Source organism: Amborella trichopoda, chromosome 1 (genome assembly GCF_054954075.1).
Source record: "Amborella trichopoda isolate Santa Cruz 75 chromosome 1, AtrichopodaSantaCruz75HAP2 v2.0, whole genome shotgun sequence".
In the NCBI taxonomy this organism is placed as follows: Eukaryota; Viridiplantae; Streptophyta; class Magnoliopsida; order Amborellales; family Amborellaceae; genus Amborella; species Amborella trichopoda.
The window spans coordinates 12,491,517-12,563,605 of NC_142336.1; the positions used below are offsets into that span (position 1 = coordinate 12,491,517).

The 72,089-nt window shown below is 39.7% G+C and overlaps 1 non-coding gene across 4 annotated transcripts; it reads left to right on the forward strand.

Annotated features, from left to right (window-relative positions):
- Nucleotides 1-21,382: 21,382 nt before the first annotated feature.
- Nucleotides 21,383-39,571, forward strand: LOC18444576 (putative pentatricopeptide repeat-containing protein At3g23330). 4 transcript variants are annotated; one of them, XR_016051768.1, is made up of 4 exons: nucleotides 21,383-24,615; nucleotides 25,154-25,237; nucleotides 37,081-37,161; nucleotides 39,036-39,571. It is a non-coding gene; the product is annotated as a putative pentatricopeptide repeat-containing protein At3g23330 (transcript). The 4 variants fall into 4 exon arrangements; XR_016051770.1 differs by having other exon boundaries at nucleotides 37,081-37,157; XR_016051760.1 differs by having other exon boundaries at nucleotides 37,081-37,129.
- The last annotated feature ends 32,518 nt before the right edge of the window (nucleotides 39,572-72,089 follow it).

Below are 72,089 nucleotides of genomic sequence, written 5' to 3' on the forward strand. Positions count from 1 at the left end.
ATAATGTTAAATAAATTATTTCTTGTTGATTCATCTAGTATAAGAGTTTCGATTTTTTTTTTCACTTTACATTGGCTTTTATAATGGCCAACCTTTCCGCATTTATAGCAGACGGGAAGTTTTCTTTTGCTCTTTTTCTTAAAAGTAGAATATTTGGGAGCAAATCGTTTGGTAAATTTATCTTTTTTCTCTTTATGTTATATTTTTTAGAATGATATTTTTCTTTTATTCCTGATCTGTGTTTCTTTTTATGAACTTGATTATTTTTCTCTATATGATAACCAAATTATTCACAAAAATCACCTAATTCTTTCTTACCGGTCATTTGTAGTTTATCTAACTGTTTTTTGAGTTTCATATCAGTACATAAGGCTAAACCTTCTGCACATATTTCTGCAGATAATTCTCCTAAAGTATATTTAGAGTATGATATTACACCATTATTTTTATTTTTTAGTCTTTCTTTGACTTTTTCAGCAAATAAATAAGATAGACCAGCAATAAATTTTTCTTTCCAATGTTCTAGCTGACTGTCTTCCCTTAGTAGTAGTTCTTTCATTTTACTAAACGAGGAACTCCTCATTCTTTTTCAGCATTTTTATTTACATAAAAGGCTGAGCAACTCCAAGGAGATTGATTAGGCCTTATGAGTTTTTTCTGTACTAAATCCTCTATTTCTGTTTACATGTTTGTAATAATTCAGAGTTCATTTGAATTAGTCGGGCTTTTGTAGGGATTTTCTTTTCATCAAAATCAGGCTCATATGGTAACCCAATAATATGTTGTTTTCGATTCCAGAATGCATTAGGTAATTCATTACAAATTTCTTTTTCAATTAAATTTTTAAGTGTTTGTATTTTATGAATTACTTCAGCGGTTTGTTATTTTTCATTTATGATTTTGTGTTTTATTTCTGTCTGTATAGAGAATAGAAAATTCTCTTTTTGTTTGACAATTTCTTTTATATTATTTATTTCCTTAATTCTGGGTTTATCCAAGAATTCCAATTGAATAGTAGTATTATCTATTCTGGTTTCTATTCCAGTATGAGTAATTGTCATTGGATAAAGTAATGTAAGAAAAGGTACTCCAAGGATAACAGCTTGGGTTAATCCTTTGACAATTATGAAAGGAGTTGGAAAACAATGTCCATTATTGCAGATCATAGCATTTGATAATTTATATTTAATATATAATCTACTACCATCAGCAGTGTTTAAAATTTGAGTTGTTTTATCAAAATATTTAGTAGGTACTAATCCTTCGTTGAGACAGTTTAAATCGGCTCCAGAGTCTATTAAGGCTAGAGATTGGAAGTCATATTCATTATTTACGACAATCTTGGCTAGAAGTTGAAAGTCTTCCTGGTTCGTGGTAACAGACAAAGTCTGTTTTACAGTTTTTATAGCATAACCTATTTTTAAATCAAATGTTCCTTTTTTATAAATATTAGAGATAGGTACTTTTGGTATAATCCAATTTGGTATTTGGTTTTCAATATCGTTTATTACTACTTCTTATTTGTTCTTAATTCGTAGAGTATTACTAGTTTGACTAACTGCTTTATCCGTGAGATTTCTAATAAAATTTTCCATTTGTAAGTTACGGATGAGTGTTATCTGGACAGTACTCTTTGACTACCTCTTTTGTCTGTTTCGACCTCAGCGGCTCTTCTGGCCTTAACGATCTTTAGACTGGGTGTCTGAGCGTCTCTAACCCCAACTCTAGAACCAACTTTCTTAAATAGACAATTTTCTTAGATTTCTTAAGATGAAGTTGTTTACAAACTAATGATCCTCTACCAACTATGAACAGTGAAGGGACTTTGGATAAAAGTTAATGCTTCAGAAAGAATTTGATACAACTATGGATGATACAATTGAAAATAGGGAACAAGCATTTACTCAATCTATGACATCTACTCCACAAATAGATGAAATACAAAGAATTGCATATTCCAAATCTTGGAAACCAGCAACTGCCCTACGATATCACAAGAGACCAACTCCAGTTGATATACAATTTGAAGAAGCTTTCATATCTAATATTTCTTCCTATTCAGGAAGAACGTTAGTAAATTGGAATATTGATGGAATATCTGAATATCAAATCTTAGATGAGACATATGACCAAATATGCATCTACGTGCAAAATGGTAGGAACACATGACCAAAAAATAGCAAAAGCCATAATCTGTAGTTTTACAGGATGGCTTCGAGGATGGTGGGATTTCCATCTCCCATAACATGTTAAACAAAAAATACTAAATAGCACAAGACAATGGACTGTGAAAAATGAATAGAATCAAAACATCCTTCTTACAGAAAGTGATGCAGTAAATACATTAATATATACGATTACACTTCATTTTATAGGAAATACAACCGTCTTAGCTGCAAGATCTGAGGATCTATTGTCCAATTTACGATGTCCTACCTTATCTCATTATAAATGGTATAAAGATGTATTTTTTTCCCGACTATTACTAACGGAAGACAGTCAGCTAGAACTTTGGAAAGAAAAATTTATAGCCGGCCTACCTTATTTATTTGCTGAAAAATTCAAAAAAAGATTAAAAAATAAAAATAATGGTGTCATATCATATTCTAAATATACTTTAGGGGAATTATCTTCAGAAATATGTGCAAAAGGTTTAGCCTTTTGTACGGATATGAAACTCAAAAAACAGTTAGATAAACAACAAATGACTGGTAAAAAAGAATTAGGTGATTTTTGTGAACAATTTGGTTATCATATAGAGAAAAATAATCAAATTCATAAAAAGAAGCACAGATCAAAAAGAAAAGAAAAATATCATTCTAAAAAATATAAACATAGAGAGAAAAAAGATAAATTTACCAAACGTTTTGCTCCCAAATATTCTACTTTTAAGAAAAAGGGCAAAAGCAAACTTCATCCAGTCATGTTTTTTCTCCAGCCCAAATCCCACATAAATCATCCTCCTCATCTACCAAGTCAGTAAATATTGACAGTGCTTTTATTGTTGATATTATCATTGATGAAAAACATATTCATATCAACCCAAATAAATTAGCTCCCCTGTATCTTCAAAACCATTTAAGTCCACTTAATGGCATCAAAACTAGAGAATGCTATGAGTCTGTTTTAATGGAAACAGGTTCAGTTTCAATTGTCCACTTCTTCCAAGGCAATACCAATTTATATGCATACTCCAAGTTACAAATCAAAAAGTTTTTGACATATGAAGATTGGGGTAATAACCTCACACAAGGAAAAAAATTATTAAATACAGAATATCAATACAAGTATTATCGATATTCAGAATATCTTGAAGCTTGGCATAAAGTCTTCTTTTACCAAAATCCAAATAATTCTCACTCATGGTATATTCAATTCAAAATGCCTATCTTTGAGAGATTCCCTAGTTGGTTCCGCCATTGGTTCTTTATCTCGGGATCTTCTACCCAAATACTACCTGATTCCTTTCAAGCCTTCTAAACTAAATTCTGTGAGCATAATACTTGTTCTGACCAAATCGACTATCATTTGTATTTTATGGCCATATACCAGATCCCATGGATCGTCAAATGGGAATATGCTATTAATGAAAATACTTCAAATAATTTAGAATACATTCCTCGCCTGGGGAAAAATATAAAAGTTAAATGGTGGGATATATTTAGTACTAACCCACAATCTCTTCCACTCAAGATGATTCCTCCTTCCTCAGAGTTATGTCATAATACTCTTAATAATAATATTGTTACACTTAATACATTTTCTTCTTATATTCAAAAGATGAAACAAGCTCATCCCCATGCTACACTCGATGATATAGAAAAACAACTCTTTGCAATCTTTGCCGATCCTTCAACAATGCCTACAACATCAGAAGAAACTGTTCAGTCTGGAAATCCTCTCCTCGAAGATTTTAGCCAAAAACCCGATGGCTGACCCAAAGACCCGACTCATCGGAAGACAAGACCTCAGCCACAGCCGATATGACCTAAAGCTGATATGACCTCATCTTTATCCTTACTTTTGTTTGATATGACCCAAAAGAATAGTTCTTTTTAGTTGACAAGACCCCAACTACAGTAAATATTCCCTTGTCATCACCTCAGCGATCGCCACGTATGAAGAAAAGACCCCAACTACAGTGTAAAAGATTCTGTTTATGATTTGACTAAATATTGGTCACATCTGATCCTTCATCTACGAATAAGAAATGACCATGTAACCGACACCCCAACGCCCCAAAAGCAGCCCTTATCCATAAAGCATCTTGCCACACCCCAAGAATTTACAATACTGTTATTCCTGAGATGTGACAGATAAAACATATATACATCTATTGATAGGACAAATTTACAATGGCGAGGTCTTACAAAGTAAATAAAGAAAGCTAGCACAACAACAGTATCTTCCAAGGTTGATCTTAACTAGCACTCAAAATGAATCTGCAGTTATCCTGAAAAAATGTTTACCATAGTTTGATGAGTTTGGCTACTCAGTAAGTGATCTTCATAATCCTAAAAATAATCAAGATTGAACGATATCAATAGTTTCCAAAATGAGATCTATTAACAGAAATGCATCAACAGTTTCATTTTCAATAAATGCATAATTAAGTATAATCCGAGTAATTGAAATGCTTATAACACTTTTAACGGCAGTGCATAATTCAAAGGATTTCACAAAATACCCTACTGGCGTCCCAAGTAGGTCACCTATATACCCCATCAACGTCCTGATGGGTCCACTTAATCCCTATCGGCGTCCCAGATAGGTCCACTTAATCCCTGCAGGTCCACTTATACCTCACCGGCGTACCGGATGAGTCCACTTAATCCCTACCGGCGTCCCAGATAGGTCCACTTATACCTCACCGGCGAACCGGATGAGTCCACTTGCATACTTAAATTATTTCTAAATCTCTTTAAACATTCGAAAGCAGCAATATCATGTACTCAACATATCACTGAAATCATTAATATGAATTTCACTTAAACCATTAATAACAGTCACTCTCTATAACATTTCAAAAATAACCAATCAAATATTTTGGGCTCAAATTTAGAAAGGTAGCAGTTTGTAAAGGCATTCTAGCATAATTGCCAATTTAATATGTATAGACAAACTCTTATAGAAATTCAAGAATACGGAATTATCACAATTTATGGGATATCAATCCACAAATAAACATTTCACAACAATACTATAATCAATTACAAAACTGTCAATAATAAGGCAGTCATTTGCACATGAATTTTACAATGTCTAAATATTCAAAACAGTAGAAAGAAATATCACAATTTTACTAAAAGCAGAAATATCACATTTATTTTTAATAATTTGATAGTATCTAAAATTTTCTAACAATAGCCAAGAAAAATAAATAAATTTATTTTTCTAAGAATTTACAGCATTTAAAATTTCTAACATAGATAAAATATCACAATTTTTATTAAAAAGATTATTTTTCAAGATAATGACGTCGTTTGCGCATAAAATTTATCGCACCTAAAATTCATGATAATAAGCAGAAATAATTATTTCATTTTATTTTTAAAAAGAATGGATTATTTTTCGAGACAATGAGGTCACTTACACATAAAACTGATAAAATAAAGATCTTGGAAGGAAATATCACTATTTATTAAAAACATACTATTTTTCAAGAAGACGATGTCACTTACACACAAAACTTATAAAATAAAGATCCTAGACGGAAATATCACTATTTATTAAAAATAGACTATTTTTCAGAAAGACGATGTCACTTACACACAAAACTTATAAAATAAAGATCCTAGACGGAAATATCACTATTTATTAAAAATAGACTATTTTTCAGGAAGACGATGTCACTTACACACAAAACTTATAAAATAAAGATCCTAGACGGAAATATCACTATCTATTAAAAACAGACTATTTTTTAGGAAGACGATGTCACTTACACACAAAACTTATAAAATAAAGATCCTAGACGGAAATATCACTATTTATTAAAAACGAACTATTTTTCAAGAAGACGATGTCACTTACACACAAAACTTATAAAATAAAGATCCTAGACGGAAATATCACTATTTATTAAAAACAGACTATTTTTCAAGAAGACGATGTCACTTACACACAAAACTTATAAAATAAAGATTCTAGACAGAAATATCACTATTTATTAAAAACATACTATTCAGGAAGACGATGTCACTTACTTATAATCACTCACGAAATTGATGCTTTTTGTGTATGTTGGTTGGGGCACTAAAAAGCCGCCCGTTTACAGTAGATCTTATGGAATCAGTATGCACAAGAGCTCAGTGATAAAAGTTTCAGTTAAAAAGACGCATCTCATGTTTATACCATAGGAAGGTGGCACATTTAATTTACTTACACGTCATAGTGGATTGTCAAGGGCCAACACGTACGAGAAACTACAAGCCACGTTAAACGATAAGAAAAGCTTAAGTCAAAAGCTTTTGAAAATAGTGATGGTCCCTAAGGACCATCATGCTCATATGGACCATCACTTATTAAAAGTTTATTTTCCCTTTTTTTTTTTTTTTTTTGAAAGTTTAGGATTGTTAAACATCTTCACATCCACATCACCGACACTTCATCACCACCAAAGCTCCATCGTCAAGCAGCCTCTCCTTCGCCTGTCACCATCAGTCAACTCACCCACTACTACACTTATCGCCGCCAGCCAGATCCCTTGAAGATAAGCATAAACCACAAAAACATGCCAACCGTCCACCCTGAAATCTCTGTTGTCTTTATTGACTAGTACATAAAACCTCTTAATAAATACTTCTCTGTAATTTCTTTAATCTCTACTGTCTTTATAATATTTTTATTCTTTTATTATATCGAAATTTTACAACAATTAATTAAATATAATTCTACTCTGTTCATGTTCCTAAGATAGAATTTTAGACTCTGTTCATGTTCTTAAGATAGAATTTTAGAATAAAGAAGAAAGTAATAAATGATATTGAAAACCAAATACAAAATTGGAATATACCAAAAGTACCTATCTCTAATATTTATAAAACATTATCCTTCGATTTAAAAATAGGTTATGCTATAAAAACTGTAGAACAGACTTTGTCTGTCACCACTAATCAGGAAGACTTTCAACTCCTATCAAATAAAATATTACAAGTACATAAAAATAAAAATTATAAATATCTTCATATTAGTTTAATAGAAATAGCAATTAAACCATTAACACGCTTAGGACTTAACAATTCTGTCCTTGTATGCCTAAGAGATACAAGGCATAATAGGTTTTCTGATTCATTACTTGGAATGGTAGAATCCAGCCTTTGTAGTGGACCAATATATTTTAATTGTTTTCCTAATTATTCTGTATCATTAACAGATCATAATATTTTAAATGTTTTATCCTTAAACCTGAAAACACAAGGGTTTGATATGAGACTAGGATCTCAAAATATTGCCATAATATATCGACTTTATTACAAAGTTATGACTACTTTATGTCCTAATGTACTTCAGGTAGATACTAGAGGACAAACTATATTATTTCAAAAAAATATAGAAAAATCTAATACTATTGTCCCCAGAACTATATCATGGTCAGAAATAGTACTACCACATTCATGGTCAATACACAATGATCATCAACATTCACAATGTCCTGTTCAAAGTATTCCAGATAGGATAATTGAGCATAATGATGGCAATATAGAAATCCAATTTACTAATGATCGAAATCATTTGAATCAAGATCAAATAAATTTCTCTCCTCAAAAGGTAGAACCAATTAAAATAGAACCAGCTTGAAGTTCAGTCACCATATATAACAGACCTCCCCAAAGACTAGTAACACCCGAGCAAAGACCTGTATCCCAAAATAGTCTAACATCTGAACCACAAATTCAAGGATTATTTCGAACATCCGAAAATTTTATTATTCCTCAATATAAACCAGCTTAAGAAGAACCTAATGAATCAGAATTTCACATATTAACCCTTCAAAAAGAAGAAAAAATTGATAAAAGTTATAGATCTTAACGGAGACATGGGTTGTAATGGTTTAATAGGTTGACTGAGCATTGGGAGCTCAGATGGATGTAAAGGAACTAAGTCCATAGAGGTTTTCCCTTTAGATTTTTGAGAATTATTAGTATGCATATTCTTATTCTTATGAAACAGTTGCAACCCGTAAGGGAGTGGCTCTTCAGGTAGAAGAGGTGGTAATGTACGGCCCCCCCTGCAAAAATTCACGGGTAAGAAAATCAGGTAAAGAGTTAGAAGCACCGTGAAGATGTTCATTATTGGATTACCATATGAGCCTGATTTTGATGAAAAGAAAATCCCTACAAAAGCTCGACCAATTCAAATGAACACTGAATTATTACAAACATGTAAAACAGAAATAGAGGATTTAGTACAGAAAAAACTTATAAGGCCTTGTCAATCTTCTTGGAGTTGCTCAGCCTTTTATGTAAATATGAATGCTAAAAAAGAACGAGGAGTTCCTCGTTTAGTTATTAATTATAAACCTCTTAATAAAGTTTTACAATAGATTAGATATCCAATTCGAAATAAAAAAGAATGATCGAAATCATTTGAATCAAGAACAAATAAATATCTCTCCTCAAAAGATCTCTCCTCAAAAGATAGAACCAAGTAAAATAGAACCAACACGAAGTTCAATCACTATTTTATAACAGACCTCCTCAAAGACCAGTAATACCCGAGCAAAGACCTGTATCTCGAAATAGTCAAACATTTGAACCACAAATTCAAGGACTATTCGGAACATCCGAAAATGTTATTATTCCTCAATATAAACCAGCTCAAGAAGAACCTGATGAATCAGAATTTCACATATTAACCCTTCAAAAAGAAGAAAAAATCGATAAAAGTTATATTACTAATGATTATTTATCTGAAAAAAATAAAGATATTAGACACTGGTATCTTAATACTTTTGAGCCAAGATTAGTGGAACTATTCCATAAAAATTTAATAAATTCCTAAAAAAAGAGAGAAAAACTATATGTTTCTTCGATTGGCTAAGAGATATATGTAAATAACAAAAATATAACCATACCAAAATTTGAAATTAATACATTAGAATCCCAATTTACTAAATTTAATACGATTAGTGGTAAAGAAATTACTAGTATACATCCACCAGAACAAAGTATAATTATAAAAGGAGTAAGTAAAGGACTTCCGTCTGATAAAGATGAATCCAGCACATCTACTTCAATAACTGTTTATGAAACAGTAGCTACCCCATATAAAATAAATAATGCTGTTATTACTAGATTTGAATTACTTCCCCATATAATTGAACAAAATAATTATACCAAACTTTATTTACAAACAATAGGTAAACAAACTGGAAGAATTGAAAATCTCTTATCTCCAGTTCCATCCATTATTTCACCAAAACAGTTATTGTTTAAACCGCCTCTTGAATTAAATAAAGAAAAATTTCTTATTGGAGATGATAATAAAACATTAATGGATCAGTTAATATCAAAATTATCCAAACTTGAAATTACAAATAAAAGTAAGGAAAAAGTCCCTGAACATGAAACCTTAATGCTTCAGGAAGAATTTGATACAACTATGGATGATACAATTGAAAATAGGGAACAAACATTTACTCAATCTATGACATCTACTCCACAAATAGATGAAATACAAAGAATTGCATATTCCAAATCTTGGAAACCAGCAACTGCCCTACCATATCACAGGAGACAAACTTCAGTTGATATACAATTTGAAGAAGCTTTCATATCTAATACGTCTTCCTATTCAGGAAGAACGTTAGTAAATTAGAATATTGATGGAATATCTGAACATCAAATCTTAGACACCATGAGACATATGACCATGTATGCATCTGCATGTAAAATGGTAGGAACACATGACCAAGAAATAGCAAAAGCCATAATATGTGGTTTTACAGGATGGTGGGATTTCCATCTCCCAGAACATGTTAAACAAACAATACTAAATAGCACAAGACAATGGACTGTGAAAAATGAACAGAATCAAGACATCCTTCTTACAGAAAGTGATGCAGTAAATACATTAATATATACGATTACACTTCATTTTATAGGAAATACAACCGTCTTAGCTGCAAGATCTGAGGATCTATTGTCCAATTTACGATGTCCTACTTTATCTCATTATAAATGATAGTGGGTTCCTTATGAAGAGCTTCATTGTCCTTCTGAATGGAGTATCTTCTCCAGTTATTGTATTTGTAAATAGTGAGTTGCTATATTTTATGAGTTTTTATATGATCATTGGATTTATCATAAATGCAATTTAAATTAGTAATCAGTATTAAAATTAGGAATTCAACTCATACTTCTTGGATTGTATTAGATATTTCTTTAATCTCTGCTGTCTTTATAATATTTTTAATCTCGAAATTTTACAACAATGAATTAAATATAATTCTACTCTAAGATAGAATTTTAGACTCTGTTCATGTTCCTAAGATAGAATTTTAGGTGATTATTAGGTTCGTAATCCAAACTGGTTATTCATGGCACGTTTATGGTATCAGAGCCATACCAATTCACACTTGTTCACTGTTCATAGTTGGTAGAGGATCATTAATTTGTAAACAACTTCATCTTAAGAAATCTAAGAAAATTGTCCATTTAAGAAAGTTGGTCCGAGAGTTGAGGTTATAGACGCTCAGACTCCCAGTTTAAAGACCGTTAAAGCTAGAAGAGTCGTTGAGGTCGAAACAGACATAAGAGGTAGTCAAAGAGGACTGTCCAGATAACACTCATCTGCAACCTACAAATGGAAAATTTTATTAGAAATCTCACGGATAAAGCAGTTAGCAAACTAGTAATACTCTACGAATTAAGAACAAAGAAGAAGTAGTAATAAATTATATTGAAAACCAAATACAAAATTGGAATATACCAAAAGTACCTATCTCTAATATTTATAAAACAGGATCCTTCGATTTAAAAATAGGTTATGCTATAAAAACTGTAGAACAAACTTTGTCTGTCACCACTAATCAGGAAGACTTTCAACTCCTATCAAATAAAATATTACAAGTACATAAAAATAAAAATTATAAATATCTACATATTGGTTTAATAGAAATAGCAATTAAACCATTAACACGCTTAGGACTTAATAATTTTGTCCTTGTATGCCTAACAGATACAAGGCATAATAGGTTTTCTAATTCATTACTTGGAATGGTAGAATCCAATCTTTGTAGTTGACCAATATATTTTAATTGTTTTTCTAATTATTTTTTATCATTAATAGATCCTAATATTTTAAATGTTTTATCCTTAAACCTGAAAACACAAGGGTTTGATATGAGACTAGGATCTCAAAATATTGCCATAATATATCGAATTTATTATAAAGTTATGACTACTTATGTCCTAATGTACTTCAAGTAGATACTAGAGGACAAACTATATTATTTCAAACAAATATAGAAAAATCTAATACTATTTTCCCCAGAACTATATCATGGTCAGAAATAGTTCTACCAGAATCATGGTCAATACACAATGATCATCAACCTTCACAATGTCCGGTTCAAAGTATTCCAGATAGGATAATTGAACATAATGATGGCAATATAGAAATACAATTTACAAATGATCGAAATCATTTGAATCAAGATCAAATAAATATCTCTCCTCAAAAGATATCTCATATAAAGATAGAACCAAGTAAAATAGAACCAAAACAAAGTTCAGTCACTATTTATAACAGACCTCCTCAAAGACCAGTAATACTCGAGCAAAGATTTGTATCTCGAAATAGTCAAACATCTGAACCACAAATTCAAGGACTATTCAGAACATCCGAAAATGTTATTATTCCTCAATATAAACCAGCTTAAGAAGAACCTGATGAATCAGATGAATCAGAATTTCACATATTAACCTTTCAAAAAGAAGAAAAAATCGATAAAAGTTATATTGCTGATGATTATTTATCTGAAAAAAATAAAGATATTAGATACTAGTATCTCAATACTTTTGAGCCAAGATTAGTGGAACTATTCCATAAGAAATTTAATAAAGTCCTAAAAAAGGAGAGAAAAACTATATGTTTCTTCGATTGGCTAAGAGATATATGTAAAGATAAAAATATAACCATACCAAAATTTGAAATTAATACATTAGAATCCCAATTTACTAAATTTAATACGACTTGTGGTAAAGAAATAACTAGTATACATCCACCAGAACAAAGTATAATTATAAAAAGAGTAAGTAAAGGACATCTGTTTGATAAAGATGAATCTAGCACATCCACTCCAATAACTGTTTATGAAACAGTAGCTACCCCATATAAAATAAATAATGCTGATATTACTAGATTTGAATTATGTCCCCATATAATTGAACAAAATAATTATACCAATCTTTATTTACAAACAATAGGTAAACAAACTGGAAGAATTGACAATCACTTATCTCCAGTTCCATCCATTATTTCACCAAAACTGTTATTGTTTAAACCTCCTCCTGAATTAAATAAAGAAAAATTTCTTATCGGAGATGATAATAAAACATTAATGGATCAGTTAATATCAAAATTATCCAAACTTGAAATTACAAATAAGAATAAGGAAAAAGTTCCTGAGCATGAAACCTTAATGCTTCAGGAAGAATTTGACACAACTATGGATGATACAATTGAAAATAGGGAACAAGCATTTAATCAATCTATGACATCTAGTCCACAAATAGATGAAATCCAAAGAATTTCATATTCCAAATCTTGGAAACCAGCAATTGCCCTACCATATGACAGTAGACCTACTCCAGTTGATATACAATTTGAAGAAGCTTTCATATATAATACTTCGTCCTATTCAGGAAGGACGTTAGTAAACTGCAACATTGATGGAATATCTGAACATCAAATCTTAGACACCATGAAACATATGACCATGTATGCATCTGCATACAAAATGATAGGAACACATGACCAAGAAATAGCAAAAGCCATAATCTGTGGTTTTACAGGATGACTTCGAGGATGGTGGGATTTCCATCTCCCAGAACATGTTAAACAAACAATACTAAATAATACAAGACAATGGACCGTGAAAAATGAACAGAATCAAGACATCCTTCTTACAGAAAGTGATGCAATAAATACATTAATATATACGATTACACTTCATTTTATAAGAAATACAGCCTTCTTAGCTGCAAGATCTGAGGATCTTTTGTCCAACTTAAGATGTCCTACTTTATCTCATTATAATTGGTACAAAGATGTATTTTTTTCACGACTACTACTAAGGGAAGACAGTCAGCTAGAACATTGAAAAGAAAAATTTATTGCTGGTCTACCTTCTTTATTTGCTGAAAAAGTCAAAGAAAGACTAAAAATAATGGTGTAATATCATACTCTAAATATACTTAGGAGAATTATCTGCAGAAATATGTGCAGAAGGTTTAGCCTTATGTACTGATATGAAACTAAAAAAACAGTTAGATAAACAACAAATGACCGGTAAGAAAGAATTAGGTGATTTTTGTGAATAATTTGGTTATCATATAGAGAAAAATAATCAAGTTCATAAAAAGAAACACAGATCAGGAATAAAAGAAAAATATCATTCTAAAAAATATAACATAAAGAGAAAAAAGATAAATTTACCAAACGATTTGCTCCCAAATATTCTACTTTTAAGAAAAAGTGCAAAAGAAAACTTCCCGTCTGCTATAAATGCGGAAAGGTTGGCCATTATAAAAGCCAATGTAAAGTGAAAAAGAAAATCAAAACTCTTATACTAGATGAATCAATAAGAAATAATTTATTTAACATTATACAAATATATGATTCTTCTATTAGTTCTGATACAGACTCTCAATCCAGTAGTAACATGTCTTTAATAGGAAATCTTCAAGATGAACATCTCATATGGTCAGATACTACTGATGAATCTGATAATGACCAATGTGAATCCTGTTCTAAGAATATTCCCAGTCATAATCTTCATACCCTGACAAAAGAAGATAATTTTATTTTAGATTTAATAGAGAAAATATCTAATCCTGCTGATAAAAGAGAAGTAATCGCTCAATTCATTAATCTTACAGAACAAAAAGTAAAACCTATTTCATTAATAAAACCCCCTGATGAATATAATTTTGCTACTATTATGGCAATATTTTGAGATCCTATTCTCATATCAAACCCTTGTGTTTTCAGGTTTAAGGATAAAACATTTAAAATATTAGGATCTGTTAACGATACAGAATAATTAGAAAAACAATTAAAATATATTGGTCCACTACAAAGATTGGATTCCACCATTCCAAGTAGTGAATCATAAAACCTATTATGCCTTGTATCTCTTAGGCATACAAAGACAGAATTATTAATTCCTAATCGTGTTAATGGTTTAATTGCTATTTGTATTAAAAAAAATATGTAGATATTTCTAATTTTTATTTTTATGTTCTTGTAATATTTTATTTGATAGGAGTTGAAAGTCTTCCTGATTAGTGGTGACAGACAAAGTCTATTCTACAATTTTTATAGCATAACCTATTTTTAAATCGAAGGATCATGTTTCACAAATATTAGAGATAGGTACTTTTGATATATTCCAATTTTGTATTTGGTTTTCAATATCATTTATTACTGCTTCTTCGTTGTTCTTAATTCGTAGAGTATTACTAATTTGACTAACTGCTTTATCCGTGAGATTTCTAATAAAATTTTCCATTTGTAGGTTGCGGATGAGTGTTATCTGGACAGTCCTCTTTAACTACCTCTTATGTCTGTTTCAACCTCAGCGGCTCTTCTGGCCTTAACGGTCTTTAGACTGGGTGTCTAAGCGTCTCTAACCTCAACTCTCGGACCAACTTTCTTAAATGGACAATTTTCTTAGATTTCTTAGGATGAAGTTGTTTACAAACTAATGATCCTCTACCAACTATGAACAGTGAACAAGTGTGGACTGGTATGGTTTTGATACCATGAACGCGCTAAGATCAACCAGTTTGGATTACGAACCTAATAATCACCTAAAATTCTATCTTAGGAACATGAACAGAGTCTAAAACTCTATCTTAGGAACATGAACATAGTAGAATTATATTTAATTAATTGTTGTAAAATTTCGATATAATAAAAGAATAAAAATATTATAAAGACAGCAGATATTAAAGAAATATCTAATACAATCCAAAAAGTATGAGTTGAATTCCTAATTTTAATACTGAATACTAATTTAATTTGCATGAATAAAAAACAGAGTGATCATATAAAAACTTATAGCAACTCACTGTTTACAAATACAATAACTGGAGAAGATACTCCATTTAGAAGGACAGTAAGAGGGAAGAGAAGGGATATTACAATCACACATCTAAAATTACTGAGTAATAGAGGTTACCAACTGCATGTCGCTTATACAGGACTGTTATGAAAGCAAACCTACTGTATGAAAATTTACAGTAGCAAAGAAAGGAGAAAGAGGGATGAGAGAGAGAGGTGACTCGGGATGAAGAAGGTCTTCTCGTATGGCTTCCTTGAAATTCGACCTGCTTTCTTCGTTGAGGGAAGTGGTATTTATAGATGCAGAGATGTGCGGATGTGTGACAGGTGGACGAATGGCATGCTTTTGTGGTTTATGCTTATCTTCAGGGAATCTGGCTGGCGGTGATAAGTGTAGTAGTGGGTGAGCTGACCGATGGTGCCAGGCGAAGGAGAGGCTGCTTGACGATGGAGCTTTGGTGGTGATGAAGCGTCGGTGATGTGGATGTGAAGATGCTTTATGGATAAGGGCTGCTTTTGTGGTGCAGGGGTGTCGGTGACGTGGTCGTTTCTTATTCGTAGACGAAGGATTTGATGTGACCAATATTTAGTCAAATCACAAACGGAATCTTTTACACTGTAGTTGGGGTCTTTTCTTCATACGTGGCGATCGCTGAGGTGATGACAAGGGAATATTTACTGTAGTTAAGGTCTTGTCAACTAAAAAGAAATATTATTTTGGGTCATATCAAACAAAAGTAAAGATAAAGATGAGGTCATATCAGCTTTAAGTCATATCGGCTGTGGCTGAGGTCTTGTCTTTCGATGAGTCGGGTCTTTGGGTCAGCCTTCAGGTTTTTGGCTAAAATCTTCGAGGGGAGGATTTTCAGATTGAACAATTTCTTCTGATGTTTGTTGAAGGATCGGCAAAGATTGCAAAGAGTTGTTTTTCTATATCATCGAGTGTAGCATGGGGATGAGCTTGTTTCATCTTTTGAATATAAGAAGAAAATGTATTAAGTGTAACAATATTATTATCAGGAGTATTATGACATAACTCTGAAGAAGGAGGAATCATCTTGAGTGGAAGAGATTGTGGGTTAGTGCTAAATATATCTCACGATTTAACTTTTATATTTTTCCCCAGGCGAGGAATGTATTCAAAATTATTTGAAGTATTTTCATTAATAGCATATTCCCATTTGACGATCCATGGGATCTGGTATATGGCCATAAAATACAAATGGTAGTCGATTTGGTCAGAATAAGTATTATGCTCACAGAATTTAGTTTGGAAGGCTTGAAAGGAATCAGGTAGTATTTGGGTAGAAGATCCCCAGATAAAGAACCAATGACTGAACCAACTAGGGAATCTCTCAAGGATGGGCATTTTGAATTGAATATACCATGAGTGAGAATTATTTGGATTTTGGTAAAAGAAGACTTTATGCCAAGCTTCAAGATATTTTGAATATCGATAATACTTGTATTGATATTTCATATCAACCCAAATAAATTAGCTCCCCTGTATCTTCAAAACCATTTGAGTCCTCTTAATGGCATCAAAACTAAAGAATTGTATGAGTCTGTTTTAATGGAAACAGGTTCAGTTTTAATTGTCCACTTCTTCTAAGGCAATACCAATTTATATGCCTACTCCAAGTTACAAATCAAAAAGGTTTTGACATATGAAGATTGGGGTAATAACCCCACACAAGGAAAAAAAATATTAAATACAGAATATCATTATAAATATTATCGATATGCAGAATATCTTGAAGCTTAGCATAAAGTCTTCTTTACCAAAATCCAAATAATTCTCACTCATGGTATATCCAATTCAAAATGCCCATACTTGAGAGATTTCCTAGTTGGTTAGGTCATTGGTTCTTTATTTGGGGATCGTCTACCCAAATACTACCCGATTCCTTTAAAGCTTTCCAACATAAATTCAGTGAGCATAATACTTGTTTTGACCAAATCGACTACCATCTTTACTTTATGGCCATATATCATATTCCATGGATCGTTAAATGAGAATATGATATTGATGAAAATACTTCACATAACTTTGAATACATTCCTCGCCTGGGGAAAAATATAAAAATTAAGTGGTGGGATATATTTAGCACTAACCCACAATCTCTTTCACTCAAGAGGATTCCTCCTTCCTCAGAGTTCGGTCATAATACTCTTGATAATAATACTGTTACCCTGAATACATTTTCTTCTTATATTCAAAAGCTGAAACAAACTCATCCCCAAGCTACACTCGAAGACATAGAAAAACAACTCTTTACAATCTTTGTCGATCCTTCTACAATACTCACAACATCAGAAGAGACTGTCCAGTCTGGTAACCCTCTTCTCGAAGATTTTAGCCAAAGACCCGAAGACTGACCCGAAGACCCGGCTCATCGACAGACAGAGACTTCAATCACAACCGATATGACCTAAAGCTGATATGACCTCATCTTTATCTTTACTTTCGTTTGATATGACTCAAAAGCATCTTTCTTTTTAGATGACAAGACTCCAACTACAGTAAATATTCCTTTGCATAGTATTTCATTATCTGAGCGATCGCCACGTGTTGAGAAAAGACCCTTTACACAGTAAAAAGATTCCGTCTCTGATTTGACTAAATATTTGTCACATCAAATCCCTCTTCTGAGAATAAGAAAGCATCCACGTCACTAGGCGAATAAAAAAGCGTCCACATCACCGACACTCCTGAACCATAGAAAGCGTCCACGTCTTCATCACCGAGTCCACATCTTCATCACCAACACTCCTGAGCCACAAAAGCAATCCTCCTTATCCACAAAGCATCTTCCGTCATCTCAACATCATCTCAAGCCAGCATCATCGTCCACCTGGCGGCCATCTACGCTCTACTTCGTCTATAAAACCCCATCCATGTAGAAGTTATAGGCAGGTCGAATTTCAAGGAAGCCATACAAGAAGTCCTTCTTCATCACGTCCTTGAATCACCTCTTCCTCTCATTCCTCTTTCTCTTTCTTCTATCTTTACTACTGTAAATTCTCATACAGTAGGTTTGTTTTCATAACAGTCCTGTGTAAACGATATACAGTTGGTAACTTCTATTTCTCTGTAATTTTAGATGTGTGATTGTAATATCCCTTCTCTTCCCTCTTACTGTCCTTCTGAATGGAGTATCTTCTCCAGTTATTGTATTTGTAACAGTGAGTTGCTATATTTTATGAGTTTTTATATGATCATTCTGTCTATCATAAATGCAATTTAAATTAGTATTCAGTATTAAAATTAGGAATTCAATTCATATTTATTGGATTGTCTTAGATATTTCTTTGATCTCTGCTGTCTTTATAATATGTTTATTCTTTTATTATCTCGAAATTTTACAACAATTAATTAAATATAATTATGCTCTGTTTATGTTCCTAAGATAGTAAGACTCTTCTCATAATCTTATAAATTTTGATAGTAAACTACATAGTAAACTACACTGGTTGATAGCGATGGTTAAAATTAAAACCACTTGTGAATGCTATTTTTACGTTCAATACCCTTGCATAACTAAATCCAAAACTAAACTAAAAGAGTATTTTTGTCTTTTTGTACGAATGATAAAAAAAAAGAAAAAGAAAAAATCAATTCGTGGGCCGATGACCTGCATCTCTCATCCGCCCTTCTATCTTTCTCTACCTCTTTCTCTCCAACTATCTTCTCATTGTTGAGATGCCCTTCTCCACTCTCTGCTAACTCGTCATCTCTCTACAGTCCCAATCTATCGTTCTCTTTAAACTGAGGATCTACTTTTGATGGTTCCTTTGGTGACTTGGATAGAGATACTGATTTGGGAGTATGATGATAATGGAGATGTTTTAGTTCATGAAGCTGATTGGGACTGTTTTGCTTTCAGTCAAGATCTATGAAGAAGGGTTTTGGTACGAAGGCATTGCTTTGGGTGGCTTTGAGGAAGAGTGTGATCTATTCTGGCATGTATCCGCGAAAGATAATTTGCAACAGCTTGAAGAAATGGAATTTTTTTGAAGATGGAGTGACTGATAGAATTTGGTTTTTTTTTTTGGTTATTGATGAAGTGGGTTTTCATTTTGGGGACAAATTTAGGGCAGAAAACATTATACTATGATGATAGAAGTAGGTTGCTCTAATGGCTGTTTTGGAGGAAAGCTGTGTGAAAGAAAACAGTATACAAGTTGATAGTATTATTTAGGATGGATGAGGGAGAGATGAGCAGATGAGAGAGAGTCAGAGACATGAGATGTAGAGAGAGGGGGTTTGAAAAAGGAGGAAAAATGGGTTGATGAGATAGAAAGATACCTAGTTGTTCACTTCGGGCCAAAATACTATATTGTCTTTCTACTTTAATTTATAAAATAAATATGTATGTGTATCGATGATAAAAGGAAAATTTACAAGGGATTCTTATTTTAACTTATATTATTTGGGGTTGTTAACTCTAAAAAATTCTTATATATATATAGAAAAATATACAATGAGACAATTTACTTTTGGTATTGGTTATAACTAATCTTGACCTTTGAATGTAAAATTGGGACCCTACATTTATTGTATTGATTAAGCTCAAAGTTCAAAAAGAATTTTTTCGAACTTTATGACAAAACCTAAGCTATCAGAATTCACATATGATGGTTATAACTAATTGTGATTTCCTTCTACTAAAGATAAATGGTATCATTGTATACAATTCCATATGTATATATAAAACAAAGTATTTCCTATGGATGGCTATCTCGCTTTGATTTCTCCCTCCTTTCCAGCTATTTCTCAGTCCTTTTATGTCAATAGATACACCATGTTGTAGGTGTTTGTCTTTGGCATCATATTTCAAGCCAAAGGGGTCCAGCTTGAGGTTCTCAACGAGAGTAATAAATAAAAATAACATAGCTAGACCAAGAGAGTTAGAACACAAAGAAAAAACAACATAAATAAGGAGAAAGTTTTTGCAAGTTACAACTTTAAAAATGTAGAACTAAAGATGCACCTCAAGGAAAATGTTGTTTTAATTTTTAAAAACCCTCTAATTGATCATCTCGACATCGAGATGTATAAATATATATGTAAAAAAAGATTTTGAGTCCTAGAAATAGTGCATTTTGCAACATATTATCTAGACCGTTCATTTTCAAGATTTCCATATTTTATAGATCTACTTGATTTTAACCATTTTTGAAATTTAAAAATTTATAATTAGATGTAAAAGTAGATTTTAAGGTAATCCCAAAAATTATTTACACCAAAAGTACATGTTATGATAAAATTTGGATGCGTGCCTCAATTGGATTGTTTAGCCTCAATTGGATTGTTTAAGATTGCAACCGTATAGAAACTGCACCCCCATCAATAAAGATCATATGAAGAACTCAAGAATAATAACAAAGATAAAACGAAAGCAAAATAGCTAAAGGTCAATGATCGACAAATAGTAATAGATACAGGACATGATATAGCCACAAGAAGTGGCCGGCGCAAACTTGAAAGTTGAAAGGATAACACCCAACCTGAAAGGATTCTAATAAGTTGCCAATAAGATCAAGCTTACTGTATTTATGCAGATATTTATATACTTCTATTATTTTGAAATGCCCCACTTTATATATCTTTATATTCGGATCTTTTATTTTCTGCACTGTTTTTTTTTTTTTTTGCCCAAAACTTGATTTTTATGATCTATATTTACAAGATGTTCTGAGAGCTTTGTTGATCTAACTTTTCTTTTCTCTTCGAACCTTTTATTCAAAGCTTTATTTTCTTCCTGCCCATTTTATTTTCGAGAAATTTATCAAAAACATATTTGAACTTTTCAAGTTTTTAAGAACGTAACAGTTAGCTTTTCTAATTATTCCAACGCATGGTATAAGATGAAATTTTATTATAGCTGTAAATAATTTTTTTTAAAAAATTAGATGGTATTATAAAATAAATTTTAAATTTATTTATAGAGGACAATAACACCTTGCATATTAATTAAAAAAAAAAAATGTTCTTATTGGATTTTTTAAAAAAATATTTATAATAATTTTTTATAATTTTTTTGAATTTTTTTTTAAAACAGAATGCGATGAATTCGATCAATTTCGAATCCAAAACATCCTTTCACCGATTCGAATCGGTAATGGGTTGCCTGAGGTACCAATCTGTTTTCTAAACCTGCATCGAACTTACCCGAGTTGGCATCCGATTCCTGAATTTCAAACGCTATTAAGAAACCACACGTCGTAACGTAAAAAATTGAAAGGTAATTTAGAAGTTCTTTGGGCGTTGGATTGCACTCCAAATACATGGAGTTGCAGGCTTTTTTGTGTCTTCGACCGGACCTTTTCTCCTCCATTGCCAAATACCCCATTAAACTCAGAGCAAAATGTAGAACCCATCAAAAACCCATATATGAAAGCTTGCACTTTTCCATTCACTCTAAACCGAATGCTCTCTCCGCTTTAAATGAAGAGAATCGCATTACAGTTTACTCAAAACCCGACTCCCTTTCTGCATCGATGGAATATTCTCCTTCTAACTTCAGTGACAGTAAAGAGGTTACAGATTACTTGAAACCCAAGTCTCTCTCTACTACATGGAATGAGAAACCTCTCTCTACCTTGAATGAAAATACCCAATTCACAATCTTCTCCAAATCCCAACCTTTTGAAGAAACAATACAATTCTTCAATTCAATGCCCCTTAAAGATACTGTGACATGGAACATCTTCATCTCTGCTTCTACAAAACAAGCCTATTTCGATTCGTCTCTGCAACTCTTTGTAGAGATGTTAACTTCTCATTATCACCCTGATGCTTTCACCATTAGAGCAGTTCTAAAGGCAATTTCAGGCCTGAATCACCTTGAATTTGCTGAACAAATTCATGGGTTTGTTGTCAAAGCAGCCGAATTGTACTTTGATCTTGTCATTATCACAAACTTAATTGATATCTACATAAAGAACAGCTTAATTGAAAATGCACGCCAATTGTTTGATCGAACCGTAGAGAGAGATGTAGTGGTGTTTACAGCCATGATGAGGGGTTACACAGAGGAAGAGAACTGTGAAGAAGCTCTGAGATTGTTTCGAGAAATGGTAGAAGAGCCCATACCTCCAAATGAGTTTTCCTTTTCCTGTGTTTTAAGAGCTTGTGCAAACCTTTTGGCTTTGGAAGAGGGTAAACAAGTTCACTCTTACATTATAAAAGAAGCAGTGAATTCTGATGTGTTTGTGGGCACTGCATTGGTAAATTTGTATGCAAATTGTGGGGACATGGAGAGTTCAGAGTTGGCATTTACAGAGATTTTCGAGCCAAGTGTTATTTCTTGGAATGCCTTGATAGGTGGGAGCATTTCAGGAGAAGAAGCTTTAAGGTTCTTTAATCTTATGAGATTTACTGATACAAAACCAGATGATATAACTTTTGGGTTGCTTGTTAGAGCCTGTGATGTTAACTTTGGTTGGGGTAGTATGATTCATGGAGCCATATTAAAATATAATTTACAGAGAGATGCATTTGTATGGAGTGCACTAGTTGTAATGTATGCAAATTGTGGGCATAAATTTGAAGCATTTCGTGTATTTTGTGAGGCTAAAGAAATGGGAAATGATCCAGATGAGGCTACTTTAGCATTTCTCCTTAGAAGCGTTGGGGATGTAACACAAGGAAAGCAATTACATACATTGATTATCAAACTTCGAGTCAGTGACAATGCAGCCATTGCTAGCTCACTGGTTTCTATGTACTGTGAGAATTTCTTCTTAAAGGAAGCCCAGGAAGCATTTAACAGAGTTTCCCAGCCTGATGTAGTCTTATGGACTGCAATCATATCAGGGTTTGCTCAAGGTGGAGAAGCTGCAAGAGCCCTGCAATTCTATGCCAAAATGGTATTTGAGGGGTTTGTGACCCCCAATCATTACACTTATTCCAGCATTCTAAGTGCTTCTTCTGAACTTGTTGCAATAGAAGAAGGGAAGCAAATCCATTCCCAAATACTCAAATCAGGCAATGATGTCCATTCTGATGTCTTTGTTGCAAGTGGTTTGGTTGATATGTATGCAAGAAGTGGTTTTATCATGGAAGCTCGAAAACTCTTTGAAAAGATGCCTAAAAGAGATATAGTTTCATGGAATGCCATGATCATAGGCCTAGCTCAACATGGATTTGCGGAAGAAGCAATAGAGACCTTCGAAGAGTTGCTAAAGTGTAGATATATAAAGCCCAACCATGTCACATTTGTGGGGGTCCTCTCAGCATGTAGCCATAGGGGCCTGGTTGAAGATGGGTATCAATATTTCTTCTCGATAAAACGAGTTCATGGCCTTGAACCCACAATTGATCATTATGCATGCATGATCGATCTGGTTGGGCGAGCTGGGCTCTTAGAAGAAGCTAAGAAGCTATTGGTTACCATGCCTTTTGAACCTAATGAATTGGTTTGGTCTACATTGCTTGGAGCTTGTAGTATTCATGGCAACATAGAGTTGGGTGAGCTTTCTGCAAAAGAGTTAATTCAGTTGAATCCAAAAGACCCTGCAACCTATGTTGCTCTATCCAATATTTATGCTTCCTTTGGAAGGTGGGATGATGTGAAGAAGGTTAGAAACAGAATGAGAGCTCGAAGAGTGAGAAAGCAACCAGGTAAGAGTTGGATCAGAGTGGATGGAAGCACCCACATTTTCTTTGCAGGACACAATAAGTTACATCCTCAGATAGAGAGCATATTTAGAGAGATTGAGGAATTGATGGGGAAGATAAAGGACGAGGGATATATGCCAATGTCTGAACTTGTGTTGCATGATGTGGAGGCAGCAAGGAAGGAGGAGATTCTATTGAATCATAGTGAGAAATTGGCCATCACTTTTGGACTTATGAATGCACCTCCTGGATCCACAATCAGAGTCTTCAAGAATTTGAGAGTGTGTGGTGATTGCCATTCCGCAACCAAGTTTATATCCAAGGTTATGGAAAGGGAAATCGTTGTAAGGGATGCTTATAGGTATCATCATTTCAGAGATGGGTCTTGCTCTTGCAAAGATTTCTGGTGAAAATTTTGACCACAATTGATAAGGCTCCCAATATTATCTTTCTTTCTCTCTCTCTCTCTCTCTCTCTTAATATACTCCCTTGTCACTCTCTACTGTTTTCTTCCTCCAATGCTCTCCGTATGATTACGGAGTGTGAGAAATCTACTTAAAGCCTCCAGAAGATCCAAGTGGATTCACACAGAGTACAGAAGGGTGTAAGAATACCATCTAGATCACAAGTACCACCTTTGAAGTTGTGGAGTTGGTTTTCATGGTGATATTGGAGGGGCTAAGAAGCCCACTTTTTGGGTAGGTATATTATCTTTGGCAGTCCTTTTTGTTTTGGCAAATGTGCTTCCTTTGCATTTCTGCCTTGTATTCAATATTTAATATAACGTTTCTCCTTGGGGTGCAACGCTGACGATATATTATTTTGTTTTTCATAAGAACAAATGAACTTTAATCTTTGAACCCTCAACCTCCCTCATTGAAATCAATATGCCAAACCACTTAACCAGAGGTCTTTGGACATGATGAAAATCACCCTGTTTTCTACTTGGACCTTTTGTTTTCAGTATATTTAGTTGGAGTGTCGAACATTGGTATGGTCATTTTGTTACTCCTTTTGGGTGGTGCGATGATTTTCACTTGTTAATTTCTTACAAAGCAATTCTAAATATACCTTTTCCTCATGATACTTTGTTTAGGGATGCCTATTTCTACATTAGGAGATAAAAACTAAGATGTGTTTTGTCACACACAATTCTATCTGAGTTTTGTTTCTTGATATTAGGACTTCAGAAAAGAGAAACCCCTTAAATTTGTTCGTAATGTTTACCACTGGCAGGCTGGACCTTTGTGTCATATTTTTCGGATCTTCTTTATGCTAATGACGGTCAGTGTTGCAGAAATGTTTGATACTTCCTTAAAGGTTTGTATCTCTCTTTAATACATTGCTGTTCCTTTAAACCAATATTTAATCCTTTTATTTCCTATACTGGGTTGAATTATTGTTTGTCATAACCATCATTTATCAAGGCTCCCTAATTTCTTTGCATGTATCTACGATGCAGTTTTGTTTACTAATTTAGATTCTCTTGGGCCTTTCTCAATGCTTGGGCAGTTGGGCTAAAGGACATTGTGATCTCAAGTACAAGTTTAAGTTATCCAACATTTGTTATTAGTTGAAAACCAAACTTTTATCTGTTGGGCTCATATCATTCTAGTCTTCTTGCAAATATGGGGATGCATGTAACAAAGCCCTTACTCTGTCAAAAACTATGTCATCCGTGAACAACACACACCACAATACCTCATCTTATAGGCGTCTAGTTAACTCGTCCATAACCAAAACAAATATATATATATATATATATATATATATATATATATAGTGAAGATTGCTTTTGAAGATTGTTGCAAGTGACAAAACACATGGTCCTAAAATTTCAAATGATAAAATTTAGAAATGACAAAAACACATTTTAGTTTTCAAGTGAAATTTCAAAAGAAAGATAAAACAAATGGATATCTTTGTCACTAGAAATTTTAGGACCATTTGGATCAAACAAATGGTCCTAACATGGTTTTTGAAGATTGTTGCATTATATTACTATACAACCATTGTATGAAATCACTTCACACACACACACACACACACACACACACATATATATATATATATATATAAGGCCAGTGAACCTACAGCTACATATGAGCCCAATGGCCCAGATTCAATTTGGGCCCGTCAGATGAACACGACCTCATTTTCTATTTGAATTTTAATTTTTTTTTCCATAAATCCAAGTCACGTGAAATTTTAGGTGTGTTCTTCTCATCAAGGTGCACCTAATAAAAATATTTAAAAAATCATTTGCAATATATATTGATCAAAATACCCCTAAAATGTTTCAGGGGTATTTTGGTCAATTTAGTTTTCATGAAATTTTTTTTTTTGATATTTTTGTTTTATTCTATTATTTTTGAAGAACACACGCTCAAAATTTCAAGTGATTTGAATTTATAGAAAAAAATTAAAATTAAAATATGAAATATAATCGTGATCATTGGATCGGTCCAGATTCAATATAGGCCGTTGGGCTCATATTGAGCTGTAGGCACACTGGCTTGTGCTAGTATTTCCTAAATATATATATATATATATATACACACACACACACACACACACACACACACACACAAGGAAATCACAACTACTCCTAGTCATTTAATGTCAAATTAGATGGCTTGAAATGTTTCACAAAGTTCGAGAAATTATTTTTGAACTTTTGAGTCTAGTCAATGACACTCTTAGAACCATCCGATTTGAAATCTGATGGACAAGAGTGATTGTGACCTCCTTATATGAAAAATAAATAGTCTCTTTGTATACTTTCCCCTATATATATATGTATACATATATAGGTATATATACATGTATATATATAGGTTTTGTCTAGAGTTAACAAGCCCTCAAAAATGCAAATGTTCAAGTTAGAAAGAGTTGTGATGGGTGTATTTATCAAAACAATCATTACTTCTTTATTAAAAAATTATTTAAATAGGCAACTTTACCATTAAGCAAGAGCAAATTTAAAATTTTCAAAAAAATACAATGGCATTTTGGAAGTTAGTGTCTTGGAACTTTATTTGTAAAGTGCCTTTGTCTTTTAGTTAAAATTTCAACTTTACCCCTTATTGGAGATGACAAAAGTACCTTTTGTCTTGTAGTAATATTTACAAAATTTCGCCACAAAAGTAATTTTTTTTAAAAAATAGACTATAAAATTAAAATATCCACCCTTCACAACTCTCTCTATTTTGAACCTTTGTAATTTGAAGGGTTGTGAAGTTTAGATTATCCATATATATATATATATGGGTTCTGTTAAAGTGCTCACACTATAGAGCAGTTATACCTGTACTCTACAAATTTTGGACTCATATATACCAATATTTTTTTAGTAAGGGTATTTTTGGTCATTAGATTGGGTGTGACATCATCCACATGGGATGTGACATCACACCCTACGTGGATGATGTCACACCCATCCTAATGACCAAAAATACCCTTACTAAAAAAATACTCCATGTACAAACAGGGTATATAAGTGACTAAAATTAGTTGATTACAGTTATAAAATGCTCTATAGTGTGAGCACCCTAGCATAGCCATATATATATATATATATATATATACTCTCTCTCTCTTTCTCTTGTGTCACACAAAATAAGATGAGCAAACCCTAGCCCTTCACTTTGGGCCTTTTATTAGTCATTGAGAGCTTTCCCATTATGCCCTCATACAAAGGGCCAGAGCCAATGGGGTCCCTCCACAATCTGCCCCTGCAATCCCATGGGGAAGGTTCTCTTTTGCAGGTCAACTTGGTTCTCAGATGACACCCATGCCTACCATGCTTCTGTAAACTCCTATTTATCTCTGGCCAAGGTCTTCGTTATCATATATCCCACACATTCTTTTCGGCATGGATCTTCTCTAGTAGCAACAACTTCTTCTCAAGGACATCCTAAATCCAATAGTAGCACATAATAATGTATTTCATCCTTGATTGTAAGCTTGCATTCTTGCTCAACTGTATTTCACTTTGATTGTGAACAGTGGACGATATACATGTCCTGTTTCAAGCCCAGCTCTTGGAGGAATCTCTTCATCCACTACATCTTCTTGCATGCTTTTATGACTGTGATATATTTGGCCTATGTTGTCAGCAAGTCTACAAATTTCTGCTGCTTGGACTGCCATGATATAGTCCGCTGCAAGAGTAGATAGGTATCGCGAGGGCGATTTCCTAGAGTCTATATCTCCAGCCATGTTAGCATGTGTACCCTTGTAGCACAAGTTACCTTCCCTAAAGCTCGAACACACTTTTGATGACCCTTTGAGATACTCATTATCCCTTTGACTGTTGCCAAATGCTCCTTGCTAGGATTAGCCATATACCTCTGCTTGCCACGCCAACTGCAAATGCAATATCTGGCCCCATGCATACCATGGTGTACATCAAACTTGCACTGCTGTCACGTAGGACACTTTCTGCACTTCTTCTCCTTTTTCTTTGAATAACTCTGCTTGGTAATTAAATTGAAGTGGCTACCAAGAGGGGCCCTACATGTATCGCTTTGTTTTATGGAACCTTTTAAGCACTTTCTCAATGTATCTGCTTGTGACAACAATAGCTTCCCGACCTTCATGTAATGAGGGATCTTCATACCCAAGATTTGTTGAGGTAGACCTAATTTCTTCATGGTAAAGGCATGTCTTAACTCTTACTTCAACCAGTAATTCTTGTTGATGCATTGACTCTTGACCAACAATCATCATGTCATCAACATACAGTTAAAGGAACTTCTTGAGAAACACATGGTGGTTTGAGGCTGTTCTGTTGTACACATGATTCCATATGAAGGAATCAAACTTTTTGAACTACTGCCCATGGGCTGTTTCAACCGCTATAGGCTCTTGTTCAGCTTTCAGACCATTTGTTCTTTCCCTTTTACCTTGATCCTTATGGCTGCTATATACAGATCTCTTTCTCCAAATCACCATGGAGAAAGGCAGTCATGACATCTACTTGCTCAATCTCTAAATTCAAGTATGCGGCCAGGCCAACACGACAATAATTAATGATATTTTCAGCACGTTAGAAAAGATTTTATCAAGGTCAATGCCCTTGTTCTGCCTTCACAACCAGCCTTACCTTGTAACTTGGTTGCGAGCGCTTTTCTTCAGTCTTTAGCCTGAATACCTACTTGTTCTTCAGTGCCTTTTTTCTTTTTAGCAACTTTAATATGTGTGGTTTTTAGGCAAAGAATCCATCTAGTCTTGCATAATTTATGGATTTGGATTTGAGTTATCTAGAACCCAGAACTAGAGTGTTCCATATTTCATGTTTGCTCCAAACAATAATCCGATGAACGCATTGCTGAAGTTTTGGTTCCATAAATCAACATTCAAATGCAAAATTCTAGAATGTCTCCATCTTCTGTGCGCAAACCAAGCCAGCCTTCACCTGGACCCACCCTTAGAGTGTCTTCGGCAACTTCTGTTGTCGCACAGAAGCTCCTCACTGCATCCTAAAGGGGTGGAAAAAGGAAGATTGTATCCCCCACCCCCCCCACCGGGGACACCCCTTCTCTATTTGGGCACCATTCCCATTAGTGCGTAATGAAAGTCGTGGAAGGTATTATATCTTTAATTACACAAAATATATTATCTTCAACTATCATTTATTGTCAAAACCTCTATAATCTCTGTCCATGTGTGTTATTTTTTAATTCATGCAATATGTAATCTCATGCTAACTTCTAAATCTGTCACTATCTATCCATGCTAACTTCTAAATATGTCACTATCTATCCATGTGTCCTTTGATGCTTGATTATAAAGGGGTTACAAAATCTCGATTGTCAGATGGGTCGAAACTCGAACCAAACTGCTATGAATCTCGGTTCCAATCTAGATCGAATCTCAATTTCAAACTAGTATGAATTTTGATTCGAAATGCCTAGGAATCTCGATTCTAAAGATTTTAGAATCACAATTCCATAAATGAGCTCGATTCCGTGTTGGTCAATTCCAAATACGTTAGAAACTTGATTCCATAGAGCTAAGAATCTCGATTCTATCTATGTAGGAATCTCGATTCAATTTTAGTCAAATCTTGATATCTATAAAATAGGAGTCTCGTTTCTCATGATTTCTCTTGTACAAACGTCAATTCCGAAAATAGGAATCTTCTAGCCAGCCGCAATTCCACGATTCTGATTCAATTCCTAAAACGATTCAGACTTGGTATCAACAAATATGCTTTGAACCCATCCTCTTCTTGCACTTCTCCTCTATCTTAATCATACACTATGGTGGGAGGGATTATGATTGATCCTTGTGAGTTATTGAAGATCAGTGGCTTTTCTGGCTTCTTCACATCTTCAATGTTTAGGTCTTATTGAAAGACTACATCTCTATTCTTGATCACCTTCTTACTCTCAAGGTTCCAAAGCCTATAGCAAACTTTGCATTTTAATATCCCAATAAGATGCATGGGAGTGTTTTCTCATCGAACTTGGATTCTTTTTCCTTGGGTACATGTACAAATGCCATGCACCTGAACACCCTCAAGTGTGAATAAGAGATGTCTTTTCTGGTTCAAACTCTCTCTAGGATATCACCATCTAGAGGAGATGATGGGGATCTATTTATTAGGCAGTATGCTGTGAGGATTGCTTCATCCCAATACAGACTTGGTAAGTTAACTTGCCCTTAACTTTCTTTGCAATGATGCATGTCATTCTCTCTGCTATACCTTTATGCTGCAGGGCATATGGAAACATTGTGTTGTGCCTTAAGCCATGTTTGGCTTAGTAGCTTTTGAATGCGTTTAAGCTGTAACTATTCCCCATTGTTTGATAGGAGACACTCTAACAACTGGCTTGTCTCCCTTTCCACCTTAGCGTTGAATTTCTGAAAGATCTTGAACACTTGATATTTCGATTTCCTCAAGCACACCAACACCTTTCTTGAAGCATCATCAATGAAGTTGACAAAGCATGAGGTGTTGTTAAGCGGTTTCACATCCATGGGATCACACACATTTGAATACGTATGAACTATGAAGCTCTTATTAGCAAATGAGACTCTATGTTGTTTACTTATCAAACAATGGTCACATGGATAGAGATGTATTTTTGTGATGGAATAATTTTCTTCTTTGCTAAGATCTGCATTCCTTTTTCATTCATATGGCCGAATCGCATGTGCCATGAGTCTAGATTGTGACACTTCACCATTGGAGGCATGCACCTATGCTCTATAGAGTGAACAACACTTCTTGTCCTTTGCCACAACAATAGATATCTTTTGTCATCTTCCAATGTCCCTTGCCGAACATTGTTCAGTACCCTACATGATTTAAACACTCTCCTGGGATGAGGTTTTGGTGGAGATGTGGTACATGTCTGGCCTCATTTAGCACTAGCTTCATCCCAACATTAGTCTTGGTGTGTAATGTCCTTTTCCCGCAATCTTTGAGGAACCATTATTCCCTATATATATAGAGCTAAAGTCTCCCGCTTTATACGAAGAAAAAATAATGTTTGGGGCAATATTCAAAGATGCTCTAGTATCTACAACCCAGTCAGAGTTGCATGAAGATGACACAAAACTAATGCAATTGTCATCATAATTTCTAACAACACGAATATCGAATTTGATGGTCAATGTAGTGGTTTCCTTGCCAATATTCTTAGCAATGTCCTCTTTTTATTTTCCTTTGAGCTTTCGACACTCTTTCTTCTGCCCAGTCTTGCCACGATGAAAGCATGCGACCCTCTTTCTCGACTTCGATCTTGCTTTATCCTTAGATCAGTTACTTTGATCCCGGGCCTTGGACCTTCCTCAATTTGTGATAAGAGCTCATGAAGTGGATGTGTAGGAGGATCCCCTTCTTGTCTCCTCATTCAACAGACTGCTATTGATTTTACTAATGTCACTTTCCTTTTTGGTGCTGGGTTGCTTAGGGAGATCACCAGACTCTCCCAATTATTTGGTATTGAACTAAGCAACAATGGATTTTGCAACTCATCATCTAGGGATATCTTCATCATTGCAAGTTGGTTAACAATGCTTTGCATCTCATGCAAGTGTTATGCAATGGGATCCCCATCTGTGAACTTCAGATTCACTAATTTTTGGATCAAGAGCGCCTTATTAGTGGCAGTCTTTCTCTCCTACAAGTCTTATAACATGTTCCATAGTGACTTGGTGGATATCTCACTTGACACATGAGGGGACAACATTTTCCGACCATTATTGTTTGTTCTAATAATCTTTCGTTCCAACATATTCTACTCGTCCTTGGGGTGTATACAAGTCTCTGCTATATAGAAGATTGTCCATCTTTGATTTCTTGATGATCCAGTTATTCCTATTGAGCAAAATCATCTTGCTCCTAGTACTGGTATTAATCTTTAATTCACAAACAACAATCATGCCACACCTCCTTTCTCCTTTTTTTTTCTTTCACCAGTGGTTAAGCTTTCGTTGGCAGTCAAGATGGATCACTGGCGGTCAAGGCAGGCCATTGGTAGTTAGGGTGGGTCATCGGTGCTCAAGGTGTCACCTGCAGTCATCTTCTGTCATTGGCGGTTAATGTATGTCACCGGTCGTCAAAAGTGGATCACTGGTTGTCAAGGTGTGTCACTGGAGGTTAGAGTGGGTCACCAGCGATCAAGAACTAATGTTCTAGTATTTCCCAAACACTCTATTTTACCTGTCTCAAGGATCCAGTCTCTTGGTAATATTTTCATGCTTGTTCTACAATGGCTAGGTCTCACTTCACTGGCAAGTGGTGATAGGGATGACTGATGGTGTGTTGGAGTCAAGGAAAACAAGCTCTTATACCAATTTGTTGGGTTCGTACCGTTCGAGTCCTCTTGCAGATACGTGCAATGGAGCCTAACACTTATGGGACAAAACACTGAACTCTTTGTGTGTGTGTGTGTGTGTTTGAGTAGGAGAAACATGTGAGTCAACAAATAAACAAATAAAAGCATCAGACAAGAGATTTATGTAGTTCACTTTTTTTGAGCTACATCCACGAAAGAAAGAGATGAGTAGTCCACTAAAAATAATGGGGTTACAAGAGATAAAGTGGAATAAACCAACTTCTTCCAAGAGGTAATCTCTCTCTTGGGTTACAAGTCTCTCTCACTTCTTCTAGAGGCTTACTCTCTATAGGTTTTCTTCCCTTGGGCTTTCCCTTCGCCCCACCCCCCACCAAGAGGTTTCTTCTCTATCTTAGGGTTCTCTCTCTCTTAGAGCATTTTTTTTCTCTATCTAAGAAGCCTTAGATCAACCCACAACAATTCTCTCTCTCTCTCTCTCTCTCTCGCTCTCTCTCTCTCTCTTTTCTAAAAGAAGTCGAGGACCAAACCTTAGCCATTCAGGATGGAGCTCTTATAGGCCTTTCAATGACTTGCTCCTGAAGTCATTGAGCGCTTTTCCTATGCCCTCATGCAAAGGGCCAGAGCCCATGGGAGGCCCTCCCACATGGTATGGGATTCCCCAACATTATCCATAGTTATCTTTCCTGATTAGGAAAAATTGTGGAGCCTGTTTTGAGTGTGTGCAAATAAATCTCTCTGTCCACCAATGTTTGCATCTACAAACACCCCTCACATCATGCTTTCTTTTTCATACACGCATACACTTAAATCATTGTGCTTATCAGTACACACGCACCTAGAATCTGTGATTGGGCATGAGTGGCAACTCTAGGATGATTGACCTCCTGGGAAGTCATTCAGTCACTCCCTATGTCTACCACTACACACGTACCCTAGCACCCATCCATATCCAGGCAGTTCGTTTGTTGGGGTGGTCTGAATATGGGACCGTCGAACATGTCTCCAGGTCGCGAAACAGATACACAGATTGTCTTGCCTGCTACTCGCTTCCTGGATTCCTTCACTCGCTCTTTGGCTCGCTCCATGCTTACGCACTTCACTTGCAGCCTTCCATACTTGTAGCCCCTCACCCCTCAATTCAATTACTCAAGTCTGCCCTTGCTTGATCCACATCCTTGCTCAGTCCACTCGTTGCCACACACGTTCATGCATCCACCCAATTACACCCACACACACATGCATCTGCCCATCCATCCCCACGCAAACATGCTCAGAGGCAAACATACACAATACATGTGTGGATATCACCTAACATCTAAAGCTATTTGGTATTAGTTGTAGATGGTTAGAGGGTGGATGACCTCTTCGAAATTCCTCTTGGAAGCATAGGCCCTTTCTGGCAGCCTCTTGGAACTGAAATCTCATAGGATCTCAACTGCAGTGCTCATAAATGCACTCCATGGAGACTTAGACTTTATTTAAAAGAATTCTGATGTGTTAAACTACATATGTTTATAAATCTGAAAATTTGTTTTGGGCTCTTATTGTCTATTGTGAGTAATAGAGCTCCTGTTGAGATTGGTACTTAGGCTTATAATTTAATTGCCTTGGACCTAATATTTTAAGGTATTGAAGCCTCAGGTAGTAATAGACCACATACCATTTTCAAGTAAAATTAAAGCTAGTAAATAAGTTGGAATGACTTTGTCATCTATTGTACATATGCTGCTCGGGTGCCCTTCTGAAATGAGTCTAATTTTAAATGCATTTCTACACCTTTTTTTTTCTATATCGGTTATACATTCGCAGAACATATCAATATTCACATATTCATGCAAAGAAATGAAAATTCTTAATGGAGTACCCTCATTTCTTATTGAATTCCTAAAAAACAACATTTATAATGAATTTTAATATTTTTTCCGGATTTGTTTTAAGGTTTAATCCGACCGATTCAGCTGATTCCCGATCCAGATCGTCGATTCGCCGATCCGGATGGATTTTTGGGATGCCCGATCCTGGTCACCGATCCGCTTTTTAAACCACTGGTTTAAACTAATGGATCCTTGGAGTTCAAGGGTTGCATTTGAATCCATTAGCTGTCCTTGTAGTGCCCATACAGAGCAGATTTATTAGAGGTCAATTCCAGTAGGACGAAATAAGCATGCACAGTTGTATAGCCTTTGCACTGATTGTGTGATCCTCATTACAATATGTACTTTGCTCAGAATGATCATAATCAACACTAAGATCTCTTTGGTTCCCTGAAAGTGGCAAATCAACACTAAGATCTCTTTGGTTCCCTGAAATGGCATTCAATAAGAAACAGATAGTTTTTCTCAACAAAATAATGTTTTTCAGTGCTTTCTATTGGTCATGTAATTTTTTTTCCGAACTACGTTTATGAAAATTTAAAAAAAAAAAACTCATATGTAACATCAAAATATTATGAAAATTTTACAAAAGCATAGGGGAGAAAATTTTGATTTTTCATTTCCTTCTTTAACTACTTTGAATATTTTATGTATCTAACTTCGGCAATTTTACTTACCCCACAAAAAAACTTCGTCAATTTTGACACTTGAGAATCTTTCCCAAAAATTTATTATAAATAATAGAAATGAGAATCTACCCAGAAATTATTTTTATTTGAGAAATTCTTGAGTTTTTGCGCCATGCCTTCAACTTGGCTCGATGCCTTTATCTTGCCATCACTATTCGAAAAGTCGGCCATCCGATCGCCTAGGTGAAAAAATTCAAAAAATGGGTAGGTATTGTTTAGGTGGGGTCATTATGCGCCCTCTTTGGGCGGCCGCCTAGTCAGGCAAGGCGCTACTGTCTGTGTGCCCGCCTAGGTGCCGTTATGTGAAACTTTGCGGATGAGCTGAAAAGAAAACCTCGGTGACAGTAAAAAAATTTAAGTTTTCTGGGGGCAAAAGGATTTTGGGGGTATTCTAAACCCCCAAAGCAAAAACTGTGGTCTTTAGGGTGAGAAAACCCCCCCAAAACCACTTTTTTGTGATTTAACGAAAGATCGATAAATTTTTCAGTCTTTCGATTTCTTCCCAAAACAAAGGCAATAGTTTGTGGGTGGATTTGGAGCTTCTAGGAGTTGATTTTGAGAACTTTTGGCAATCCAATAGATGAGGTTTGCACAGACATCGATTTGATTTTTGATATTTTTAAAGTATTATTATACTTGATTTTACTTAGCAACAATATATTATGCTGTGAATCATGTGTATTTCTTTTTGCTTTTTTTTTCTCTTACGATATACTTACATGTTTGTCGGTAAAAAATCGATTTTTTTTGTGATTAATTGATTTGTTTTCTCATTTGGACGATGAAATTGAGCATATATTATATTCTTTTATGAATAGTAGATTCTTTTTTTGTACAATGTGTTATGTTTCGTTATTTTATTATTTTTGTTTTTCTTTATTTGATAAATAATTTGATTATGCATCTATGTGATATCTTAATGAATTAAGTCTTAATTCGTAAAGTGAAACTAAGATCTTACATATTCATTTAAGTCTTCGTGTAAAGTAATATCAAGTATATGTTTTGAAACTAACATCTTAATGATATCATATCATATATCTTAATTCTTAAATTCTTAATTATATGATATCTTAATGAGTAAAGTCTTATTGTAAAACTAACATAGGAACATCTTAATCTTATATATTCATTTGAAACTCATATCAAGGAGGGGGTGGGGGTTCAATTTTTTTGAGGATTGCGAGGGTACCCTGTTCCTGGGTGGGCACCTGGCTGCCTAGGTGGACAGGCACCCAAAACACCTAGGCTCCGGAATCCGCATTGTTGAACATTATGTTGTCATATATTTCAGTTTTTGTACTATTCTTAATTAAAAGGTTCCTATATCCTTTATTTGATTAATTTCAGAAAAATAGCCCATATGTTAATGAAGGCTTTATTTGTATCACATGAATACCCAATTGATGTATGTTTTGGATTTGTTGGTTTGCACTCTTAAGGGGAGGAAATGATCGATGCGATCTTTTAGTTTGTTTGTGTGAGTGATATTGTTGCAAGACAAAACCTCTGTTTATTCCTGTAGTTAGTTATTGGAATCTTGTACCATGTTATTGGTTTATTAGACTGAAGTTTTTTTGGTTAAACTGCTTTTGGTAGCTGGCTGTAACAATGTCTTAGTATTGATGTTCTTATTTGTGGAATTTGATTCATTAGTTCACATATTCAGGCCCTTAATGTTGAACAGAAGGATACTCTACATAACTCTTGTGAAGCTGCGATTGTTCATGAACTTTGTGCTATTTGTTTGGAGAAAATACTAATTGAGGAAACTGCTCATGTGACAGGTTGTGAGCTTGGAGAAAATACTAATTGAGGAAACTGCTTATGTGGCAGGTTGTGAGCATGCCTACCGGCATGTTGTGTAGGTTTAGTTCTATATAAATGATTCTTTTACTTGCTTTAAAATTTTCTTTTGCCTAGGATGTTGCCTTCATGAATTTCATCTTTAAGGGTTTAAATTTGATAAATTAGTTACCAAGGGGTGGTATTGAGAAGTGGTCAAAGGTGAAAATACTTAATCCTCATTAATGTCTTTCAGTGTCTTCTAAGATTTCTTTCCAGATTTGTGTAGGTTATGTTTCCTCATTGTGACACCCATATTTACCATTTTGCCTTGTGTTTCTGCATATGTTGTTTCTTAACCATACATGTGGTATTTACTTGGTTTTCTTTTGATCTTGTGGCACCATATTTCCTCAAGTTGCAGGCATTCACATATGCTTATTATGTGGTTTTTCCTTGAATTTTGGGGTCGAACATTTCTCAGATGTTATCATTATTTTATGTCTGTATTTTCTATTTCTACCTAGTGTTTCCTTACGTTTTAGAATTTTGTCATTTTTGTGTATATTATTGCATGGTGATTTATGCAGCTTAACTTTAAAACAGGACCAGATTACTACGTACTCAATTGCCTATTTAGAAATCAGTTTAAATGAAATGAAATTCAAACTGATAATAATTTGTGGTAAACTTGCAAATCATCATAGTGAGATAACAGACTTATTTTGTGGGGCTGGATGTTACATTTATTGTCAAACATAAATAACTTAACACACTTTGTCCCTTTAGCCATTTTGCTTTGAACTTGCTTTACAATAAACATTAGCACAGCAGTTGCGAATGGAGGCATATGAAGTTGAGTTATTCTTAGCATGTTACTTCTCTAAAGGTCTTTAAATAGAAAAAGTCTGCTCTTTTATATGTGAAATTAAGCTGGGCTTGTAAAGTATGAAAGAAGAAATGCTAAATGTGATAGATTGGGTCAGAGAGGTTTGGTAGAGCTTGGCCCAAAATGCTTGTTCTCCTATCGATAATTATGGAGGACAAAACTCCTAGATGAAGGCAATTGGGTGGTAGGTGGAGAGGCAACATGTTACACCTCATTTTGGTACTCTTATTCATTTTCAATTTTGATCATCGGCACAGATTCCTCAGAAGTTCTGAAAGCGTGGGAATTTTTTTTTGAAAATTATTGTAATGTCAGAAAATAATATCTGCCATTACTTCTCCAAATTTCTTTTCGGTGTCCTAAATCCACCTGAGTCTTCAACAAAACAAAATTTCAAATATTCTGTGGTAGTATTGGGTGGGGTAAACTTTTTTAAGTGAAAAAAGGAGAAAAAATGAAAAAATTCTCTCCACTTTAACATCTGTCCTTCTCATTCGCTTGAATTTCTATGATGAAATTTGGTCCCTAAAACATTGATACTTTTAACTCATTTCTTTTGGGTTCCTACCCTCTATTTTCCTCATTATTCCCACAAACCCTGTGCCTTTTTTTTTTAATTTACATTTGTTGTTTTTTGTGGTTTTCCTCTCCTTACAGTGTTCCTTTGAAAACCCTAATATCAATTTCTTTGAGGGAACCGTCTTTGTTGTATTTGTGCGTCTGCATCCACGCATTTTGAAATTTTGATGTAACCGAATAGGTTGGGGAAATAGGATTTCGAAAATTTTCTTTGAAAATTTTTTGATGTAACCAAATAGGTTGGGGAAATAGGATTCCGAAAAAAAAATTTGAAAAAAAAAGTTGTGAATATGTGGCTGGTTTTGGTATGATTGCAGTTAGTCTGCTAGCTTCCACTATGGACATATTTTCTTGTGATTGATCATGATCGGGTTCTGCAAGATAGTTGCATACTTTCCTCTTTTGAATGCTTATAATTTGGTTTTGGCAATAATCTTTTGTTTCTATGAAACGCTGCATGCATCCTTAGATGGGCTTCATACGATGCAGATCCTTGGTACAAAGAAGAAACTTTAGAGGCTCAAAAGGAAGCTACAGAAGAAGAGGAAGAACATCATTATGACTACGATGAGATCAGTGACTATGTCGAAGATGTTTTCTATGGCAGGCATTTGCATTGGAAACTGGAGTTGGGGCGACTGTGCCATGTACGAGCTGGTTGCAACGAATCAAAGTAAATTGTTGAAAGGATATGCACTCATGGAGAAGAAGGTGGTTCTTTACAAGCTCAAGGAAAGAAACCAGCCTCAAGAGCAGCATGGCAGAAGTGCAAAGCACCAAGGAAACTTGCAACCGGGGGGGGGGGGGGACTAGTCATATACGAATCATTCCCTTATGTAATGTTATCCTTGACATTGTTAAATGAAAATGTACAATATTTTCAAACTTAAGCATCTTCTCGGAATAATGTTTCAGGAAATATTTTACGATACTGATAATTTTGGAAACAAATAATTAGGAATTATATTGTTCCTATGCCCAGTACAGGCCTGGAAATATTGATTCTATTTTAGTTGTTCTGTGAATAGTGTGTGCTATGGAGAAATTTATTTTTCGTTACAGGGTGTAAACTGAAATCTTCTTGGTAAATGTCTGTGTTCCTGAGAATTCAGAAGAGTTCAGGAGGTAAGGGGTAGGGTCATAATATCTAGGAAAACTATTGCTCATATCCTTCTAAATTTTTAAATTACAAAAATACCTCAATTTTTTGTAATGTAGGTGCATATCCATATTTCTTAGGTCTGTGTCGCCTTAGCATCTTGGACCACTACGACCTAATAGGTATGTGGCAATAGTATTACGGACCTGTTAGGTGTAACAGTGGTGCAAATGGAGGCATAGCCGCTATTTTGGTGTAAAAGTGGTGCCAGGTCCATTTGCATGAGTACAGATCAAATGGAGCTATCTGATCCAAATCGGTGATTTTTCAAACATTGATTCAGGTCCGTTGATTTGGCTTACGTGTGAGGTACATCTTAGAGACTCTTTGACCTTTTTATAGTATACTCCCACAAACCTCGTGTGGGACAAATTGTTTAGCCTTCTGTCTAGTCGCTACGATTTTCTTTGTATTGGCCATAAACTATGGGGAGAAAGATACTATCTCATGGGATATTTAAAAAGAAAAAATAACTCTTAACTTTGGGATATTTAAAAAGAAAAAAATAATACTAGCTTATGGGATGTTTAACAAGAAAAAAGAAGAAGAAAAGAACTAGCTCATAGGATTTGATATAAAAAAAATTATGGGAACAATAAAATAAGTAAGGAACATGCCAAACACAAGCACAAGTTGAAGAAACCTAGGGTTTCTTCTCTATATCCAAGCTAGGGTTTCAAAAGCCTAAGCTTTTATCTCTTTCAATTTCTAAAAATATGTTGAATTTCTCAAGGCCCCCACACACCTCTTATAATTACAATTCAATGTTCAAAGACATTAAAATGATTAAAATAACCTATATATCATAACTTAAACTAAAATTTGGTCATGAAAGTTATGTCCTTACGAACAATACCCATGAATAGTACTTGTCAATGGTACTATTGAAATAAATAAAAAACTATAAAAACTCTAGAATACCCAAGAAACTAATAAAACCTAAAAATAAACTCTAAAACTAAAACTATAATGTACATCACTTTTAGTTGAATAAAAATAAAAAATAAGAATAATTTTGCCCCACCATCATTTTCCCTTGGTTGAAGAAAACTCTTTCTCAAATTTTGAAGTATGCTAGAATGAAATTGGTGTTAGTCCGGCAACATTCTTCAACTTGAATATTGTAAACATGATCCTGAGACTTGTGGGTTGCTGCACTAATCAAAACACAATGATTGTGCATTAGAACTAAAAAACCCTCGAGAAAAGGGTCACTATATGTCGGTAGAATATTTTTAATCATATAAACTTATTGAATCACTTCAGCCATGGAACCCTGTTGAATTTGCTCAGACTCAGCTCTAGAACTCACCATAGGTGCATTGTTAAGATCAGCGACTAAACAAACAACGTCACCTATCAATTCTCCATTTATTCATTTTTTTCTCATCAAATACCAATTCAACCATAAAACCTCAATTATCGTCGTAGATAGGATCTCTTATAAGATCTTGTTTTTCATTTAAGCATGCATCGAAGATTGGTGGTAGATCCCAATCTACGTCTGTTGATTTTCGATACGAAATGTATCAAAATTAATAATCTTATCATCCAAATTGAAAACCTTAGAGTGATGTTCCCCACATCTAGGTCTTTTGTCACAATCCTCATCACTTGACTCCCCACGCAGAGCAAAAAAGTAAAAAAGATTTGTACTCGAGATCTTCTTGGGGTGAAAGATCACCATATTGCCCATTATTGAGGCCCACGAACTACTACGCCAACTACTTTACTTGCATTTCAAGTTCTTGAATTCTGTCATTTGTAGAATTACGGAGTGGATCTACAAAAATCCCCTTCTACAGCCTCTTCTCGTTGCCATGGGCTTGCTGAAATCACGAACCCTAGGCAAATAATGAACAAAAACTACTGAAATCAGCAATATTTAAGTTGTTTTGGTAAAACTATAACTAAAATAAGTAAACAGCAGACCCCTACTATAACTTCCCCGCTTTGTTGTTGACCTAGAACACCAAAATCATGATGCTTCTGTAACTCCATACATTGCTACAGTAACTACATGCAATGCTACAATGCTTCCATTGTAGATCGCCGGCTCTAATACCAATTTGATGCAGGGAAATTTTAGGGAACAATAAAATCAGCAAGGAACAAGCCAAACACAAGCACAAGTCGAAGAAACCTAGGGTTTCTTCTTCATATCCCTAACTACGAAAGCCTAAGCTTTTCTCTCTTTCAATTTCTAAAAATATATGGAATTGACCATCTAAAGGCCCCCACACACCTCTTATTCACAGATATTATATGTCCGTAAGATGATTAAAATGGCATATATATCATAACTTAAAACTTTAATTTCGTAATGAAAGTTATGCCCTTGTGAACAGTACTCGTGAACAATACTCATGAATAGTACTTGTAAATAGTACTCTTGAAATAAATTAAAAAATTATAAAAACCCTAGAATTCCTAAAAAACTAAAAAATCCTAGAAATAAACTCAAAAACTAAAGCTAAAATATACATCATTTAAAGTTGAATAAATTTTTTTTTTTGCCCTCCATCCTTCTCCCCTGGTTGAAAAAAACTCGTCCTCGAATTTTGAAGTGTGCTAAGATGAAATTGGCGCTAGTCCGATAACATTTTTCAACTTGAATATTGTAAACATGATCCTAGGACTTATGGGTTAATGCACTAATTAAAACACAATGATTGTACATTAGAACTGGAAAACCCTCAAGGAAAGGGTCATTGTATGTCGATATGATATTTTTAATCACATAAACTTGTTGAAGCATCACTTTAGCTATATAACCCTGCTGAGTTTGCTCAGACTCAGCTCTAGAACACATGCCAGGTGCATCATTGAGATCAGCGACTAAACCAACAACTTCACTTATAAATTCTACCTTTGAGTTCTTCATCTTTTTCCTCACCAAATGCCGATTCAGTCACAAAACCTTGATTATCATTATAGATTGGATCTCATACAAGATCTTGCTCTTCATCTAAATATGCATTGACGGATGGTGGTGGATCCCAATCTACATGGTTAGGTGCCTCGATCTCGCCCTCTGGATCAGGATGATCGAGCGTCATGTGTCTCGAGTTTCAGGGAGACCCGGGACTTTGAGATCGCTCTCTCGAGAACCTCGTTCAAGAACAAGGGCAGGAGGACCAACTGATGAGAGAGGAATTTAAGCTGGGTTCGGGACTTACTCGGGTTGGATCACGTGGGTGCCCTCTTAGATCATGAAGAAAGCCCCCCAGTAGTAAAACTAGTTCGGAATCGCCTCCTTTGGCCTATATTCTCATGTTTTCTGCAATCACACACATATGGTAAATATTATAAGACAGGTGAGTCAATAGACCTCACTTTGCCTTTTTGGTGAATGTACGCGGGTGTGCACATCCAAAAAGAGGAAGAGAAGCATGAGAGAAGAGAGATGGGGGAGAGAGGAATTTGACCAGGCAAGGAGATCAACACAGTGACCAAGCTGACAGGTAATTGACCTGGCATGACAGTAAAACGGGCTCGGTAACTAGACTGTCTCAACAGAAATACTACTAGACTATAGTACCAATACTGACTAGCTAGACCCGATGGTTAGTCTATCGTTGTGGTAAAGAGGGCACAACAACTCTGATTGAAATAACAACATTACTGCCAAACGACAAGACTACCATGAAAGGCTAATCTCGACCCCTTTTAATCAAACAAAAGAATAACAAAAAAGATAGAGATCATAGAGAGAGAATAAGAAGTAAGATAAGAGAAGAAGAAGAGAATAGAAAGAATGAGAGAAAGAGAAGGAAGGGAGAGAAAGAAGGGATATAAGCGGCAATAGGCTAGCACCGGCTGTGTCAGAAGAAAAGAAAGAGAGAAACATAGGTGGCGATAGGTTAGCGCCGGCTGTGTTAGACAAGAAAGAGAGAGAGGACACAGGTGGTGCTAGGCATCGCCGGTTATGTTAGAAGAAGAGGAAAGAGAGAACATAGGCGTCGCTAGGCATCGCCGACTGTGTTAGAAGAAGAGGAGAGAGAGGACACAGGCGGCGCTGAGCATCGTCGACTGTGTTAGAAGAATAGGAGAGAGAGGATACAAGTAGTGCTATGCATCATCGGCTGTGTTAGAAGAAGAGGAAAGGGAAGACATAGCATTGCTGAGCATCGTCGGCTGTGTTAGAAGAAGAGGAGAGAGAGGACACAGCCGGTGCTAGGCATCACCGACTGTGTTAGAAGAAGAGGAAAGAGCGAACACAGGCGGCACTAGGCATTGCCGGCTGTGTTAGAAGAAGAGGAAAGAGAGGACACTGACGGCGTCAGGCATCACCGATTGTGTTAGAAGAAGAGGAAAGAGAAAGAGAGATAGAGATGAGAAGATGAGAGAGAGAGAGAGATAAAGATGAGAAGAAGAGAGAGAAAGAGATAGAGATGAAAAGAAGAGAGAGAAAGAGATATAGAAATGAGAAGAAGAGAGAAAAAGAGGAGAGATAAAGAGGAGGAGAGAGAAAGAGGGGAGGAGAGAGAAAGTTACTTTACTAAGGTTACCGACCCTCTTCTTCTCTCTCCTCTCTCTCTCCAAGACACACCCATGAACTTAAGCAAGAAATTGAAAAAAATTTGAATGATGGAAGAAATGAATCGATGGTCTTTTTACAATTTGGCTTTGCATGTTTATATAGAATTGGGCTCAAACATGGGTGGATGCCTAAAAACTACCTAGAATTGAAGATAATTATAATTTAATTTAATTAAAAGAAATTCTAAAAATAGGTGTAAAAAGACTGTTTTGCCCCTACCTAACAATGTGTGGAATTTCAGTACAGTCCTTGCTGCTGCTCGAGAACTTACGTGATCTTCCATGACTGATCCGGGGTTGTTCTGATGCCCGTTTGATCGAAAGATGATTGTTTTCTTGTAGGACTCGGCATGACGATCAATATGATACCAACTTCGAGCCAAGAATCATGTTTTTAAGGCATGATCACGAGACTTGAAATTTGCTTGAATCTTAAAAACTGTGGATCGATTGTGTGCTCATTTCTTGATGTTTTTCTTCATTTTTTTCTCTGAATCACACCGAGCATGCTATCACGATCACGTTGCAACAAACGCAGCTCGATTTTCGTGTCCGGATGAAGATTTTGTCGTCTTCCGTTTTTGGCCGAAATCTTGAAATTCGGTGGCCAAAATTTACAGAATCTTCGACACCTTCGTGTGTGAAATCCATGGACCTTATGCACATAATGCAATTGGTTTTGTGCCGATCGAGTATGCGAGCATCGTGATTTGGCTGCCGGAGTGAGGCGTGCTGCTACTGAATTTTCTGTAACTTTCTTACGGATCAGCAACTTCTCTCTAGTTTTTCTCCCTGCTCGGTCATCGTCAAGGGGCGTACCACATATCAAAACGCTCGTCTCAACAAGAAGAACATGCTCACAAAATTTGAGCATGATCTAACTTTGATTGAGTGTGATATAGGTCTCGAAAGTCACTATATATGACTGTGAAAACAACCACCTTTAATGATATTTTGAAGCAGGGATTTTCGGTATTTTACCCATAACCTTTTCTTGGAGTGCTCGATTAAGCTGAAACTTGACCCATAAGATTTTTCAACCTTGCCGGATCCAATGGCGGTGGTTCCATAGCTGTTTGAAGCATCAAAAATATAGTTTTCGTTACAAGGTTCATTTCAGGGTGCTCAAGGCCAATTTTTTTGAACTTGTTTATCTGTGTTCACTACCTTAGACATGTCTAATCATGATGAAACTTGGTAAGTGGCCTTTTGGAGTGCTCATGAAGATCTTGATCAATTTTAGGGCAATTCTGAGACTATCTGGATTTCCACTGCTTTGTAGGCTTTATTGACCTACTTCCTCTTTATTCTCTATCAAGGACCAAGGTGCTAAAAAATGCGTTCAAGTAGCTTGCCCCGCTCAATGTTGTGCTTCGAGAGAAGCGAGAAGAATAACATTCGAAAAATTTTCTTCGGCTTTATTACTTTTTTTCTTCTTAGCCACAGAACCACGTGAACACCGAGGAGATTCATGCAATGGTGCAACTAGGATGCTCAGACGTACAGATGCATTGTTCATAGATATGCCTGTGGAGACTTTAGGGGGGGAAGAGACTTTTTTTAAGGATCATATCGAAGTCCTCACCCTCGTGTGGACTGTTTGTGATTATGAAGCTGAGGATTTTGTACAGACCTCGTCAGTCAGAATCAGGACCATTTGGCAATTGAGTATCATGTCAAAGGGCATTGTTCCCATTTGGTCTGAGTTTCTTTGTCTTGGATAGACAACAAAAGAGCCTTTGGTCGGCGCTCGTCTGCATCATACACTAGTTATTCTTTGACAAGTAGGGTACCTCAGTTTATTAAGGTGACCAGCTTTGGGTATAACCCCTACCCACTGTTGTGTAGCTACGACAATCAAGATTCCTCTCTTCTTTGAGAGGGGCTTCAATCGTGATTCCTACTCCAAAGTCATGGCTAATTCCTTGGCGAGTAGGGTACCTTAGTTTATCAAGGTGACCAACTTTGGGTATAACCCCTACCCATTGCTAGCAAGTCGTTACATAACAGGTCCAAAGTCATGGCTGACTTAGCCTTCTTGGGGCGTCTTTAGTTTGTTAGAATGATTTCCTTGTTTGTTTGTTTTTGCTGAAGAGCCTTTTGTCAGCGCTCGTCTGCGTCGTGCACCAGCTGTTCCTTGGCGAGTAGGGTACGTCAGTTTATCGAGGTGACTAGCTTTGGGTATAACCCCTACCCACTACTAGCAGCTCGTTACATAGCAGGTCCAAAGTTATGGCTGACTTAGCCTTCTCAAGGCGTCTCCGGCATCTGGTAGTGCGTTTCGTGACCCCCTGAGGATGATGCTCTCCTTCATGGGACTTGTTTTGCTTTATTGGCGAATCTTCTATCCGTCGAGTCCTTTTTTTTGGCGAATGGACTCAGGCTGTCAGAATCTTTTTCCTTGAAGCTCGTATTTTTTAGGCCCTGGTATTGTGACACTACGGATTTTTCTTTTTGAGTGAGGGCTGAAGCTGCTTGTTGAGGTGAGCGCTGCATCAACCTATTTATTGGTTCAAACGTCCTTTGCGGATTTTCACTTGAGCTTGAAAAGCGGTGCCGTAGAGACAGTTTTCACCAACTTCCTTTTCTTTGGGGCTCTTTTACCCATGACCTTTTGGCTATGTCCACCTTTATTCTTCCATTTTTACTCACGATGCCCTTTTAGGTTTTCAAGACCAATTTTTTATTCACGAAACTCTTTTACTCATAGTTTCGTGACCATGCCCGTCCATCATTTTTAATCATGACGTTCCCTTATTAAGGCATACACCATGCTTGTTATTTCCTTTTTTATTGTGGAGGAGTGTTTAAGGTCATGCCTCCAGGACCAGTGCGAAGCCTTTTAACGTCATGCAGCCAAAACGTGCACTATGGTTTAAGGTCATACAATTAGACTATAATGGAGATGGATAACAGTCTGTGGAGGCCATAGAGTGAGTATGGTAAAGGTTTTAGCTCACTTTTGGGGAGACGGCACGAGGCTACCTATGACAGATGGATGATGTATGAAAGGTGGATGAAAAAATAGTGACCCACTAGCTTACGACGAGTATAGGTGGCAGGATAGTTCACCATTTTGTGAGCACAGGTGAGACTCACTGGGGAATGATGGAGGATGAAGAAACAAATTAACTCACTAGGGAGGTAGTGAAGGTGGTGCGCGCACAAGAACGGGTCGGTTAAGGAAGACGTGCTTAAAGATGCACGTAAAAGGTGTGTGTGCATATGTGGGGTGAGTTTTAAGGTCATGCCTTTGGGACCGGTGCAAAGCAGTTTATCATCATGCGGTCAGAACGTGCATTATGGTTTAAGGTCGTAAAGTTAGACTGTGGTTATATAGTTTAAAGTCATGCAACTAGGACCAGCAGTTTAAGGTTGTGTAACTAGACCTCCGCTACAATTTATGGTCATATAGTTTGGACCGTGGTGCTAAACCTTTTATCGTCATGCGGCCAGGACGTGTACTATAGTTTAAAGTCATACAGTTTGGACTGTAGTTATGCAGCTTAAAGTCATGTAACTAGGACCATGCAGTTTAAGGTCGTGCAACTAGACCTCTGCTACAGTTTATGGTCGTATAGTTTGGACTGTGGTGTCGGTCGCCACGTAGGTGAAGCTCCATGAGGAATAGGTCTATAGATGGCAATCCGACTCCCTGGGGATAAAATGGTTAATACCATACATCATCAGAGAGCTTCTTAGATGGAGATGGTGGCCTTACAAGGAGTGGCAAACTTTACTGGGGGTTAAGAGGGCGTGACTCCCTAAGGATAAAATGATTAAAGTCAGCAAGAGGTTCCGGTGGGAAGGCCGACTTCATTGAGGAAAAGGGGACAAATATGGGTCTTTCATATCCTTGAGGACAGAATAACTAGGTGTGAGGCATACCCATTAGGGGTTGTAGCAGTAAAAATGACCCTAACTTCACTGGGGATAAAAATATGCAGTACAAGTATGACTCTCCTATTGGGGCTGAGAAGTCATGGCCTAGTTTGAACGACTTAAGTACCACTTTTCCGGGGATAATAAGTCACAATCAAGGTGCAACTTTAACGGGGATAACAATAGTAGGACACACATAGCTTCGGCCTGGGGTGTGCGACAATAGACTGTTTTAAAACACAGTCGGCAACAGGTGCAGCGACCATCACCTCTTGGCACTCAGCAGGCGCTGAGCCTTTTTGAAAACGCAGACGGCGCTGAGAACAACCAACACTGTTTCTTGACCAGAAAACCGACATTAGGGTTAAAACACAGCTGGCTTTGAGGACAGCCCGTGCTATTTCTTGAACACAGTCGACGCTGGGTCACTGTGCACGCAGCTGGCGCTGAAGTTACGAACACAGCCGGCGTTGAAGTCACCAACAACACTACCGTCGCTAAGTCTTTTAGATGACATAGCCAGTGCTGGATGTGGGTTAGTATTTTGGCTCCGACTCGAACCCGACCCGGTCTTGGCTTCTGTTGGAATGGGATTTCATGTGGCAGTGGTAAAATTTGCTCGAGCCTCAGGTCTGAGCCCGACCCGGTCTGGCCTGTTTGTCGTTTGGCTTTCCTTGGACGCGGTTGGGATTCCCAGTTTGTGAGGGACATTTGAGGGAATGATTAGCTATATAAGGGGATAAACCCTCATTTTCACTGTTTCATCAAAGGGTGAAAAAAACTTGAGCAAAATTTTGATTGTGAGAAGGGGGTTTCCAGTGAAAGCTTTGAACGAGCACACAGGCTAGGTTAACAAGAGATTTCCAAAAAACAGGTAAAGTTCTAGGGAATCAGTGAACTCCGGCTGTGATTTTGGGGTTTTTAGGGAAGGGAAGAGAGCTACCCGAGGGTTTTCCAATGGTTTTCTACAATTTCTCAATGAGTCCAAGGGGTTTCCCGACGACTTAGGAAAAGCTGTAGAGGGTTTTTAGCAGTGTTTTGGTGACTTTTTTGCCAAGGTGGAGGAACAAAAGTCTCACAGTGGGTTTTCGACAGGAGACCGGTGGACGCAAGGAAACGAACGGTCACAAGAGGTGGACTGTCACAGGAGGTGGACGGTTTGCAGGAAGGTGAGACGTTTCCATCGAAAATCTTGTAATCCTCAGGGAGACAAAGCATCTAGGCCCTAAAAATGAGGATTCTCGAGAATCGAGGAGACACGAAAAAACAAGGATTCATCGGGAGGTGAACAGCTGCGGCGGCGAACACAGCCGGTGCTGACTTTGAATACGGAGCCGACACCGGGCCTTAGTATCATAGCCGGTCCTGGAGTTTAAGAAACACAACCGGCTCTACCCTTTCTAGGAGCACAGTCGGCGCTGATCATCAAGAAAACCAGCTTGCGCAAGGAGTTATCAGCGCTGCCGATGCTAGCCTTTGGAAGACACGGCCGGCATTGGCCTTAGACGACGCTCAGCAGCACATGATCATCTCATGATGCGCACAATGGTGCTCGCATGTGGCAGTGAGTTGCATGTAAGAATTGATGTGAACAACGATGAGATATGTGTGGCGGTGTTCATGCATGGCATTGACTTGGTTCGGCAAAGGGTGGTGAATGTTGGTAAGCCCTGGCTTATGATACCTGTTGGAAGCCAAGCCCTCCAGCACAATAATGAAGTCCATGTTGTTCTGTAGAAGGTCATCCACTGTGAACAGGGTATTTTCTCCAATAGCCCAGTTCCTTGCCAGAGAAATCTGTCTTGTATGCTTGATATATACGTCAGATGAATTAAAGCTGATTGGAAAATGATTGGCCTCTTCTTTTGACATGTAACCATCCTCTTTGGTGGCACTTGTCAGATGAACTAAAGCTAACTTCTCCGAATGGTTTTGCTTCTTCTTTTGGCCTGTAACCATCCTCTTTGGTGGCACTTGTCAGATGAGCTGAAGCTAACTTCTCCAAGTGGTTTTGTTTCTTCTTCATGAGGAAGGCATTTCTTTGGTGGGTTTGCTTCTTCTTCATGAGGAAGACATTTCTTTTGGCCTGTAACCGTCCTCTTATCCTCAGATGCAAGGGCAATGCCATAGTTTTTGGTTTGTAACATCCTCTTATCCTCAGATGCAAAAGCAACACTTTTGGTGTCAACTATTTTCTTTTCCTCAGATATAAGAGAATTGTAATCTCCCTAATAATGGGCTTTTTGGCTTGTATCTTATCACTCATTTTTACTGCAATAAAAAGAGTTAGAATTTGTTTGGACTGTCTTGCATACTTTGCATTGAGTCTCTTTCCTTTGAATATGCATCATGGGTAGTATTTCTTTAGGTATTGCCCATTGATAGGGGGCATTGCCTCCTCTCCATCAGGATGTGCCAATATGTAGGCACCATTTGGCAGGACCTTTTTGACTATAAAGGGACCTTCCCACTTAGGTTCAAACTTCCCTTTACGTCATCCATGCATAACAATCGGTCTCTTGATGACCAAAACTAGATCTCTACGGGCGAATGAGTGGACCTTGACTGACTTGTCAAAAGCCCTCTTCATTCTCCCTTGTTTGAGTTCAAGGTTCTGCTGAGCCTCTAGCCTCTTTTCATCAAGTGCATCCAATTCTTGATATCGAAGTTTGACTCTCTCATCTTCGGTTAATCCTTGATGTATAGCGACACACAATGAAGGGATTTGAATTTCAAGAGGTAAAACTGCTTCACCCCCATAGACCAGAGAATAAGAAGTGGAATCAGTAGCATTTCGTGTAGTAGTGCAATAGGCCCATAGTGCTTCAGGAAGCCTCTCGCGCCAATTCTTCTTTTTTTTTTATACTGACTTCCTTAAAATATTGCACAGAGTCTTATTGAAGGCCTCAGCTAATCCGTTCGCCCAAGGGTGGTACATAGTCGAGTACTTCCACTCAAAACCAAACTGGTTGACCAAGCGATCAATATGATGACTTCGAAATTGAGGGCTATTGTTCGATATAATCCAGTTAGGCACTCCAAACCAATATATGATGTGACGTTGAACGAAGTTGGCCACTGTTTTCCCAGGAACTTGCTTAAGGGGGACCTCTTCAGCCCACTTGGAGAAATAATCTGTTGCAGCGAGAATAAAGATGTGACCCATTACCGAAGGAGGGTCAACAGGCCCTACAACATCCATACCCCATTGTGAGAAGGGCCGTGACGCCACTATAGGGTGTAAGTGCTCTGGAGGTTGATGAACAAGGCTTGAATGTATTTGGCATACCTGACACTTTTTAATAGTTTAAGGAATCAGCAATCATGGAAGGCTAATAATACCCCAATCTGCGTATCCGTTCATAGAGCCTAGGACCGGACTGGTGCAGTCCACAAATGCCTGAGTGTACTTCTTCTAACACCCTATTTGCCTCTTGCATGTCCACACATCTAAGAAGAATATTGTTAAATGATCGTCTAAAGAGAGCATCTTTTTCAAGGAGGGTGTATTTGGTAGACATTCGATGTATACTGTTGCGTTCGGCACGATCTTCCGGGAGCCTGTCATGTTTTAAAAAACTAGTAATGGGCTCTCTCCAATCTTCTACCTGCTCGACCTCCATGGATATTGGGTCGAAGAATTTGGGATCCTGGTTTTGAACCTTAGCTCCTTGATTCCGTGCCATTTCTTGTTCGGTCTTAATTACTTCTTTAGCTGATAGAAATGCTCTGAATGGATAAGGAGGGCACTCGGGGAAGATATTTCTCTCATCAGCCGTGTCTACCTTGGTTCTTAGTTCAATGTGTCTCCATTCTGCCACCCAAACAAGTGTGGGTCCTGATGAGGACAATTTAGCACCATGTTTTGCAAGTACATCCGCCTGCGAGTTTAACCTCCTGGGGATGTGACTTAAGGATACTTCCTCAAATTGAGCCATATATCCTGATAAGGGTTGAGAGTGTCTTTTCTCACATCATAGATCCCTTTGAGCTGCTTGATAACCAACTCTGAGTCGCCATAGATCTTGAGTTGTTCTAAGTTTAGGTCGAAAGCTATCTCCAACCCAATTATAGGGGCTTGATATTCTGCCTCATTATGAGAACCGGCCTCAGTGAGAGAGAAAGAAAGTGGTAATATTCCTCCTTTCGAGGTTAGGAATACCACTCCGGCACCTCTACGGTCTGATTGAAAGGCTCCGTCGAAGTACATTTCCTACACATGAGCAAGCTCAGCACAAAATACTTCTTCATCAGGGAGGTCGCTTGATAATGGAGATTCTATCGATACAGGGTGTGCTGCGAGAAAATCAGCCAAGGCCTGGCCTTTTGTTGGACATAGGTGATGTCAAATTCAATCAATAATAATGCCCACTTAGCAAGACGTCTTAACAGGCATGGGCGTGTCATGAGAAACTTTACAAGATCTGCTTTTGATATTAGTTTCACTTCATGACCAAGTAAGTAATGACATAGTTTTTGTATCGCGAAGCTTAGGGCCAAGCACATCTTCTCTATGGGGGATAATTCTTCGTGGCCCCTTGCATCCTACGGTTGAGGTTTCTTTTCCCTCGTCATTGTTTTGTGCCAACAATGCCCTGAGTGATTCGTCTAGAGCGGTCACGTAAAGGATGAGGGGTTTTCCCAACACTGGTGTAGAGAGCACTAGAGGGTTGAGTAAATATTGTTTGATGTAATCAAGAGCTGCTTGACATGCTTCATCCCAGATGAATGGGGTATCTTTCTTTAACAGGTGGGTAAAGGGTTTACAACGACCTGAGAGATTTGAGATGAACCTACGGATGTACGCCAGCTGTCCTTGAAGAGAGTGTGACTCTCGCAATGTAGTTGGTGACGGCATTTCTTGGATCGCCTTGATCTTGACTGGCTTAACTTCAAGCCCTCGATGTCTGACAATGAATGCTAAGAACTTTCCTGAACGTACGCTAAAAGCGCATTTCAGTAGATTCATTTTAAGTTGATGAAGACGTAGTCTCTCGAATACCTTTTCAAGGTCCTTCATGTGAGCGTCCTTCTCCTCGGATTTTACTAAAAGTGCATCTCCTCATAGTTTTCAGAGGTCTTTTCATCAACCTCAAGTGCAGAGACCCATGACCCTGACATTTCTGCCTCTAAAAGGACTCTAGAGTAGGTCATGATTTTTGCACCTTTCTCGAACCGAAGAATAGAAAGGTCAACCTCAAACGTGGAAAACACATCAGGTTACAAGAGCTTGTTTTGAAAGTTATAGGGAAATTGAGGTTCAATGATGGTTGGGTGAGAAGCGTCCTCGTATGAATCACAAGGTATTTGCACGGGTGCCTGCTTGCCCCGTGCTAACTGATACTTCATAGACTTGTACCATGTGGCAAGCTTCCTGAGAATAAAAACTTTGCCCTTTTTATTCTCTCAGTCTCTACTCAAAGTCAAGCTCGGAGGGCCACTGGGGTTTGTTTGGCTTTGACCTTTTGTGCTTATTTGAAGAAGGTGGCTCTGCTTTGGCTCGAGTCGCCAAGGAATCAACAACTGTAAAGAATCCTACTGTCTGGGCGAGCGAATTTTTCAACCGTCTCCATTGCGTCCTGGTTATATTGGATCCTTCATGCTCTCTGTTGAGAGCCTCGAAGTTTGGACATATCAAGGTTGTACCTGCAGGAGACGTAGAGGAGGAAAGATTAGAAGCAGAAGAAAAAGAAGGAGAAGGATCAGAAAGTGGAGAACTTTTATGGTCATTGGTTAGGAGGAGCGATCTCGCCCTCTAGATCTAGGTGATCTAGTGGCACATGTCTCGGGTTTCTATTGGACCTGGGATTTGAGACCGCTCATTCGGAACCTTGCTCGAGGGCAAGGGCAGGTATACCAACCAACGAGAGAGGAATTTTAGGTGGGTTCGAGACTTACTCGGGTTAGCTCACGTGGGCGCCCTATTAGATCACGAAGAAAGCTCCTCAGCGACTTGAGCTGGTTTGGAATCGCCTCCCTTGATCTATAATCCTCCTGTTTTTCTACACAACACTTTTATGGTTAATTTGTAAGACATGTGGGTCGAAGGACCCACCCTTGTCTTAGGGCAATGCACGTTAATATGAGAAGGTGATGATGTGCAAGGTTAGATGAAAGATAGAAAAAAGGGGGGGAGAGAACTCGACAGAGGGGCGAGACTAGTATGACGGCCAAAAGTCATCGACTCAGAGTGGCAGCAAGACGGGCATGGTTCACAGAACCAGCACGGTGGCAATACTACTCGAAACCGAGATCGGCACGGAGATGCCAAGCTAAGTCTACCCTCAATCAAACGAGAAGAGAAAGGGGGGTAAAGCGAAGAAGGCGAGACGTCAAAGAAGGGGGAGGTCTGGACGTCAACAAGCATCACCGTCGAGCAACACGAGGAAACGACACATCCCTTGTGGACAGTGCCGACTCCTAACGAGCCACTCGGCGATGGCTTCTCCTAGGTCGCATTGCGATAGGCGTGGGGTGTAGGAAAGAACGGCGATGGGCACCGAACGCACGAAGGAAGCTCGCAGACAGCGATGGGTATTGCCGAGACCTCTAGCAGGAGATGATAGGTATCACCTTCTACTCTAGGCATGCAACAGAGGAAGACCCCTGCAAGTGGCAACAAGCATCATCATTTGGGTTCTTCACCAAGATGTCATGGTTACGTCTGTGGACGGCGATGGGCAGCGCCGCCTACAGAGTTCACTGGGAGAAAGCGACAGATGAGGAGAAGGGGAAGGGGGCTCTTGCATGGCACTGTCATCGCGCTGCGAGACCAAGGAAGAGGCATGCACGACACTGCCACTGTCGTGCATGACCTCTACGAGGAACTCAGACGAAGACGAAGAAGAAGGAGAAGAGAGGGGAGAGGAGAGAGAGAAGAAGAAAAGATAAAGAAGAGAGCGAAGTTTTCCTCAACCCTAGGGATACTGATAGAAGTTTCTCTCACATCACACTCTCTCTTTCAAGCATAGCACCACACTGATAAGAAAGAGAAACTTGTATTAAGTAAAAACTCTCTTTTGTGTGTGTGTGTCTATCTTCTATATCCTCTCTGTATATCTTTTTCTATGTACAATGATGGTACGTATATATAGAAGTGTGCCCCAAACATAGGTGGATGATCAAAAGTAATCATAATTGCTGAAAATTAAGATTAAATTGATTTAAAAGAAATTAGAAAATGGGGTGCAAAATGACAGATTTGCCCCTTCCTAACAAGCTGTGGAATTCCAAAATAGTCCCTGTGTTGCCCTAGGACTTGTGTGTTCTTGCATGGTTGATCTGGGGTCGTTCTGTTGCCCGATTGATCATAAGATGATTGTTTTCTTGTAGGGCTCAGCATGGCGATCGATTTCATACCCACTTCGAGCCATGGATCGTGTTTTTAGTGCACGATCATGAGACTTGAATTTTGAGTAGCTCTTGAAACTTTGGATCAATAGTGTGTTTGTTCCTTGATGTTTTTCTGTGTTTTCTTCATTGAATCAAACTGAGCATGCCGCTACCATCACGAGGAACCAAACACAGCTCGATTCCGTGGCCGAACAAAGATTTTGCAAGCTTAGAATTTTAGTTGGAATCAAGGATTTCGACGAAGGAATTTGTAGTCTACTCGTCAACTTTGTGTGTAGAATCCGATCGTTCATCATGTACGGGGTTCGGATCAGATATGGCCAGAGACCTTATGTCCGCAACGGAACTGGTCTCGCATCGATAGGGCTAGCGAGCAACGTGATTTGGCAGCTCAAGCGAGGCACGATGCTACTAAATTTTTTACGCTTTCTTCACGGATTAGCAACTTCTCTCTAGCTTTTCTTTGCGCTCAGGTATCGTCACAATGTGCCACATATCGAATCACTCGTCTTGACTAGACGAATATGCTCACCAAATTTGAACACGATCTGACATGGGAGGGCTGAGATATGAGTGTCAAAAGCCACTGGTCGTGACTGCCCCTTTCATGGTGTTGTGTTGTAGGGTGGCCGCACAGGAATAGCGTGCGGCTCCACCTGTTTCACTCTTTTGCCTATAACTTCTTCTTGAAACATCTGTTTGAGCCAAAACTTTACCCCTGGGGGTTTTCAATCGTGCCAAATCCATTGGCGGTAGTCTCAAAGCAATTTGTGATGCTGAAAATATAGGTCTAGTTATAGGGGTCCATTTCAGGGTGCTAGAGGCAAACTCTGCTGGAACTGTTTCTCAGCCTACACTGCCTTACACATGTCGGAATGAGACAAAACTTGGCAGGATACTCTTGACAGACCTCATGAAGATCTTGGCCAGTTTTAGGGATGTTCTGGGATTGTCAAAATTTCTACTACTTGCTAGGCCTTTATTGAGCGGGGGCCCCATGTTGATGAAAAATACGTTCCAACAACATGCCCCATCGAATGTTGTGCTTCGAGAGAATCAAGAAATGTAATCATTCAGGAAGTTTGAGGGAACTTTGTAGGAGTCCACACCCTCAAAAGACTATCTACGGTTCCGAAGCATGAGGCCTTTGTCAAGACCTCCTCATACAAAACCAGGCCTTTTTTGAAGGCCAAATGCTATGAACCTTACTCGACGTTGTTTGCTACTACACCAAGTTTGCTTTTGATGCTCAAGGTATCTTCTGTAGGTCCCGTCTAGCGGAGTCCAGTAGTGGGACTTTTGAGACAACCAGAAAGTCTGGTCCCATGTAGGCTAGGGGGTTTGGTGAAAGTGCACCTGAAGCCTATAGCAGGTTAGACCTTGGCTTCGTCAGTTTCTTGCCTTCACGATGGTTGTTAGAATTTTTGGAGATATCTTTTGGTCATTGTCCTCACCCTTAAGGACTCTTGTCGTCGTTGGGAGATCTTATGCGGCTCTTACTCCCTAATGAGCCTTGTCATGGGGGATCTTATGTGGCTCTCACCCCCTGATGAGCCTTGAAACTAGGGAGATCTTATGTGCTCTCAATCCCTGATGAGCCTTGAAACTAGGGAGATCTTATGTGCTCTCACTCCCTGATGAGCCATGTCATGGGGGATCTTATGCGGCTCTCACCCCCTGATGAACCATGTTGTGGGGGATCTTATGCAGCTCTCACCCCTTGATGAGCCTTGAAACTGGGGAGATCTTATGTGCTCTCACTCCCTGATGAGCCTCGAAACTGGGGAGATCTTAGGTGCTCTCACTCCCTGATGAGCCTCGAAACTGGGGAGATCTTATGTGCTCTCACTCCCTGATGAGCCATGTCGTGGGGGATCTTATGAGGCTCTCACCCCTTGATGAGCCATGTCGTGGAGGATCTTATGCGGCTCTCACCCCCTGATGAGCCATGTCGTGGGGGATCTTATGCAGCTCTCACCCCCTGATGAGCCTTGAAACTGGGGAGATCTTATATGCTCGCACTCCCTGGTGAGCCTTGAAACTGGGGAGATCTTATGTGCTCTCACTCCCTGATGAGCCCTGAAACTGGGGTGCTGGCTGAGGCTGTGGAAGTGCGTCAACCTGCCTTGTTGGTCCAAGTGCCCTTTTACACGTTTTCACTTGCACAAGGGAAGTGGCATCGTGAGGATGGTTTTCACCGTGCCTGGGTTTCTCTTTCTACGAAACTCTCTTACTCATGGTTTCATGACCATGCCCATCCGTCATTTTTACTCGTGGCGTTCCCTTGTCAGGTGTACACCATGTCCGTTTTTCTTTGAGAAGGCATGTTTTAGGTCGTGCCTTCGAGATCTGTGGGAAGCCTCTTAACGCCATGCGACTAGGATGTGCAGTATAGTTTAAGGTTATACAGCTGGACCGTACTGGTAAGGAATGGCAGTATGAAGAGGCCATAGAGTGAGTCTAGTAATGACTTTAACCCACTTGGGAAGATGGCATAGAGGCATTGCCTGAACAGAGTTGATGATGAGTGAGTGAATGATAGTGACCCACTAACTGGGTGGCAAAACGGCTTGCCGTTTCGTGAACATGGACAAGATTCACTGGAGAATGGTGAAAGAAGGTAATGATGGTGAAGGCGGTACATACACATGAATAGGATGGCTAGAGAAGGCGTGTGTGAAGATGCATGTAAAGGGCGTGTGCGTGTACGCAGACTCACTGGGGAGGCAATGGAAGTGGTGTGAGCACATAGACGGATCGGTTAGGGAGGACGTGCATGCAGATGCACATGTGTATGGGGTGTCTTTAAGGTCATGCCTCTTGGACCTGGGAGAAGCAGTTTAACGTCATGCTGCCAGGACGTGCACTATGGTTTAAGGTCATATAGCTTGGACCGTGGTTATGCAGTTTAAAGTCATGCAACTAGGACCATGCAGTTTGTGGTCCTGCAAATAGACCTCTGTTATAGTTTACAATCATATAGTTTGGACCATGGTAGTGCAATTTAAGGTCATGTGGTGTGGACCATGTATGAGTCTCCATGTCAGTAGGGCTACATGGGGGGTCGGTATGTGGATAGCAATCTGACTCCCTGGGGATGAAGATAGTTGAGGCTATACACATGAAGATATGTAGAGAAAGGTGGTGACCCTACGAGGAGTAGTAAGTGGGAGAGGCTTCACTAGGGATTAGGAAGGCCAACGTGACTCCACGGGGATGATGAATATTGGTGTGCATGGAACTCTGGTAGATTAGAGCATAGATGAACCCCAACGTGGGATGAAGGGAGAATGACTCTGACTCTCTGGGGATGAGGGGGTGAGTACGGCCCTGCATACATCTAACTCTACTGGGGGTCTAGTTGGAGTTATGCGTATGGCCCATTTGTCTAGTTGTGCATTACAGTTTTAGGGTCTTGTAGCTCAGACCATGGCCATGTAGTTTAAAGTCATAAAGGTAGGACCATGCAGTTTGTGGTCGTGCAACTAGACCTCCGCTATACAGTTTAGGGTCGTATAGTTTGGACCATGGTGTTAAGCCTTTTAACATCATGAGGCTAGGACGTGCACCATGGTTTAAGGTCACACAACTGTACCCTAATCGTAAGTTTAAAGTTATATGATAAGGACTCTGCCATTTAAGGTCATGTGGCTAGACCTTTGCTACAGTTTAAGGTCATATAGTTTGGACCGTGGTCATACTTTTAGGGTCATGTGACAAAGACTTTGCAGTTTGAGGTCGTGCAACTAGACCTTCACTACAGTTTAAGGTCGTATAGTTTGGATCGTGGCCGTACAATTTTGAGTCATGAGACAAGAACTATGGCTGTGCAATTTAGGATAATGTAGCATGGACCGTGGCTATGCAGTTTAAAGTCATACAGCTAGGACTGTGGCAGTGCAGTTTAAGGTCATGCAGCGTGGACTGTGGCTATGCAGTTTAAAGTCATACAGTTAGGACTGTGGCAGTGCAGTTTAAGGTCATGCAACACTGACCGTGTCGTAGTGAGGGAAGCAACCCCATGGGGAGTAGAACCATCACAAAAAAATGGGCTCGCTGAAGAGCGAAATTGTGGTGCAGGGAATGAACTTTTTGAGGAGGTGGGATGATGGTCCGAAGGGGAGTGCCAAGGCATGCGCGCGACACTAAGTGTGGAGTTGCCCATGCATCAGTAAGCTTAAGCAATGAGTTAAGTCCCTTGATGAAGCACGCGGCAGTAGCGCACGACGATAACTCTTTGACGAGGCGCGCGACAATAGCCTCTAGGCGAGACATGCTCGATAAAGGTGTTGACGGGGCACGCGACGATGATTGCCTGAACGAAGCACATGGCAATAATCCCCTGGGTGAAGTGCTCGACGAAAGTCTTGATGAGGCATGAGGCGATGATGCTTCAGGTCTCAGACTTGGCCTGACTCGACCCTATCTTATCGCCATCAAGGGTTGGGGACTGGAGTGTCATTCTGAGTTTGTCAGGGGCAGTCTTTAGCACTATGGGGTATAAAAGGAGGAGAGACCCCACTTTATTATTTTATCGAAGGGTAAAATCAGTTGAAGGGTTTTTAGAGAGAGAGAGCCAAGGCTTCTGGCGCAGGTTTTTCGACGAGCACTTCTCGACCAAAACTTGCAGAGACAGGTCCTTAGGGATTTCTTCTGGCGAGCTTTAGGAGTTGTGAAGCTTCACAGCCTGATTACGAACCTTTTTTGACAAGTGCTAAAGCTTTCCGAGCAAGGAAGATGGCTTCTCAGAGCCTTAGCAGAATTTGCTAGGGTGCCCTGCCGAAGTTAGAGTGCTTTTTTGGTCATTCTGCTGCTGAAGGGGGGGGGGGGGGGGTTGCAAAGAGTTTAGAGGGATCTGCCAGCCCTTTGGTTGTTGGAGATGAAGGAACAGGGACTGCATTGAGTTCACCAGACACTTAGCGGAGTTTCGGTGAGCTCTGGTGAACTGCATAGTCAGAAACCAGGGAGAAGGACAATCCGCGGGGTCGCAGGAACTTAGGGGAGCTTTTTTTAGGGACTTTCGGTGGTTTCACTAACTCTAGTGACGAGCAGCAGGTGGGAAGGGTTTTCCCGATGAACAGGAGTGAGTTCCCGACGAGCAGAGGAAGCACCAGTGGGAACCCCAAGGGGTTGCAAAACCGTCATGGTCGAGGAGGTGAGGAGTCGTGGGACCGCAAACAGTCACCCTCCACATGCACGGTGACAAGCCACGCAGTAAGTGTTAAGCGACATGTCTGGAATTCAAGGTTTGCACATGAGGCACGTGTTGACAGCTGAAGCGAGGCATTATTACTCCTTGGTTCACGGGATGTCGATAGTCCTTGGTTGGTCGAGAGACGACGGTTCTCTCATGGTGGTAGACAGAGATACCATCTTGGTGGGCAGACAACGATAGTTCTGCCTTTGGTGAGTGTAGTTTCTTCGTGGCCACCTGGCATTTCTTTTGTTTTAATGGCCATGTCTTCGGGGGCCATGCCAGATGTGAAGAACCTCCCGCAAAAAGGGGAGCTTGGTTCTGATACATTCACCTGCGAAAGCTTGGTGAGAGGCGAGCCGATCTGCCTCACCCAAGCCTTGTTTGAACCCAGGTGGCCTTTGAGCATCACCTTTGCGAGCGCCCCTGTCCAATTGGTGACGAGGTAAGATAACAATGGAAACATGAGCATAGAGGAAGGGGCAGGCCTTCTGCATTGCCTGCACTGAAACGTAGCCTCTAACGCGAACTTGCCGACCCTGGGCAAGCGAATGGTGGAAACCCCGGGCATGCAATGGTCCTCCTTTGGCTTACGAGTACAAGGGAAACACCAGTATCAGAAGGGGTACTCCTCATGAACCCTGAAGGTGTTGCGACACTTCAAGGATATTTTGAGACTAGCTTCTTTGCTGGCTACCCTCCAGTGTTCAATGTGCTACTACGACCGTTGTTCAAACACGATCAAGGTGTTGTTGGAGAATTGGAGCCATGTTAGCAGTACATGGCTGCTTGGTCACGGAGAGGCAAGGATTTCACTGATGGACCTGCACTTCGAGTCACGGAGAGGCAGGGATTTCACTGATGGACCTACACTTCGTTGTTGGGCTGCCTCTTCTGAGCAGTATGTGTGACGAGTTTATTCCCCCAAACTCAGTCATCTTTAGAGGGGAGAAAGTGGGTGACGAAGCCTCGCCGGTCAGGCTTTGAGAATTGTTCGAAATCTATCAGCGGCTCTATGACGAGCTCAAAAAGGGATGAGTTACCTTTGCCAAGTGGGTAAAATTCTTCTTCGACACCTGTGTAGATGAGGGTGGTCCATCACGGAAGAAGGGAGAGAAGGAAACCCCCCCAGTCTTCGAGCTGTGGAGGAAGAATAAGCACGTCTTTCTGGCAGCTTACTTGGCACTCTTCTTGTGCAAATTTACCCTATCGGAAGGGTCAGACGACATACGTCCCGACACCTTTTTTGTGGCCTATGACATGGACCGAGGAAAGGAATATGCACTTGCACAACCACTGTTGTGCAGTATTTATCATGGCCTGGGTGCCATCTACAGGGGAAGGTCATACCAGGGGGATGAAAAGGGGAAAAATGGAATATTTGAGGGCGAGGCTTTCCCAAGGGATTTCAAAACTACTTTCCCGGTTCATTACGTATATGACACTGGCTTGGAGCTTACTTTCGGGACACATACTTCAGGACCAAGGAGCTAAGTACAACATGTGTCCGCTCTTGCTAAAGATTGCCGGTCATAAGGCAATTTTCCACTCTTCGAGCCATGCGAGTAGCTTGTTTTCAACGACCATCTCCACATGACTCGGGTGGCGTTTCCAGTTGGGAGTCTCACAGAGGCAGTCTTGCCTATCACACTTTCCATGATGCAAAGCTTGAGGGCTACTTTCCTCACTGGTTCCCCCGGCAGCATGGGCTGGATCAGAGGTGCCCGTTCTCTATTCTTTGAGAAGCGACAAAGTAAGGTTGCTTGTTGGAAGAAGGATGAATTGGGAACCCAACGGGAGTCTTAGCTCCCGAGGCATGTTCGCACTACTTGGGCCACGTGCTTGGAGGCCACCACGGTCAACAAATATGTGGTGCCCCATTTTGGCAGAACGACACGAGCGACCAAATCCCACGATGATTGGTGGATAATCACAAGAGCGGGGTACTAGGATGAGGACCACCCCTAGAAAGGGGAGGGTAGCTGCTGGAGTGAGGATACTAGGCAGCGAAAATTGGCTAGGACCCCTCCCCTAGGCGAAATCTTTACCCTAGGCTTCCCTTATGACTGGCACATACTCGGGTGGCCTCGTTGAATTACCGTGGATGAGTCTTCACCGTGGTTTCTTAGCGACAAAGAGTATTTTCGCCTAACTCTCTGAGATCTTCAAATGGAAGGAATGCCATAAAGTCCTTGGTTACGAAGGGCGACTGGTCCAGGACTTAAACAAGCTGATAGAGAGCAGCCGTCATAGAAATTAGCCACTAGTTCTTTTAAGTCTGGGACTTCAAAGGCCGTTGTGCCTGAGCAGGTGAAAGGGAAGAAGAGAAAACTGACTTCTACTCTCAAGCTAGTGAAGAAGAAAAGGCATGCTACTGTGTTCGAGCAGGCGCAGGAGAAGGAGAAAAAGCAGGCTACTGAGCCTGAGCCGTTGCAGGGCTAGAAGAAAGAGCGGGCTGTTGAGCCCGATCCAGGGTAGGGCCAGACAAGGCAGGCTGCTGAGCTCGAACCAGCACAGGGGAAGACAAAGCAGGATGCTGAGCTCGAACCAGTGCAGGGGCAGAAGAAGTAGGTTGCTGCTCTCAAGCCAGCGAAAAAGAAGAAGCAAGCTACTGAGTCCGAGCCAGTGTAGGGGAAGAAGAAAAAGTAGCCTGCTAAGCCTGAGCCGGAGAAGGAGAAGAAGAGAAAGTAGGCTACTGAGCCTGAGCCAGTGAAGGGGAAGAAGAAAAAGCCGGTTGCTAAGCCTGAGCCGGTGAAGAGAAAGAAGAAGGAGCAGGTTACCCCAGCTACTCCTCCTGCCCCAGTCAAGAAGGTGACTAAGGCCTCGAGGACCAAAGGGCGCAGGACCTGGATGGTTCATGAGTCAAAAGATGGCTCCTTGTCTTCGGAGGGCTGTGCATCTTCTGATATTTCTCCTTCGCCCTCTGCTCTTGACACTTCATCCTCTTCTTCGCCTTAATCTTCTCCCGGATTTTTCAAGACTCAAGTCGATGCAACAGAGTCTACTGCCTCGATTGGAAATGCCTTAGATCAGGAAGCGATGCCCTAGGCTGAAGGGGAAGGATCGATCCCAATGGGGGTAGACAGGGATGATGGGCTGCTCTTGTCAAAGCGACAAAGACAGAGAGGGCCCTTGGAGTGCTGATGGTTGTCGAGCCTACAGAGGAAAGAGAAACCTCGGTAGAGTTTGTGGTACTAAAAGAGGAGGGAGCCCCAGGAATCGAAGAGGGGCCATCTAGGAAGCAAGAGGTGGTTGCCTTGAGCGATGCATTTGCGGGGAGCGCCAAAGTAGGGCACCCTAAGAGGCTAGATTTAGAGGGCCTGGGGGCAGCACCCATGACCGTAAAGGAGGTAGGCACCGTGGGGGAGCCTGTTGCTAAAATCTTCACCTTGGAAGACCAGGGCGAGGAAGGAGAGGGAGAGGCTGTCGTACCTCTTGAGGTGGGGACGGTCCGAGAAGAGGGACCACGGGAAGAGGTTGCTGCCCTAGAGGAAGGAGCTACTGTGGTGCATCATGAGATTGAGGAAGCAGCTCTGAGCGAAGAGGCCAGTCTTGCCTTGGCCGTGGTTGCGATTCCTGCAGATGAGGAGGCGATGGTGCCTGCGCATGAAAGGATCGAGCCTGGTGTGGTGATGACCAGGGGCTAGAGCGATGTAGCTGCAGCCGAGGTGCTAGAGCAACATGTTGTTGCTCCCGAATCCAGGGAGCTTGAGGCTTTGACTGCAGCCAGGAGTCCCTCTGTTGGGAGACTGCCCAAGCCTACTTTCAATGGAATAGCTGACATTTTCTTTGAGATGTTGCGAGCGAGTTTCCAAAAGCTGAAGGAGCTGCGCCTTGAAGATTGTTGTAAGAGGTGTATCTGAGGTGCTCCCTTACTTTGAAAACATCGCCAGTGAGCTAGAGGGATTGAGGGGGAACGCCCTGCTAGAAGAAGCAACTACGCAGTGACAAGAAAGCTTACAGTTGACCCCTTTGGAGTCTTCTCCCCTGCGCTACCATGAACTGGTAAACACACCATCGCAGCAACTGGCAGCTGTCGAGTCCCAGAGATCAGAACTTGCTAAGGGGGCCATCGCCCTCCACCAGAAGGTGGATGCTCTGAAGCGAAGATATTGGAGCTGACGCAGAAGCTCGACAAGCTGGAGTAGGAGACTTCGGATTGGGAAGCGAAGGACAAGGTGCTCCTTGATTGTGCTTTCACCCTCCTGTATTATCTGAAAGAAGTGACCCCCTTGATGGAGCATGAGGCGGGGCTGATGGCAGGGCTGAGGAAAGAGATTGAGCAGGTGAAGGCATCAGCTGCAACGTGCAGAGGAAAGATCGATGAAGCAATCGATCGATTTTGATGATGCCCCCCTTTTTTTTGTGGTTCTTCTTTTCATTGTAAATGGAAGAAGCTTGTAACATCCTCTTGATTTGTGAATGAAACAATTCTTTTGACTTTTCTTTCTATTTCATTGCTTCCACCCTTGCATAGCTTGAGACGAGAAATAATATCCCACTCCTTGCTACATCTTGTGGCAGCCTTCTGTGGCTTCAATGACCTCGAATGGGGAGAAATTGCTACCTCACCACTGAGTGTCTAATTGGAGAGGGGCTCATAATTCATGGCTGTCATGATTTGATGAGCCTGCTCGCTGTAAATGCTCAAGTCTGGGGGAGCCTTGGCCTCGATTTGAGGTACATTGCTCTTGAGTTCATCATAAATCTTAGTCGCATAAATAAACTCCTTTAAGTGTTTTGAAGCGACGCGCTTAGCCTTCAGCAGAGTCTGGAGGCTACTTACCTCGTTCCTCAGCTCCGTCATGGGGTTTTGTTCCTAAGAGCCAGAAGGCAGACTCTTGTTAGCATGTACTTCCTCGACAACCCAGAGAAGTGTAAGACATTCTTTTGGTTGCCAGTGATCTCCTTGTTCAGGGAGGACGGAACTTGGAGCACTTTCCGTGGCGGTTGGTGTGTCAGTTCCACCTCTAGAAGAGCAATGGGGACATGCAGAACCTTTCACTGGTCTGATGTGTAGGTGACTCTTGGTGTTGGAAGGTCCACCTCTTGGGCTTCGTAAGGCTCAAGGGCTACTTATGACTAGTCGTTTTGTTCTGGTTGGTCAGAACCTTGAAGAGAGGATACCATGACCTCGGAGAGGTGGCAAGGTATACTTGGGTGGATGGGGGTCAAAGGGAGGATCTTGCCTCGTCTTTCCTCTTCTTTGAACATATCCGTGATCATTCGCCCCAGATTCTCCATGTCGTCATGAGACGAGGGTCCTCATAGACTTCTGATCATCATCCTTTGAACTTTCTAGTACTGAAAGATTTGTGAAATAGTACTTGGCATCAGTGTAGTGAGGCTCAGCTATGGGGAATGGTCTATGAAATACCAAGCAGAACATTGTAAGAGGTGTCGGTGTCGATTACATGAAACTGAGCGTAATCATTGAGGTCACCGATCTTGAGACGGAGGCGTACTGTGCCGGCTAGCTTTTCTCTTGATTTGGTTGAACCCTTACACAGTGATGTGAGTAGGAGTGAGGTCATCAAACCCTAACCCCAGTCGGGTGAGAATCCTTCTCAAGATCATGTTAATTGTTGACCCTCCATCCAACATGATCCGATTGAGGGGTAGGCGTTCAGTTCACCATTCACGAAGAGGGGGATATTGTGGAATTTGCCTCCCAACTAAAGATCAACTTCGAAAAGGAGATTGTCATGCACCCACTTAGAACAGCCAAATCAACCCCAATAGGTTCCACCTCAGTCTCGTACACCTCTGGGTTAGAAAGTGCTTGGACCAAGGCCATGCGACAGCCTCATGACAGCAGAACGACATCATAGATACTTAAAAGGGCTGGAAGCTTTCCCAAGTGCCCAATTACAATGTATTTTACTTTATCCTCATTAGTCTTCCGTGTTCCTGATTCAGTCACTAGTGTAAGTGGTAGGGTAGGCTTAGGAACAGGCTTTGGTTGAGTCTTGGTTTGTGAAACTAGCTGACTTTGCTGTTCAGCCAATGTGGTTTGGGTTGACAGGGCAATAATAGGAATTTGTACTAAGGATGTAGAGGTTTGAGGTTTAGGCTTAGGGGAAAGTGAAGGATCAGGAAACTTGAGGACTTTGAACTTTTGATGTTTAGCTTCTTTCCTGGTCTTAGATTCATTAGCCCCGTGCTAGCTGGCACTTCCAATATCTGTACCATGTGGGAGGCTTCTTTATAAAGGGAGCTCGAGGATGACTGGGTCTTGGCTCGAGTTCCTAGGGCGTCAATGGCAGCTGAGGAGGATGATTCCTTTGGCGGGCTGACCTAGGTGCTCGCCATCTCCTTCAAGATTCTTGAGGGGGTATTTAGACCGCCCTATCAAGCCAGTGATAGGCCATAGCCTGGCGAACTGCCTCGCTTCACAGGGACTTGAGCCTGCTTCGCCTCTGGTAGACTTCCCAGGGTTGAGAGGTCGAGGGTTCTAAGGGATCCAGTACTTGCTCGTGAGGGGCTTGTAGCGTGGTTTGCTCTTAGACAGGAGAGAGGGCGCATATGTGTTCTGGGAGAGCTGCACAAACGATGAGGCCTTGCTGGACTTTCTCTGCCACTATAGCCTCAAACCCAGAGCAGTCTTTGAGTTCATGGCCCCACACTTGATGATAGTTTTTATGTGAATCGGGCAAGATGCTTAGGCTGTCTGGCAGACTTGGGGGTGACGAGACCTTAGTGGAGCATTACTTCAAAGAGGGCCTGGAGAGGGTCTTGCCCAACGTTTCCCTCAGCTTGCGTCAGGAGGTCTTCTTGTGTAAGTAGGAGAGAGACCTGAGGGCATCTTGCCGAGTCGCCTTGAACTTCCTGGCACTACTGCATCTTCTCAGCCAAGAGCTTATGGAAGCCAGTGCACTCGCTAATGTCATGGCCTCGTATCTAGTGTTATGCGCACCAGAGGTTCTCGATCCCTGGAGGTAGGAACTTAGGCTGCCTTGTAAGCTTCCAGGTGGTGATTCCTTCTTCGAGCATTGTAGAGAAAAATGCATGAAGGATAGCAGGTGCTCTGTCGTCTTCCTGAATCGTGACTATGTGAGATGCCTCAGCTGCCCCGAATGCCTTTTTCAACTCTTCGAGCTTTATCTGACCCTTGTTGATAAGGGCTTCGATAGTGTCGTTGAGCTTATACAATCGTGAGTTAGGTGGGCTACTCTCTTGTGATAGGCGCAGTACTTCTCATTTGTCTCCCGCACCGACGGTTCTTCAGTGGTGACCTCTGGTAGCTGGATCATGTTCTGTGCCAATAGCAGCTAGAGCAGTGTAGGGGTCCACTCCGTATCAAAGGGGTAAACCTTGTTCCCATGCTGGGTCTAGTAGTCGTTTCGCTTACTGTTTTTAGGGGGCGGTACCACATTGTAGGACTGTTGCTTGCTTCCAACCTGAGGCGTCTGTGCCTTAGAGAGGTCGAGGATCTGAGGAGCTGTTCCTTTGGTGTCAGTAACAGTGATGGCTACACTGATCACTGAATTTTGATTGCCCCGACTACTGGAGCGGGAGTTTGAGGCAGAGGGTTGCTGACGAGAGCTATCGTGCTTAAACAATCCCTCAATACGAACTGCCTTGGAGATGAGCTCTGACATGGAGGGTGGATTGGATGCCTTGACATGTAGGGCAATCTCGGGAAGCATGTTCCATATGCAGGTCTGGACTGCTCCTTTTCGGTCATGGGGGTGGCATGGAAGGTTGCCATCTCTCTCCATTGGGTGATGAACTTTTCTACTGGCTCACCAGGGTCTTCCATCAAAGTGAAGAGCTCGATGGTCTCTACATTCCTTTGAACTTCGTAGAAGCGTTGGTAGAACAACTTCTCCATTTCTTGCCAAGTGTGTACCGAGTTTGGAGGCAACGAAGCATACCACTGAAAAGCCGGTCCTTCGAGAGTCTCGATGAACCGACGGAGAAGAAGTCGTCCATCAGTTGCCATCTCCCGACAGGCTGCTTGGAAGTGGGTAGCATTCTGATGAGGAGAAGTAGTACCATTGAACAGGGGGAGTTTTTCTTTTTTGATAGTTCAGAGGAAACGACACCTGGTCAATGTATGAAGGATAAGGCTTATGTCTCCTGCATGCCTAAGACCTTGTTCTTGACGTTATGGGTCACCATAGCATCTATGTCAGTCTGGAAGACCCCGCGAGAAGGAGAGTTGTCTTGAGAGACTGGTGGGGGAGTATGCTCAGTGGCTGTGTCCTCACCTGTCGGGGAGTTAAATGAAGAAGGGGACCTCTAGGCTCTCCATCTTACCGAGGATGGCTTGCATCATTTCCTCGAACTTGTTCATCCGTTCCTCTTGAACGTCGTTCGGGTCATTGATCACCATGACACTGACCGTTTCCTCTAGAGGATCAGAGTCAGGTGATGCAGCGGACTGCCGAGGTTGGCAAGTCAATCTGGAGAGGCTCAGCTTGCCCCGACTAGACCCGTGCTTTGTATGTCAATCTTGTGAGGATCGGTTCTTGACGGTCTTGGAACTGTGGTGTCTGGGTGGTGATCACCGAACAGTACTCCTAAACTTGCTCAGGTCTCGAAGTTTGAAGATTGAAAAATGAATTACAAGGCAGGAGGTCGTCAGAGGTGGTGACCTCAACTGCCTTGGAGACTTTTGTGGTCAGGATCTGCAGGCCTCTTTTCTGCTTGATCCTGAGGCGGCTGTAACCGAGCCTGAGATCTGGACTGCTCCATTTTCTTCGAACAAGCGAGAGCCATGTCTATGAGCTGAAGCAGGGAGTGGGGCCCAAGGATGGAGGGCAGCTTGGGTTCTTTCTTTGGCGACTGGAGGCCTCTGTCTGACATTAAGCCGTTGCCTTGAATTCCTTTGTGAAGCCAAGGTGCTCAGCTGACCCGGGGTTGGCTCAAGATGGTACTCTTAGGGGAAGACCTTTGAGTACTAAGGCTCGAGGTGTTTGCCTGGCGTAGGGAGAGTGGCAGAGGGAAGAAGGGCTGGCTCGTGACTCTGCCTGAATCTGGCTCCGAGAGGGACCTGTAAAGATGGTGCTATGCACCTTTAGGGTTAACCGTCTCGGTGACTTGAAGGTCAGCCCGGGCTCGGTCAATGGGTTCTGCCTGAGGAGGTGGAGACTCACAAGCTTGTGTTTGTGGGGGACGAGGCAGGAGCTTGTCCTTCACAAGATGAAGCTGTGCGTGTCGGGAGGGAAGACGCCCGAGGTGGCATAGAGCTAGCGCTGCCCCGAGCTGTGGAAAGTGAATGCATGACTCACATAAGGTTTAGCTCGAGAAGGCCTAGCCCTGGATGCAACTTCAAGGCAACGTGAGGGCAGCCTTGAGGCATGAGTTGAGTGGATAGACCACGAGCCTTTGAGTGTGTGGGAGGGGAGAAGACCTTAAGACCTTCGCCTATGTGTACTGACCCTCCAGGTTTGGAGGCTCGGAGTGGTGAAGGAGCATATATGGGGTTGCCTTGCGGCAAACCTCGGGTGCGACGACAGTTTGCTTGCCTTTGGCAGGGGTTGACGAGGCAGCCTTCCGGTGTACTGCAGCAGTATGACTGACAAGATATTTGCCAGTAGCAGGGTGTGTGGCAGCAGAAGTGCTACCCATGCAAGGGGCCTTGGTGGAGAGTCCACCAGAGCGAGAAAGCAAGAAGGCATCTCACACCGATCAAAGTGAGAACCTAAGAGTCGAACCATGAGTCCTGACTCAGAAGGATAGTAGGGAATGAGGCTTGAGTGACTCGCTTCCCTAAGATAGCCATGAGTGTGGGGATAAGGAAGTCCCCGACCCGGATGAACGAGTTAAACAACTCAGATGCTATAGAAATAGGTGCAAAAAGTAAAGAAGGAATCTGGTCAAATAAGAGCAATTAGACTAAGGGATAGTAATTCCCCAGTGGAGTCACCAAGCTGGTTGGGAGCCTTGATCTCGCCCTCCGAATCTAAGTGATCTGGTGGCACGTGTCTCGGGTTTTTGATGGACCCGAGATTTGAGACCACTCTCTCGGAACCTTATTCGAGGGCAAGGGAAGGTATACCAACCAATGAGAGAGGAATTTTAGGTGGGTTCGGAACTTACTTGGGCTGGCTTACGTGGGTGCCCTCTTAAATCACAAAGAAAATTCCTCCAGCTATTTGAGCTGGTTTGGAATCGCCTCCCTTGAACTGTACTCCTCCTGTTTTTCTGTACAACACTTCTATGGTTAATTTGTAAGACAAGTGGGTCGAAAGAGCTACCATTGTCTTAGAGCAATGCACGTTCATATGAGAAGGAGATGAAGTGCAAGGTTAGATGAAAGCTATAAAAAGGGGGGGGGGAGACAACTTGATGGAGGGGCGAGACTAGTATGACAGCCATAAGTTACCGACTCGGAGTGGCAGAAAGACGGGCATGGTTCACAAGACCAGCACGGCGGCAATACTACTCAAAACCGAGATCGAAGCGGCGATGCCAAGCTAATTCTACCCAAAATCAAGCGAGAAGAGAAAGGTGTGAAGAGAAGAAGGTGAAGCGGCAAAGAAGGAGGAGGTCTCGATGTCAACAAGCATTGCCGTTGGGCAATGTGAGGAAACGACGCATCCCTTACGGACAATGCTGACTCTTGACAAGGCACTCGGTGATGGCTTCTCCTAGGTCGCACGATAATAGGCGTGGGGCGTAGGGGAGAACGGTGATGGGCACACCGAACGCGCGAAGGAAGCTTGTAGACAATAATGGGTGTTGTCAAGACCTCTAACAAACGGCGATAAGTATCACCTTCTACGCTAGGGGTGCAACAGAGGAAGAGCCCCGCAAGTGGCAACAAGCTTCGCCATCTAGGTTCTTCACCAAGACATCACGGTTATGTTTGTGGTCGGTGATGGGCAGCGCCTTCTACAGACTTCACTAGGAGAAAGCGACAGATGAGGAGAAGGGGAAGGGGGCTCGTGCATGGTGCTAACATTGCCTTGCACGACCTGTGCGACCAAGGAAGAGGCATGCAAGGCAATGATACTGCCGTGCATGGCCTCTGTGAGAAACTCAGATGAAGAAGAAAGAGAAGAGAGGGGAGAGAAGAGAGAGAAAAAGAAAAGAAAAATAAGAGAGAGAAGGTTTACCTCAACCCTTGGGGTACCGGTCAGAAGTTTCTTGCACCTCACTCTCTCTCTCTCTCAAGCGTAACACCACAATAGTAAGAAAGAGAAACTTGTATTAAGTAAAAACTCTCTCTTGTATGTGTGTGTGTCTATCTTCTGTATCCTCTCTCTATATCTTTTTTTACGTACAATGATGGTACGTATATATAGAAATGTGCCCCAAACATGGGTGGATGATAAAAAATAACCCTAATTGCTGAAAATTAAGATTAAATTGATTTAAAAAAAATTAGAAAATAGGTTGCAAAATGACAGATTTGCCCCTTTCTAACTAGTTATGGAATTTCAAAACAATCCCTGTGTTGCCC